Source organism: Callospermophilus lateralis, chromosome 14 (assembly GCF_048772815.1).
Source record: "Callospermophilus lateralis isolate mCalLat2 chromosome 14, mCalLat2.hap1, whole genome shotgun sequence".
In the NCBI taxonomy this organism is placed as follows: Eukaryota; Metazoa; Chordata; class Mammalia; order Rodentia; family Sciuridae; genus Callospermophilus; species Callospermophilus lateralis.
The window spans coordinates 86058745-86130833 of NC_135318.1; the positions used below are offsets into that span (position 1 = coordinate 86058745).

Genomic DNA, 72089 nt, shown 5'->3' on the forward strand with positions numbered 1-72089 from the left:
GCATTCATTTTATTCTTAACACCTGGCTTGAAACACAGAGGATGTGCCAATATAAAAATGATAGAATCACAAACAACTGGGCACTCACCACCTCTGCATCTACCAATCCCACATTCCCAGCAATTCACTCAATGCTGATTCCTTCCTTCCTGGCCTTTTTCAAAGAATAAGAACATTAATAAACATAAAGTTACAGTAAAATAATGGAGCCAGTTCAATACAACTGATGGGAAAAGAATGTGTTGATGCAGTATTACTAGAGAATGACACTGCACAGGAACCCCTGAATGTCAAAGGAGAAGGCAGAAAAAAAGGGGCAGAAGAGATGGAAAAGATGATCAAACTAGCTAAAGGAATGATGGGCAGGCTTGAAAGGGTGGGTCTTCAAAGACCAGCACCACAGAAAATGTGAATTTGAAGTTCTCAGACAATACATTAATGCTATTAAAACCTAATGAAAGTGAATGACAAATGAAATAGAGAATATTTTAGAATGAAATACAAGCTTGGAGACGAATCTGTAGGGAGTGCTGAAATTAGACAGTAGAGCTGCCAGAGAGGCAGCCAGACAGATATTATACTGCACTGCCACCCTCACGACCTCATCCTTGGTTTGGAAATGGTAGAAGGACCTTGGAGGTAAAGCACATGCCAAGACAGGAGACCCTGAAAATATACAATGGTAAAAGAAATAATGAATAGCATTGCTAGTGGAATTTAAAGAATTAAAACTGAAAAGGGAATCTGCATCTAAGAGTCTTTATCTGCAAAAAAAGTAATTTGGATGTTATTTGCAGTACAAACAGCAGTGGAAATACAAATTGAGAAGAAAATAACTTCACTTTTAGTTATAAACAACATTGTATTAAATTACTGTCAAAATAAAAATGCAAAATTCTGTGTTTGAATCATTATTTTGTTACTAACAAACACAAGACAAGGCAGAACCACTACTATTAAAGGATGCACTGTGACTGTTTTACAAATAGTGCTGATTATTATACTGGCATTTTTTTAAATAGTAGGAGCTTCCTGTGGCCAACAGCTCCTGCATGCTGAACTTAAGAGTGCACATAGATATCATGACAGCTGCAGTCCTTCCAGGGATAAGGCTCACAACTTAGTCTTTCTGGAACCAATGTTTAACCCAAGGAGCCGGAATAATATATTCTCTTGAAGATCATCAAGCTAATGGAAAGTCTCCATCAAAGACCAAAGTTCTACTTTGAAACCAGTGAACCTGAATCCATTTCCAAACTAATGGGAGAAGGAAAAGGCTATTTTCATGGGAGCAAGAGAAACTCTTAATATCAGGCATCTCAGACACTTCAGCAGAGAACACCTTGGTAAGTCCAAGAGACACAAGAAAGGAAGGGAGGAAATAATGATGGCATGAAGGAAAAGATCTTGATAGTAACATCTGTTAAATGTTTCCAGAAAATATGGAAAGCAGTGACAGAGTTATAAAACCAAATGAAAACAGAGATATGAATGAGAGGTCACCAGGAAGAGGAAATGCAGCCAAGCTAACACAGGAATTCACCCTGGGATGGAGCACTTTTGGTAAGCCTCATGTTCTGAAACCACTCATTGTGTGTGAGGTTCCCAAAAAGGAAACAACTCTATGTGTCCCACAATTCCATAACTTCTATCCCCACACTAAGGAATCTCTCAATTACTGCTCTCATATTTTGTGTTGCCATGAGCACTGGCTATAGTTTGCATCCGGAATGTTGTCCAAAGGCCTAAATGTTAAGAGGCTTTGTCCTCAGCTGCCACTGTTAGGAAGTCATAGAACCTTTAAGAGATACAGTTTAGTGAGAAGAAGTTAGATTGTTTGGGATGTTTTATTGAAGGAGATATTGCAACCTCAGGGCTGTCCTTTCTCTCTTTGCTTGCAAGCCACCATGAGGTAAATAGCCTTGTGCCACCACACACTCCCTGCCATTTGCAGTGTGCTGCCAGAGTCCCAAAGCAATAGGGTCAAGTGACCATGGAGTGAAACCTCTGAACCTGTGAGTTAAAATAGCTTTTCTTCTTTTCAGGTTGATTATTTCAGATTTTTTGTCACAGTAATGAAAAGTTGACTAATACTCTCCCAGCTCCTCTCTCACTATCCATGTCCTTTTCTTGTTTTGTATAATTTTATAACTTCTCAAAAAACTTTGAAAAAGCAAATGGAGAATTTTAGAATCATCCCTCACACCCTATTGCAGACACAGTTTCCTAAAGCAGTCAGTGTCCAATAAATTTTTATATGATAAATGAGGGAATAAAGAAATGACTACATGAATATTATAGTAGTAATGAGAATCAAATTTTGGGGAAAATGCAGATCTGTTCTTATACACTGGATCAACATGTAATAGCTTGGGCATAGGGTGTAGAAGGGTGACCTGATTGAATAGAAAACCAATGGACTAGTCCCCAGTTTTCTAGAGAAGTATTTTGTTAATAATTTTTTCCTTTTGTGTTAACTTAAGAAACACCAAAATTGCAACTACGTGATTGAATTGCACCTATATTTTACCAAATGCTTTTAGTCTGAGCTTTATTCTCACATTTGCTGCAAATTCTGCTACTTTTATTATCAGGTGAGAAAAGAGGGAAAATATAATATGCAAATGACATTTCAAAGTTAAGAGTAAATTATTAAGCTGTAGGGCATTTTACAAAAGAACGTTCCACAGGGAAGCAGAGAAAAGTGGAGGAGAATCAGGTTATCCTAGGTTATGGGGAAAACAGGATATCTGCACCCAGCAGTCACAGTGTGTCCCACACTGAAGGCCATGTCCCAGTATATTACTGTTGTTGACTAGAAAATCATGTGTTGATATTTTGGTGTGTGTGTGTGTGTGTGTTTTAGGTATAGATGGACCCAACAAAATGCCTTTATTTTTATGTGGTGCTGAGAATCAAACCCGGGTCCAGCCCATGCTAGGTGAGCATTCTACCACTGAGCCACAATCCCAGCCCCACATCATTAGATTTTTAACTGCTGTCTCTGAAGCAGTTAGTTGACTAACCTCTGAAAATTTAAAGGTAAATAAAGCTCCATTCAAGTACTCCTTTGAAGTCAACTGTATCACAAAGTACATTATGGAGGCTTTCTATTAAAAATAACCTACTCCAACAGAAATATAGAGGATAAAAAGTTGCATCTACTTTCAGTGTGGCTCTTACAATATGTCACTCTGGGGTTGGGGCAGGGAGAAAGACACTGTATGCACATCAATATGCTTTAATCCACAATCCAATTCTGCCTTTGGGGTTCCAAGTTAAAGGCAGGAAATGCAGGAACCTGGCTTCAAGGGAGGCTGGAGACTGTAGCACACCAAGCTGTCTGAGTTTGTGTTCCTGGAAAGCCCTGGGAAATATCTGTGAAATGCTTTTTCCTCATCAATGAGAAATGCCTTGTTCACCTTGTTAATATGCAAAAGGTGCTAGTGTTTAAGCAGATGTGACCCCCTCTCCCTAGTCCTTGAATTAGTAACCAAGGTCCCTTATTTCCAGGATGGTTTAAAAGTCATCAGCACCATTAAACCAGCCATACACCTGCTACTCTTAATGGCTTGTTTTTAGAAAGTAGTTCATCCTCTAGTCCCTTTCACTAATCTTTAAGCATAGCAACAGAAACACAGGAACCCACATTCCCTGGCCCTTGAATAATAAAAGCCCAGAGCAAACATGGATATGAAAAACAAGGTCCTAAATGCCTCTGGGATTGACCTGTTCTTATCATGTGTGTTGTTTAAAGAACTGCATCATTAGAATATTGCTGAAATAAAGCATTTCTAAAATGCAATTTTAAATTGGAGGTTTTTACTGCTTAGTTTTACCTCCTGCTAGAAATAGCATATCAAAAAAGAAGACTGGTTTCCCTTACTCAGCAGAAAGTGAATAGCTCAGGTTTCTCTGTACTGCCCCCTTCCCAAGCAGAATCAACACATTTTATAAGACATTTGGAAATCTAATATCTGCTTGCAAAGAGGTTGTAAATAGAGAAAATCCAGAAAAAATATTTTCAGTGGCATCAAGACCATATATTTAAAATAATGTATGCATGTTGAAAACAATGCTAGAAACTTTGCAAATAAAAGTGCATGTAGCTTAATATATGGCCATAAATCCATTTTATGAAAAATGAATTAGGTCCCCACATTTGACAAATGCAAAATAATAAAATACATAGTATTTAGCATTATAAAATACAATGCCTTAAATAAGTGTTTAATAGTATGTACATCTTATGGGCAACTTGATGGAACTAAACAAAGCATTGAACTATAAGCCCATACAGTTTTGAGGACATTTTAAAATTCAGATAATAGCATTTTCCCATTAGCTTCCTCTATATATTGATATAGTTAACATATAAAATAGAATATTTGGCTAAAATTTAGGAAACTTTCTCATTGTGAAATATCATTCACTGTAAATAATGTGATTCTGCATTTAGTTCAGCATTAAAATGCTCCAAAAGGTAGGGAATTTATTTCAGTTACCATCTGGATCAATCTGGGGTAGATTTGGAGAGTTCCTTTGATCAGTAAGGCCCTTCTCAGAGCCCTAATTCATTATACTCATATGCTCAGAACCTCACAAAGCACAATGTTCTGTTGGTGCCATGCAAGACATGAACTCATCACCATCAATTATGTTAGAATTATTTCCCAGGAGATTTAAAATCCATCCATGACTAGTTCAATTCTGCCAAATTAGAAGCACTCAATGGCACTGCTGCAGGACAGATGTTCCTTGACTTACAATGGGAATATGCTCCCAATGAATCCACTGTACACTGAAAAATGATGACTCTAAAAGGTATTTAATACACCTCATCCACCAAACACAGTGTATCAACTAAAGACAATGAAGACATAGTATCTCTTGGTTCCCCATGAGATGCATGAATGACTGAGCTGGGCTCACTGCCATTGCCCTGCATTCTTTTGCCTAAGCTTTTAGAACAATTTGTATTTTAATGGACAGCTACTTTGTTTCTGGGGATGTGAAGTTTGATATTTGCTACACAGAGGATGCTACATGGTTGGCCCCTTCATAAAGCCATTGTCTCCCAGGCTTGGGATAATGTCCTGATTGTCAACATTTTGTGTTTGTCCACAAAGGTCACTGCTGGAGAATCTGAGCATGTTCCACTGCAGCTTCACTGGGGGAGGAATCTGGGGAGCTAGCATCTAGTTTCTTCCACATCTTGCCCTTGATCAGGCTGTGTATCCTACAGTTATAAAACTCATGTGCTGAGTTCTGTGAGTATCCTGCTGAATCACTGAACCCAGAGGTGGTATTAGAAACTCCTGACACAAGACCTATTAAGTGCAAAATTCAGAGGCAAAGTCTCAGAATTGAAAAAGCCTAGTACAACTTCTACCTCGGTGAGAACCACACAGAGCTAGCTCTGTATCACCAGTCTTCCTTTCACCTTACACCGATGAGCTTCCCCCCCCCCCCTTAGTATACTTTATTGTAAAGCATCAAATGACAATATAAGTATGCATTTGAAGGATAATCAAAGCCAAGTTTATTATTATCAAAAGTATTGCTTCACTCAAGTAGAGATAGTTTCTTTTCTGGTTAGTGTGTATTACATGCATTTGAACTTATCTTTAATGTGCCAATTGGAAATGCAGGTTATGTTTTAATTATTTATTTCATGAATATATATATACAAAATATTTCAGACACAAAGTTAGGAGCTTAATGTCTGCCAAGTAATATTTATAAGATGTTTTTGTTACTATTATTGTTTGCTGTTATTGGAATATCTATATCTACAAGAGAAAATCAAAAGGGATTCTAAATGCTAGCAGTTGGCCAACTTTTCCTGATTTATGCTGAGTTTAAAAAAAAATAACATATAAAGTATATGCATTAAAAAGTGACAGCTTTTGGTTACAAACCACTGGAAGTTATTAACATATTATCTAGCTAAAACAAACTTTTCACATCTCATTTTTTTTAACAGACAGAAAAGTACTAGATTTCTTGTAAGCAGGCCTAGATGTTACTGTTCTCTGTCTCATGATCCTTGTCTATTGCAACCTGAAACATGATTGTGATGATGTTGAATTAAATGACTACCCTGTCCTCAGAGGATTCTTTCCCTGCATTTTCACACCTTGAGTAACTATCACAGGGCAGAGGAAGGTTTTTGGAATGTCTGTACCTCCAGATAACTAGGGCACTTCTATTTCTTTCTCAACATGTTGCTCGTTTGGCTACTTAACTGCTCCTCAGAATGACCTATTGTGCTTACTATAAAGTATGCAAATAAATGAATGCACTGATGTTTTTACTAACTGTAAGATTTTGGTAGATAATGTAGGCAATGTATGTTTATCTTATACTGTGCTTTTAAGGGTAACGTACTGACAATCACCAAGTTTGTTAGCATTTATTAAAAAATACTAGTCATTTCAGGGTGGTAGTCCCTGCATTCAAAGAAAGTGTTCATTGAAAAATATTTAGACAAACATTAAAAAATATGTCAAGATGAAATTACTGTTTTTCTAATTCTGTATCTAAAGCTAAACTTATAGTTTTAGTGGTAAAATAAAGATTTTTTTCCTAGAATTTTAAATTTGAATCGTCACCTGGTTGACTATAGGCTTAAACAGATTAACAAATGATTACAAAAGAAGAGTCTGGAGGTCCTTAAGACAAATAAACCAGACACAGGAAACAAATTAGCATAATGTCACTCATAGGTTAAATTTTAAAAAGTTGATCTCTTAGAAACTGAGAGGAGAATAATGATTACCTGAGCCAGTGAGAGTAGGACTGAATGTGAGAAAGGTTTTTCACTAACTACAATGTCAAATTTAGTTAAATTTAGATGGAATAAAATAAGCTCTGTTGTTCTATTGAAGGACACAGTGACTATGGTGAAAAATAATGTAGATTTCAAGATAGCTAGAAGAGGGGATTTTGAATAGTTTACAACAAAGACAAGATAAATGTTGGAAATGATGAATATTTTAATTACCTTGGTTTAATTAATTTATTTATTTATCTGTCTATCTATTTACTTATTTATTGGTACAGGGAATTTAAACCAGGGGCACTTAACCACTTAGCCACATCCCCAGCACTTTTAATTAATTAAATTAATTTATTTACTTATTTTACTTTGAGACAGGATTACAAAAGAAGAGGCTGGATGTCACTAAGTCTTGCTAAGTTGCTTAGGGCCTCACTATATTGCTGAGGCTGGCTTTGAACTTGCTGTCCTTCTTCCTCTACCTCCCAAGCCACTGGGATTGCAAGTATGTGCCACCACACCCAGCAATTACCTTGTTTTTTATCTTTAGAGGGTATATATGTGAAAATATCACACTCTATCTCACAAGTATGCACAATTATCACATCAATAAAAATGAAATAAAATTTATTTCAAAAAAAGCCATTGTGTCACTTCAAGAAACAGAAAGAAAGGAAGAAAGAAGAAAAAGATGGAAGAAAGCAGGGAGGAAAGAAGAATGGGAAAAAAGGAAGGAAGATTATACAGATTTACAAAATCCATATAATAATTCCTAAGCAAATCACAATGTATGATTTTTAGTACACAGGAAAATGGTCACTCTGTCTCCAAATTTCCCTTCCCATCTTCCCTATAGCATCTGAGGGGCTATCATTATGTTAAAATCTTGATTTGCCTGAGTCTTTAAAGTTATTGAAACTTTAGAAGTCTTTAGCTGAAATGGTTTGAGCCTCTCACAGGTTAGGGTCTCACATCCATGTGCCCTTCCACAGGTATTCACACAGTTACCAGCCTGGACAGGTGCTGACTGGGCTGCAGAGCCAGGGCAAGTACAGCAGGTGGGACTTCTTTCCTAGAGGAGCTTATGTTCCAGCATCCTTTACTTTTACCTAAGTAAATGTAACAATTGACTTGATGCATAATAAAAAAAAAAAAAACCACTCATCTCTGAGGAAATGAGACCACAAAGGGCTTTCTATGACCCCTGTCCTATTTTGCCTCAGGCTGGTTCTGTGGAAAGAATGTAAACCATGCAGAAAGGCTATGTTGGGGTAAGTTCTTTTACACCAAGTCTTTCTAATATTGTGTTACCAATAAATGTGAAAAATGGTCTTACCATTTTTCACATTTATTGTACAACTGTGTCATTTCTGGGTACATTTCAGAGAGAAAATTCTTAAGTGAGATTCAGCTAAATCCATAAAAAAGTACTGTAGTGTGATCAAGTGATTATTTTAACAGTTTTTAATTATAGTTTCTAACATAAAAGCTGCTTCACACTTCACATGTGAGGCTTGTTAGAAGTCAGATAAATTCCTGAATGTGAGCAAACTCCATGGTATTTCTGTCCTGAGCTTTTTTCGTAAGCATTTCTACAATGGCTTTTAAGAAATGACTTTAAGGGAAAACTTTGACTTCTATCTTTTATTTTTATTTATTTATTTTTAACTTTTATATTGCTATGTTAGAATTACATAGACTAGTAGGCTTCATTGTTCACATATTTATACATGCACATAATTTGGTCAGTTTCATTTCTCAGCATATCCCCTTTCATCTACTCTTCCCTCCCCTTGATCCCCTTGCTCTATTTTACTGAAATCCCTATTTTCATGATTATTTGGTATTTCAATACTTCAAGTACTATAGAAACAATGGAAGAAATAACTCGTCCTTGAAGAACCTTTCTAGTTTATAATTTTGAGTGTGATGTGTTCTGAACCTGGCATAAGAGTGGTAGATGTTCCAGTGCAAGGTTGGCATTTTTAATTCATTGTCCACTGCTCAGAGGTTCACTTCAGCCAAATAATATCCTTTGTCTTCAGTTGCTTCGACTTTCTTGTCATTGAATTTGCCTCAGACCCTGTGTGCCTTTGGTCATAGGCCTTGAAGGGTCTCTATACAGATTTGTGGTTTCTAAGATGGACACATTGGAGGAACCTGGATACCAGAGGAACACCCACAGGGTCCTGTTATCATGACAGAAGAGTAGAAGAACTGAGGATGGTGAGATTGCTCAGAGCTGCTGCCCCCAAATTTCCTGCCCTGATCAGTGCCCTGATTCTGAGGAGGCAGCTATAGATGCTCAGATATTAAGTTCCTCGGAGCTTTTGGCCATGTTTGAAGTCTGTATAAACTTAGGGAAACAGTGATTGATTTTTTGTAGGGGGAATATACATCTCTCTCTCTCTCTCTCTCTCTCTCTCTATATATATATATATATATATATATATATATATATATATATATATATATAAATTTTTATTTGCCCCTGCCCTACCTTGCAGTTTAGGGGATATAGCAGCTGGATCTTCGGTTGTTTCCACAACCCAGATACAGCAGAGAATGATTTGCTACTCTGCCTGAGCAATTGGTCCCTGAAGCACGAAACTTAAGAGCTTAAAGAGCCAGAAATGGCTCAGAATAGGAGAAACCATTGGAAGTAATATGTACAACTCATGAAAAACAATCTTATAGAAACTACAGATGCTTAGTCAGGAGACCACTGACTGAGTAATATGATAGAAAAGCTCAAATCCCTAGGAAAAGATAGAGTAGACTCCCAGGGAAATTCAAGCAGGGTGGAAGCACATACAGGCATGCAAAGGAGGCAAGAGAGACAAACAGGTAGGGAAGCTATTGCATAAGAATTCTCAGAAGGCCCAAGCCTCCAAGCACGCTGGCTAGTGATGTCTCCTCATGAACAGAACTAGTGTGGTGGCTGTTTACTTTAATGCTCAATTTTCAACAAACAAAGAAACAATAAAACTTGGTCTACTGAAAAGAACAAAATAAACCTGAAATCATAGGTTTTGGACCTTCTAGAAAAAGTTGCTTTTATTTTCTTTTTTGCTGTACTAAGGATAGGACACAGGTAATCATTCATGCTAGACCAGGATTATAACACAGTATTCTAACATGCCCAGTTCTTTTAGAATTTATTTTGAGTCAGATGTCATCACTAAGTTGGTCAGTATAGACTTGAACTTGCAATTCTCCTGAATCATTCTCACATAAACAGTGGCTTAAAGAGTCCATTTTCATTTTACCTGCCCTACAAAAAATGCTAAAGAGAGTTCTTCAAGTTGAAATAAAAGGATGCTAAAAAGTAACTCAAAACCATCTAAGAGTATCAAGTTCTCTAGTAAATATTAGTACATGATACATTTTCCCTAAAGCAAAGAGGTTCAATGATACATTATGTCCCTGAATGTCCCCTCTCTGTTCCCAAAATACCTCACCAAGTTAAGAGAATAATGAAAGTAAGAGTGAACTGGAAAGTCTGGATGCACACTATCTCAAAGGACACTGGCTTTCTCTTTTGCACACAGGAAACTGCAGCACACCAGTGCTATCTGTAGAAAGCTACTTTCTTGCATATACATCAGGCCAGTTGATCCTCAGGATGTAGTCAGGCTAAGCCTGCTAATGATGATGACATCACTGCTTCTGCAGCTTAACATAAAATAAACAAACAAACAAAAAAACCGTTTTCTGAGTGGGGACAGACATGTAACACAGAGCTTTGTGGAAAGGATATATATCACTTGTCCAGCCACCCACCAGTGAAAAAAACACTTAAAGTAGAGCCATTAGCTAGGAAAGTACTGTGAGGGCAGAAGCACTATCAGCCTGTCAGCACTGAACTCTTCTTGGAGCAGTCACTGATCTCTCACAAGCTTTCTCCAGCAAACCACATGTCTCCCATACAGTCACTTTCTTTGGTCTGTCTATAAAGACCGCAGTACCCTGGCATACTTAGGCTATTGATAAATTGGACATGAATAAATTTAAAACCAGTTATTACTAAAATTTTGGTTTGTAGCTACAATTCATTTTTCTATAAGATTTGAAAGCCAAAGACATAAAATAGTTATAAATATATGTTGATGGGTAAAAAATACATAAAGATGTAATTTGTAACACCAATAATAAAAAATGAAGGAGTCAGTACTAAAGAGTTTTGTATGTGATGATATTAAGCTGGTATCAATTTAAAGTAGATTGTTTTACCTTTTGGATGTTACATGTAAAATCTATGATAATTACAAAAAATTACAGAATTTACACAAAAAGAAAATAGAAGGGTCTAAAAAACTCTGTACAGCAAAATCTCAATTAAACACGAAGAAAGCCACTAAACAAAACAAATGTAAAATGAAGAAACCAAATTACCAAGTGGCAACTTAGGCACTGAGCAATTCAATGAGACCCCATCTATAAATAAAATATAAAATAAGACTCAGGATGTGCCTCAGTGGTTGAGTGCCCATGAGTTCAATCCCTGGTACCCCCCCAAAAAAAATGCCAATTGTAAGGCTCTCAGTAGAAGTCACTACTTTAAATAAAATAGGTTTAAGTTATCTAATCCAAAGGTGCACGACATAGTAATGGTTTAAAAAAACAAACAGGATTGAACTAAATGGCCTACAAGGAACTCACTTAAGACTCAAGGATACAAGTACAGGTTGAATGTAAAAGGATAGAAAAAGATAGTTTATGAAATTTGGAGGAGAGTCAGACATGGTTATTAGTAACAGCAGACAGAAACAGACTATGCCAAAAATTGTTTCAAGAGGCAAATAACATAATAACATAATCTATTGACCAAAATGATGTAAAAATCATAATAAATATATATGTAGCAAATATCAAACCACTTCAAATTAAATAGAAAAACAGAAATTGAAAATATGAACAGAACAAAAATTGAACAAAAATTACACATACCCAAAAGAATGGTCAGAGAGTTCAGTAGCACACTTTCAATAGTGGACAGAATATAATAAGATCAAAATGAATTAAAAGACTTAGCCAATATGATCAACCAATTAGACATAACAAGATATAGAAAACACTCAGCCTTAAAAATAAGCATATACATTTTTTTCAAATGCACATGCAGCATATTCCAGCACCATAAATCATAAGATGATAATTAATGAATTTTGAAAAATTAAAAGTATCTGTATCATACAAAGTATCTTTTTATCACAATTCAAAGAAAACAAAGTAGTGAAAGAAAACAAATATGTGGAAATCAAACAACATATCTTAAAATAAACAACCAATGAGTCAAGGAAGAAATTGCAAAAGAAATATAATGAGATTGATGAAAATAAGAAGATATCATGCGAAAATTTTATACCAAAGTGCCTGGAAAAAGAACAAATTAAACAAAACTAGCCACAATCATGTGAAAAGCTCAGGACTTTCCCTGCCTTCATTACTCGGGCAAAGGATGATTACACTGGCCAATGGTTTGGTGGCCCTTGGGAATACACATCCCTAAAGAGTGTCAGAGTGTCAGCTTTTTAAAGAGAGAAAAATTACTCAGAGATGAAAGGTGAAAATAAGTGCATGCCTTCCTCTATTTTTTTTGTCTGTGTGTAAGTACTGGGGATTGAACCCAGGGCCTTGTGCCTGCAAAGCAAGCACTAACAAGCATAAGAGTACAGATAAATTAAAAGATTTGCTCAACTTCAGGGCATCCAGATTTCACTCAAATAAATGCTAAATTGGAATTGAAGCCAAGGTATATTTTCCCCCACTGTTAACATTGTTTCTAATTCCATAGGAACCAGCTCTGTTTCTTTCCTCACTTAACTGCATCTGAATTCACAGGTGTCTCATTTGGGTTTCTAGATAACCAATGTGAGTTGGAGGGCAGAGAACAGGCAGTGTTCACAAGAAGATGCACACAGTTGGATGCATGGTACTTGCTCACTCTCTCAGAGATCTCTGAGCTTTACACCTGAGGTTTTGCACATGACCTGGAATATACAAAAGTATTTACTTTAGCTTTGATTCCTTAGTGAACAATTCCAGTTATCTACATGCAGGTTTTCTGGCTACCAGGGTGTAGAAAATGCAAAATCTTATCTCTAGAGCCATCTAGTTGTGCTCTGACTCCCTTCTCCATGTTTCTTGAAATTTTCCAGAAGCCTGAGCTGGTGTGCAATTTCCCAAAAAGTACATCCATAATTTAAAAAAACACACTCAAAAACCTAATGGTAAAACTGTCTCTAATGAGGCGCATACATACTCTACAGTGTCTCTGCAAATAAGCAACTCAAAAATAAATTGAAAATAAGTTTATATTGATTAATCTGAGATGTTCATTAAATGTCAGAAATACTGAGGCAAAAAAGTACATTTAAAACCAAACCCTTGCTAAATGGGCCACAATCATCCCTTGGGTATGTAGTAAAAGAAGGACCTACAATGGTAAATATGTATCTTCTGAAACACAAAGGCTCCATCAAGGTCAACCTCCTATTCCCCACTCAGGTCATTCTCAAGGACTTAACCATCAGAATAATTTGTCTCCCAAGTCTCCAAGGGAAAAAAGAACCCTAAATTTGACAATTACTAGCCTACAGAAAACACAGCTGGCCTACTCTCACTTAAACTAATCAAGCCTTTGCACTTCTCTGACTCTGAGACCCTATACTCCCTGCTTAGTTACTTTTTTTAGTTATCTTAAAAAATCACTAACTCTAAAGGTCACTCAGTTTAGCAAAATAATATTAGTCTCCTACTACCCTTGCTGTAGCCAGCACCTCTGCCACAGGTGTTACAATGATAATGGTTACCTAGGTTATTTTTTCAGGCTTGAGAAGGCTGTTTTTTAATTTTGTTTTATTTTTTGTTTGTTTTTTAAAAAGGACTCTTCCCATGGGCCTGTTCAGGTATGCAATGGGTGTCCTATTGATGTCAAAAGGCCAAACGTCCACTCTCATATCATGCTAATGCTGACATTTTCTGAACACACAACCCAGGAAGACCCATGAAGATTGATTACACCTATAAAAACCACTGATTACCTCACCTCCAATTATTCCCACACCTTAAATAACGTTTCCATATCCCATAAATGTCCCCAAACCCTATTCCCAGGAGGTCAATATGAGACTTAGGCTTCCCATCTTCATGCTTGGCCAACATGTGGATAAACTCTTGCTCCTTTAAAAAACTCATTTCAGTGACTGGCATGCTGTTATGTGGGCAAAAGGAGCCTGGTTTGGGAACACATCATGAGAGGTCACCACTAGCTTCCTGAAGTTTTGTTTGTACCATCCCCAGCAACAACTTTCAGTGCCTTTTGGCATTTGATATGCACTTCTGTTGCTCTTCCTACATAAACAAAAATCTACCAATATTGTGTGTTACTCTGTTTTTACATGTGCACAGTCTCCTGGACAAGTTGAAAAGGAAGAGGCCAGAGAGGCACCATGACATTTTGAAGATCTGTGTTGATCTGGTGCTTTCAGGTCTTAGTTGTTGGAAGTTCTATACTGACAAATTCTAAAACAGTTCTGCTAACTTTTCACATTAAAAATAAAACTAGAATTGCCTAGAAAGCCTATAGACAATCTGAATATATACAGTATCTAATTTATGCATGAATAAGGTATGCCACCAAGCTGATTTTATCATGTAAAATCCTCACATTTATGAGGTGTTGTTCAAAGATCTGATCAGGGTCAATGAAAGCATCTCTGTGCATCTTCCAGAGGTCCCCTGAGTTACTTCAATACATAAGAGTTCAGATTGTCACACAGGAGGTCAGAACAGTAGTATGTCCCTTTGATATCCTCATAACAATTGGGAGTCTGCCCAGCAAGCAGGAGGTGAGGTACCCCAAATCTGAGAGCTTTTTGTTACTATTCCTAAGGAAGTTAATTAGTCACTGTTTTTTTTTTTTTCAAAAATTAAATGTAGTATACATCCATGGCAGGAAATTCAAAGGTGAGGCCCTCAGAAATAATTCCATGAGAACTAAATACTCTATTTAATGGTATGGTCTTCCAAATAATTCTGGGAAAGAAATCCTACTGATGGAAAGACATTTTCTTTAAGGATACTATGATAGGTTAATTCACTGCAACTTTTAAATGTGCTGTGAGGGTCTTGGGAGAGAACAGGCACAAGTAGATTCCCTGTCATAGGAGATATATATATATATAGTTATAATACACATGAGGTCCAAGAGGAGGTCCAAGAGGAGGTCCAAGCTTCACAAATGGTGAATTCCACTCATAAAGAACATTCGAAGAGGGGGCATGTGTCACCATAGTGTGACATTTGACCTTATTTCCATAGAGCAACATCATAGGAGTCAAACTTCAAGGATTATGGGGAAAAGAGGTGAGGGAGTCCCAGAAACTGTCTTATAGTCAACCCTTACTCAGAAAAGTCTCCACTAACTTTCAGCAAAATGAGACATTCCATTAGTCTGGAGCAATTTCTATGCTACAAATTAGACCTGCTGTTTAGGAATCCCTTGTGCTTTGATTTAAAAAGGATCCATGCACTGTAGTGATCCCAACTGCCTCATGAAAGGTCGCTAATTCAATCTCAGCCTTTGGCCAGGAATGAAGGCCCCCTTTGTTGGTAGACCTTTTACCAGGATCCCTGAATGTGGAAAATGGAAATCTCTCATTCTCCAGAAGAGGCAATGCAGTTGTTTGTGCATGGATGAGAAGCCATGGAAAATATGGCAAGCCCTGGGCAAAATACACCTCAATAGAGACAAGCATTTCATTCATAAACAGGTTAAGTAAACAAAGACATCTTGGTTATATAAAGAGCACACACTAATATTCTCAGTGTACTGCAGTGTATCATGAGTAATATAAGAAGCTAAAAAATAAGAATAGTTCTTTTGCAGAAGAAAAGAAATAGAATTTGCTACCCAACTAGGTTAGAATTTGGTTGGTCCCAAGAAGGCCTCCCAATACCATTTGGTAAGGTACCAAGTGAGCATTAGGTACTACTTACTCTCAAATGATTGGAAATTTTTCATGAAAAAATTGTGGTCTCCATGATACACTAACCACACAGATCATATACACAAAAATAATTTTGAAATAAGTTACTCTAGTTGTCATTCCTCACCTTTAGTTATTGCTGTTTGCCAGGGATCATTGTACTTTTAAGTCCCAGAGAATTCAGGGAGAGTAAGAACAATTCAGAAAAGAGGAAAGTAGGATGTGATGATTTTTGGTAGCTCAGGAGGAAGAACTAGCTAACACATGGTGGGACAGTAATCCACACTCCTTGCTCAGGGACAAAGGCCCAGAGGATCAGAAAAGTCAGAGGAATATGTGAAAAGTACAGGCAGGCTTTTACTTTGTTTCCCTGTGGAATTTAGGGATATGATCTTGTAGGGCAAAGTGGTCATTAGCCATTACCACCCTTTTCCAAATACTAGTATTCATTCACTTTATATGGCATTAAAACTGGTAAATCCATCATTTAAAAATATTTAAAATGGAAAAAATGCATTAAATACACCTAACCTACCAAATACACAATATTCTATAGAGTACAGGTTGTTCAACCTTAATATTAGATTGTGTGGCCCAAGAAATGTTCAAATACAAAATTCAAAGTACAATTTCTACAGAATGCATATCACTATCACACCATGTTAAAGTTGAAAAATCACATGTTGGACCATACCAAGTCAGAGACAGTCTGCAGTTCCTGGTTTTACACTTCCTGGCAATGTAAAGCTTTTATTTTCCGTGCCCTCTGTGGTTTCATAGGGCAAAGTGATTAGCTGTTGCAGCTGAGCTAATAGGTCAGTTCTGAGCCTAACCTGCCAGGACAAAACCCATCAATACTTTTTTCCACTGGCTCAGAGTGACCCAGAATTCCCATCAAAAGGTCATTAAAAGAAGGCAAAGAAGTAAGCTGAGTCTAACAGAATCTAAACAGAAGATCAACATGACAGGGGCAAAGTAAACATAATCCAGGACCTGACTTTCTTCTCTGGCCATAAATGAGACTCACATACTTCAGGGAGGCCACACCAGCAGTAAGAAGCCAAATGACAGGGGACACATTCAGCACAGGATGATGACTTCTCCCTGGAAACACTTAGAAAGTCCACACAGGATTCAGGAGAAGACGTAACATGTCTTCAGGGTTAAGGCCAGGCAAAATCCCTCAGCATCAGGAAGAGCCAAGGACCAGCATGAAGAATTGACACATACCATGATGTCTCCTCCTATCATGCACTTCCCCAAGGGCAGGAGACTGTCCTGTGCATCCAAATACCATATTGGAAGGAAGGAACAACACTAATAAATCTAAGCATTCCTGGAAATTGTTCAACCATCCAAAACAGGCAACTGAGTCAAGCAGAGCCCAGATTCTGAGGGTAATTCTATAATTTGATGTAGTTGGAGACAAAGTCACACCTCTCTGAAGGCTGCTGACTACAACAAACCTGACCGATTTATTCTGTTTGTCTCATATGGTAACTTCAACACTATGGAGAATATGGAAGCTCTTAAACTAGAGAAGGAGCAGGAAAGAACCAGAGCAGATGAATGTTTACCTTCCATATAATGACTCCAGGGCAGATTCTGTCCAAACCTTGTTGTTTCAAGGTGCTTTCCCATGCTACCATTTTGAAGTCTGTGAAAGCTGACTAAATAAAGCTATGTAGTTGCCAAGACAGGATTGTTTGCTAGTATATGGAAATATTGAAAACACAAATTTTTACCTTTGGCCTGTCCACAGCACTTCACACACACAGTGCATCTTGCAGGGTTTAAAAAAATTTTCCCCCTCAGGACAAAAATAATGGTAGCTTAAAAACAGAAAATTTCTTGGCCCTCATAGGTCTAAAATTTTTAGAAAAAATAAATCGAATTAAATATCTGATGTGCAAAAGCAAAATCATCCCTGTATTTCATTCACCTTTATAGAAATCTAGTTTGCAAGTCCCTTTGCTGTGATTTGAATTGACCTACTTGATGGAACTAGACAAATTTCATTAGGCATCTGCCTGTGTATAATGATGAAAATACAAAAACAAAACATAGCAAAACAAAAAAAAAAAAAAAAAAAAAAAGCAAACCTAGGTTCTATGGAAAAAATATGAGGTAAGATTCACATTGAATATTTAGTAATATTTTGATTTGTATCAGATATTGACATATTTTCAGATATTTTAAATTATCATTTACTCTTTCAAGTTTTTAAGAAACATTTCTTGGATTAAAAGACTATAAATTTGATATCATATGCTATTTGGAAAATTTCAGAATTCAAATAGTCAATCCTCATGTTGTAAGAATCTATTTAGTATCTTATGGACAAATTTAAATATTTTCCCTTATCTAATCATTTTATTTTTTTATTTATCTTCCTGATGCCCATAACATAAATGTATATACTACTAACTCTATGGAAGTGAGAAATAAGTATCTTAGTGTTAACAAGAGTTTCTAAAATGCTCAGCAAGGACTAGTATTGGAAGCATTAGGCAAATATTTTCCTGGCTCCACCAACAGATGAGGTATAAAGGTTAAAATACAAAATTCAAAGTACAGTTTCCACAGAATGCATATCACAGATTAGCTCATGCTAACTCACAATGGGGTAGGGGGAGAATAGAATTACTTTGGATTAGATAAAGGGGAATGAAGGCAGATGAGTGCAGTCCATGTTCTGTGGAAGCATATTCAATGACATTGGTAAGGCCAAGAATTACAAGGAAAAAAGAAACAATCAAATCAGTTCCATTTGTCTCCATGTTCTTTTGTTATGAAAAAAAAATGATACTTCATTCTCACTGCCACTTTTGATACAGTTGCAATAAAAGCAGTTTACAATTTCCACTATCTCCAATGGGATCACCCATGCAGGTGGCCACTTTCAGCTTTAGAGCTCACAAATTCAGCATCTGAGTTATGAACAAAGCAATCCTTTCCTGAAAAGGAGCATTTATGCAAGCACTTGGGGAAGTAGAAAAAAAAACTGATATGATTTTCTAGTCAATTTCAACCACCTCTGCCAAGACCATGGTTCTGGTCTCGAGGTCTGCACCCATAGTCCCCATTACTGACAGAATGAGAAGGTGCCAATGAGGCTGGAAGGCAGAAGCATCTGAATGCTATGAGTCAGCTTTATCTATGGTCACTAGACTCCATGAACAAGCAAAATGTGAAGTGAAAGCTCACATGAAGATAGTTTTTTGGGTGTTGTTTTATTTTTTTATTTTTTAACATTTAACTGGATAAATGTAGAGTACAAAGATTGTTAAGAAAGTTTTTGAAAATAAAAAGTGAAAATTAATATTATAGCATGTTCTTATTTAGAAGGCATATTCAGCAATCTGCTTTTATATGAGACATACTAACTCTTAATTTTAGAAAATACAAATTTAATTTTGATGGCAACAAAGTAAACAGTCAAATCCAATTTTGTTAGAAATTTCACCTGTATCAATTGCATGGAAGGTGGAAAAAGACCCTCATCATTATACAAAATACATTATGATTATGTGAGGGGGGAAGAGAAATGTGACACATTTGATTGGGTGGAGAGAGGTGATGGGAGGAGAGGGGAGAGGAAGGGGGTGATAGGAAGAGCAGCAGAATAAAGTAGACACTAGTGTTGCTGTATGTATATACGTGACCATATAACCAATATGATACTGCAACCTGTACACTTGGAAAAATGAGAAATTATACCTCATTTGATTAAAATGTATGATATGTCAAGATCATTGTATTGTCATGAGCAACTAATAAAAAATTTTAATAGATAATTTTAAAAATTGCAAGAATATAATTATTGTTGGACCATGTCAGTCAAAATACATCTCAGTAACAATGCATTAGATATGCATTTCTGGTCAAAAGCTAAAATTGAGAGTACTTCTTTAATGGACAATTCAAATAAGTAAACTTATAACCCCTAATTAAAGAGGAAAATATTTTGGTGCAAAAAGATGGCCATGTTCAATGCTTTAAAATTGAACTGATATTTAATTGTAAATTAAACTTATTCTGAAAGTAAACAACAATAAAAAGTGTCTTTAAAAAAAGAAATTTTACCTGTATCTAATGACATACATTTTCTTAATTGGGAATAAGTTTTACTTCTTAAAATCTATCAATTTGGGGGCTGGGGTTTTGGCTCAGTGGTAGAGCGCTTGCTTCACATGTGTGAGGCACTGGGTTCAATCCTCAGCACCATATACAAATAAATAAACAAAATGAAGGGTTTTTTTAAATCTATCAATTTAAAAAAATTAGTGGAGACATTGTGAGATGTTAACTTTTAAACAATTTATGTTTCTTGAAATAAAAAGTTAAGGCATATCATTTCAGGGCCACTCTATTAAATGTATACCTGGAACTTATCCTCAGGATTTAAATGGGAATTCCAGAAGAACCACCACAAGCAGAGCTTTGAAAACTAAACTCTTAAAATGTAGTATGTATACACAATGGAATATTACTCAGCCATAAATAGAAATAAAATTAGGGCACTAGCCAGTATATGGATGGAACTAGAGACTATCATGCTAAGTGAAATAAGCCAATTCCCAAAAAACAAAGGCCAAATGTTCTCTCTTATATGTGGATGCTAACTCATATTAGGGTAGGGGGAGAATAGAAGTACTTTGGATTAGATAAAGGGGAATGAAGAGAAGGAAGCGGGGATGGGAATAGTAAAGATAGTAGGATGAATCTGACATCACTTTCCTATGTTCAAAGATGAATACACGAAAAATGAAATTCCACATCATGTACAACCAAAAGAATGGGAAGTTGTACTCTATTTTTATATGTTAAAATATATTCTACTGTCATGTATAAATAAAAAAAATGAACTCTAAAAGCATTTAGTTCTATGTTTAATGATAATACAAATCCATTACTATCACTACAATATTTTTTCTCTTCCAGTAAGAAACTCAAAGAAAAAAAAATCACTGACTCTAATATGGCTACAAGGTCACTTACCATGATGCTCAGCCCCTTGGGAACTTCCTCTCTGTCTTTGGTCACTGGAAACACCTGAACCTGCCCAGACTTCTCTACTCAGTCTTCTCAGTACAGTTCTTAAGACAACTTTCCTTTATTTGTCACAAAAGTGTTGCTAAGAAATACTTTATTACTTTTCATAAATCAATAGAAAACAACACAAATACAGAAATAAATAAAGTGCATGAGTATAAAAGGAAAATCATACACATAAAACTGAAAACACATAAGCAATCCTTCAGAAGAAGTATTGATGCATTAAGTTTTGTAAATCACACTTTAGGAATGAGCATGAAGTTTGGCAGCAATATCAAGGAATATTTATTGAAACACACATTACATGCAATCAGAGTTGCAACCATAAACAGTAAACCTATTCAGCTGAATGCTACTCTCTCAGGAAAAATTAACTTAAATATGCAGTGTAATCTAAATATACATGGTGAATTTAGTACTACCATTTTGTAATGACTGCTTATCATATTCTGAGCTGTTAACTTTTTAAAATTATATATAATGGAAAAGAGTAGATTTGAAACTAGAAGACTTTTTCCTCTATATGTTTATTACCTCCAAAGTACCTACTGCAGGGAAGCCTGAATCATAACAGGTTTGTGCCTTTGCAGATCAAAAACACAACATGCAAGCCCACTGGGCTTCTTTAAAATAATTGAATTGACCCTTCAGTAAATGAAAGGACAAAAAAATGTGGCATATATACACAATGGAATATTACTCAGTATTAAGAGAATAAAATCATAGCATTTGCAGGTAAATGGATGGCATTGGAGAAGATAATGCTAGTGAAGTTAGCCAATTCTCCCAAAACAAATGCCAAATGTTTTCTCTGATATAAGGAGGCTGATTCATAGTTGCGTAGCGACGGGTAGCATGGGAGGAATACATGAACTCTAGATAGGAAAGTGGGGTAGGAGAAGAAGGGAGGGTGCCACAGTCTGGCTGACTGGGCAAAACAGCCAGGGGGAGTGACAAGCAACTTGTGAAAATTGATTCAGTGGGAGCCGCTTTATTGTAGGACAGTAGAGGTATATATACCTAACTCATTATACACAGCTTGGTTCAATTAACTTCATCCAGATACATCAATCAGCCATCAAGGAATCCTCATCATCTTAATTACACACAGCTTAACTCAATTAACATAAACTAGATACAGCAGTCAGTCATTAAGGAATCTCCACACTTAATGGCTCGCTGGCACTGGCATTACTTCACAAACCACTTCCTCTGGCAAAATGCCAAGCACCATCTTGACTTATCTGTGACTCTCAACAGGAGGGGGGTTAGCAAGGATGGTGGAATGTGATGGACATCATTATCCAAAGTACATGTGTTAAGACACAAATTAGTGTGAACATACTTTATATACAATCATAGTTATGAAAAATTGTTCTGTATTTGTTCAATAAGAATTGTAATACTTTCCGCTATCATTTATTAAAAAAAAAATTTAAAAAATTTTAAAAATAAAATTTAAAAAAATTGAGTGTTTACTTAGTTATTATAATCTTTGCAACCACTGAAAAGTTTAGATGTTAACATGGTATTAATCACCAGATAAAACATATTAATTTGATAATGTAAATAATAGATGAACTCTGGTTTCAATGACAATATATTTTACAATATATTGAATGAGATTTGAATTTTTATTCTCAGGCCACAGGATGCTCCTGCATTTTTTTAAGGGAGAGAGAGAGAGAGAGAGAGAGAGAGAGAGAGAGAGAGAGGGAGAATTTTAATTTTTATTTTTTAGTTTTCGGCGGACACAACATCTTTGTTTGTATGTGGTGCTGAGGATCGAACCCGGGCCACGCACACATGCCAGGTGAGCGCGCTACCGCTTGAGCCACATCCCCAGCTCTGCTCCTGCACATTTAAAAAAATGAGAGAGGATAATCATGGGCAATTTAAATATTTTATATTTAAATATCACTTTCTGGATTTTTCTCTTGTATCAACTCTTTTCTATCAATGTATCTGATAACTAAACACCATGCTTGATTTTAAATGGATAAAGAAACTCAAGCTATACTTAAAACCAGATCTTTGGAATAGTACATGAAGAAAGCAAATACTCAACTCCAGGCAACATCACCAATACTTACAAGGATGTACTTAGAAGCGGCAGAGCTCATTTTAAATTGTACTTCCTGAATGAATTAGCTCACCTTTCACAGAAAAATCAGTCTACCTTTTTAGAATTTCTTAGAGAGATTTATTTTTAATTGTATTAACTTATTTAATCCTCTGAACTACTATTTGTGCAACAGAAAAAGTAATTTACTCAGTGACACTGGAGTCCTAAGATGGAATGATTCATCTCCAAAAAGCAAGTCCACAGCTTCCTTCATACTACCTGGGAAGGAAGTCCCTACTATCAGCACAGCCTTCCCCTGGCTTCCTCTCATATGATGTCCCAGGATGATGCTCATTGTCCATCAGGCAGCCCTGGACTTTTTCCATCACAGAGACACTGTGTGGTGGCCTGCTGATTAATCCCAGTGACTCTGATGTTGGCTCTTTTATTTATTGATATATTTCAGTTTTTCATGATCAGCTCACTGGAATAGTAACCTTTTCATAGTAGACTTTTCATAGTCTATTGTTATACTAAAAAGATTTGGTATAACTGGAAATAATGAATAGCTCCAATAATTCCATTCTGACTTAATTTTGTTTATGAGAATTTATTGGGAACCAATAAGGAAGAAATTTATCCAAAGAAAATAAAAATAAATTTAAAATACAAAGAAAGATAACATGAAAAGTCCAAATTCTTCAACTTCATTAAAATAAAAATAATTAATTTTTGAGCTACAGGAACAAAAATAAAGATGCAAGTTCTCTCTGAGGAAGGAGCAGAGACAACAGCTGACTCATCATCTCTCTGATTTAGACTTGCAAAGTCAAGGCCATGGCTACTGGGCAGCTCTGGAGAGCTGCTGAATGACACCCAGAGCACGGCAGAGGCCAGCAGAGCATCACAGATGTCTGCAGAGAAAAGCAACATATGAAGGTTAGCACACTGGGAGAAGCTCTGCTTTCTCCTCTTTTTTCCTTCTCTCCTTTCTTTTTTGGTTAAGAGTTTAGAATTTGCACAATCGTGGTCATAAGCATATTAGTCTATGCCTGACAACAGACTAATAAGGAAAATAAAAGCCCTAGTTTCCAGTCTTTGTCATTATCCTATTATAACTATTGCAATCATGGCCACGTCAAAGCCTTCAGTGTGATGTGACTGGAAGGCATGCAATCACTCACCATGGAACACTTCCATCTCGCAGACACAGAAGACACATAAACAGCCTGAAGTGCAGGGATCATAGCAAGACACCACAAAAAAAGCAAAAGAGGTGAGTTTTGATCATTGATTACCTGTATTTTTAATATGATTGGCTTAGTTTCACATATCCATAATTTAATTTTACTTTTTTTATTTTTCCACAGATTCTATCAAGAATAATTTTATTTTACAAGTATCATATGCACACTTTGCTTTGAGGAATATTTACATGCAGGGAGTTCAATTCTAAACCTCCATTTCATCCATATCAAATATAACACACATTCATCTTACAGTGAATGAGCCTCACAGAAACAAGATGTGAAGCTATTGCTTTTTGAACAGAGAGCCCTGATTAAACAGAATCTTCCAAACTAAGAACAAATCTCTCTATCTTCTTACTTCTTCATATCCTGTGTACAGATTAATAAAGTTGAAATACATGTTATGAATTATCCCACCACCTTTAAAAGTTAATATTAAAATCGAATCCTATTTCTCAAAAACTTGTAAGAAATGCACCAGTATTTACAGATCCCATTAAACTGTGCATAAAAAAAGTCTGTATACTAAGCACACTGTTTCTCAAAATACAGAGCTTCCACAGGGGCTTGAGGGATGATAGGCAGCAGCAGATGCTTAGTGCCCACCGTTTTCAAGTTTACTTGAAAAATAAAGATCTGAAATAAACATGCAAACAAAACTTTCAGTTCCTTACAGGAACGTGTCATTCCAAAGAGTCAACCATTTAAAGAGTTAACTTTCAAAGTTAAAAAAAAGAGACAAAAGGAAAAATGAAATTTCAGCAGGAATTGTTTCTACACGTTTCCTAAACTAGATGACCCCTCTGAGCACCGGGTTTGCATCAAGGTAGCACCTGTTCACTGGCAGCAGAGCACGTGGTACGTTTTCCTCCTCCTGGAGGGCACCATCACTGAAGTAGGTAGATAATCTGAATATCATCAATCTGAACTTTCAACAGCTAGGCAGCTAGGCACATGACTTCTTGTTTGCCTCCGGGACCTTATGAGAAGGTTGTAAAACTCTGTAGCACCACTTTCAGAGGAAGGAGAGATGGGGGTGCCAAAAAATAAATGCTGAACCAGTAAAAACAAAACAAAAACCAGTACTTGTCACCTTGGGATCATGTGTCCAAGGACAGATAATGCAGTACTAGAGAAGCTGCAGTGACCCTGGAGGACAGGTAACGATCCTGCACGCCTCAAGTGACAGAGGACTTTGGATCGTTAAGTAAGAGAGATTGGAAACTCCTCCCCCAGAAAGAGTGCCTCCAGTCTGTCCCAGTTGAGATGGATTCCTCTGTCCTTTCCCTTCCCTCCCTGTGCTCACCCCCATTTTACTTCCGGTGCTTCTCCATTTTCTCCAGGGTCTTATTAGAATCTGCTGAATTCTGGTCTCTGGGGTTCATAGAAGATTTGCCTATGACAATCAGGGCTTCTCTGATGTAGTTCTGCACCCCACACACAGGGGGGCAGATGGCCTGGCTGCTGAACTTGTGGGTAATCAGGCTAAAATGAGACAAGTGGTTGTGTTTGTAGGTTTCTAAGACCAGGAAGGGCCTGTTGTTGCTGTTGGGTGTTTGGTCTTGATTGGGGAGGTCTGTGAATTCTTTACACACTTGCTGAGCCACCCACAGCATTATTCTTCCTTGTTACCATCTTGGTTTACCCTCCTAGGTGAGGCCTGGTTAAATATTTGGCCACTGGCCTACTAGAAAACTCCAGTTCACAGCCATATGCAAAGCATCAAGCCAAGTGAACAGCATTTTCTTCCATCAAGGATGTCAGAAGGGTCACAAGAGCAGCTTTCTGTCTTCCAGCTGGAAGATTCAGCCCAGTCTTGTCCAAATTTTCCCACAACAATCAGCCATTTTTGGACTTTGATTTCCTGAGAACACCTTCCAGCAGCAAGGCTTTTAAGCATTCAGAAGGTGACAATCGCCTCTGCACTTCAGCCACAGTCACTTATATTTGGATGTCGAGCTGAAGAGAGACAGTCTTCCCAGAACCGAGCAGAAGACTTCATGGGATCCATCAGGGCTACCACCAGCTCCTTCTGACAGGGGAGACCCAGGGGGTTCTTAGCCATGGAAAATGGGACTTTTTCAGATTACAGTCTGGTCAGGCCCAAGCAGATGTGGGTTGATATTTAGCACCTCTCCCAGCTGGCGAGTCATGTCATGGAGCCCTAGGTACTTTGCCAGGCCTGTAGCGTCCAGGGCATGCCGTGGGGTAACAGTGGATTTGAGCAGCTGTAAGCATCCCAAAGGGTGCCCATAGCACCTCCCTCTATCCTAGAGAGTGGGGAAGCAGGCCAGCCAGGCACCCTAGGTGCAAAGGCAGGGCGGCCCCCTCCTGGCTCTGGCAGCCAGGCCAGGACTGTTGCTGGCTGCTGGTGGCCGCAGGATGGTGCAGGGGGCTAAGGGCTGCAGCATAGGCTTTGCTCAGATGTGAGTAGGGATCCACCGACTGAGTGTAAGCCAACTGCTGATGGGGCGGTGGAATGTAGGATGGTGGTTGGTATTCAGTGACTCCAGTGTGGGACAGCAGCCAGGCGGAGATGTAAAGATGCTGCCCTGCAGTTAGATGGGAGATGCATGGGTGGGGGCGGGGATGAGTCCTCAAAACCCTGCGAGAAGATCTGGGCACTGGGTTCCCAGGGCATTCAGAAACAACATCTCAGGACATCCAGTCCCAAGCCAGATAAGTCCAAGCCTGAGCTCCAGAGGTAAGTCAGCTTGCAGCAAACACAGTGCCGAACGTGCTGAAAATTGGTGCTAGCACATGACTCGATATGGACATATTAGAAGGATTTTCTTTAAAATCAGGAAGACGACTCACTGATATCACTGCTTCTGTTATCATTGTACCAAAAGTCCTATCAGTAAACAGAAAAAAAAAATGTAAAAATGAAGACCATATAAACTGGAAAGAAGAAAAAGCAACTGTTAGAACTTCCAGATGATGAGACTGCATAGATAGAAAATTAAAAAATAAAATGATCGCTTAGCTATTAGCTCAATATTCAAAAACTAATGCTATATGGGAACACTAGCTATACTTACAAAACAAGAGAGAATATCAAATGGTAACAAAATACACTGGCTCCTAAGAGTGCATCCTACAAAATGATGCAAGTGTTTATGGGGCTCATTATAAAAAATTTGTTGGGAAATGGGGGGGGGTACCTAAATGCAGTCTGCAAGAACCACAATCAGAAAGACTCCATATTTTTAAAGTATCATTTTCCCTAACTTGATTTCACTAGAAGCTCAATTGAAAGCCCAGGAGGTTGTTCATGAGACTTGAAGGAGTGCCCCACATGGCTTAGGGTTCTTAATCCAGGGGAATGAAGGGAAGGAGCTATGCAAACATGAATAAAAGACAATTACATCTTTGTTTTCACTAACCTCTAACTAAACTCAACATTTACTTCAATGACAGAAGTAAATAGGCTACATAGGTCCAGCATGCCCTGTGCATTTGCTATCAATGTAAATTACATATTTTTTGGTAATCACTGCATGGTTGGAAATGTTTGTGTCTCTCATGTCTTCAAAGTAATAGTAGTTTTTAAGTTCAACACCAGTTTTTGTTCTTTTACAAGTTAATTAAAACCAAGGATGCCTATCATATTAACATTTCTAGTATTCTCATTACTGCACTTTAATAATTGCTTTTGTCTGTAATTCCAGTTGCAAATGTTCTGCAACTACTAGCATTACTCTGAGAAGATGGTCATTGGCTTCAGCAAACTGCAGAATTGATTTGTTCTTGGTGCAACCACACACACACCGGAAAAAAAAAAAAAAAAAAAAAGTTTAAGAAGCCCCAAAGTGGTTGGGATGTTACTGGAACATTATATTACTGGGGTATTATGAGCATTTCAATGAATTCTCTTTGGGAATTTCTACCTGGAATGTTACCATGGTAATTTTTCCAATGCCACAAATTTAGCAGTTCAGTCAGAGTCATTTGTATTTCATGCAAAGGGGATTCCCCATTGGTGGGGGTCAAGTGAGTATTTACCCATAAACTGCTTAACATGAGGGCCTGTTCCCTTTCCCGGTTGCAAATGTTCTTGCATCTACTAGCATTACTCTGAAAAGCAGGTTGGGGTGGGGATGAGTCCCAGCAGGCCTTCATTTATGAGTGTCCATTGACCATCATGGCCCATGGCTCCCACTGTAGTCACTTCTGCACACATTTTTTTTCCTCACCACTATGGTGTCTCCCTCTCCCTCCTCCCCAAACACAAACCTTAGCTTGTTGAGGACCAAGCACAGATTTGAGAAGCAGAGCAATCAGAGAGCATGTACCAGTTGACTAATCTTGGGATGTTCCTCTGCCTCAGCCTTCTCACCTATACTGTGGAGATCACACAACCAACAGGGTTGCTGCTAGGATGAAAAGCATTTGTGTTATTTTGTTTATGGTGAAACAAGTTATCACATATTTAGACCCTACAAATAATCCTGTGAGGACAGTTTCCTCAGGTAATGAGTATTTATAATTTTTGTAACCTCCACATCCAATTTGAAATACAAGAGTAGGAGAGAGGTATTCACAGTGCCAAACAACACATTCATTCATACCCCAAAGCTTATTATTAAGAAGAAAAAGGAAAAAAATGGGCATAGTAGTGCATGCCAGCAGCTCAGCAGGCTGAGGCAGGAGGATTATGAGTTCAAAGTCAGTTTTAGCAACTTAGCAAGAACTTAACCCTCTTATCAAGACCCTGTCTCTAAATGAAAAAAAAAAAAAAATGAAAAAGGGCTGGGGATGTGGTTCACTTAACCACAGTGCCCCTGGGTTCAATTCATGGTATCAATAATAATAACAATAATATTTTTTAATATATTTATTTATTTATTTTTATGTGGTGCTGAGGATTGAACTCAGGGCCTCACATGTGCTAGGTGAGCACTCTGCCACTGAGCCACAACCTCAGCCCAAATAACAATATTTTTAAAAAGAAAAAAGAAGTAACAACTTTTATAGTATAATCTTTCTTTGGGAAGAACAATCTGATACTTTCTAAAACATGATCATTTTCTTTATAAACCTTACTGGAAGGCCTTAAATCAGCTATTTCAGTTGATTCCTGAGGTCACTGTGAAATCCTATGATCAAAACAAGGTGTCCTGCTGCCTCTGACCCACTCGGACAACTGAACTTAAGGTTGCTAATGTGATTTTCCAGGGACACCAAATAAAACACAGACACACACTCTACATTTAAACAAGCTTCAGGATGGCTCCACCGCTCTCAGCCTCAAGCTCCCCAAATGGGAGAGCAAGGGAAAGTCAGGAGAGGCTGGCCAGAGAGAGGGAGCATGTTTGGAAGTGGGCTTTTATTGGGAGGACCTTCATTCTTAGAAAGTCCATTCCAAAAAAAAGGTCAGGAAGGGCAGGGTTACATAGGAAAGTTGAGTGTAACTCTACCCAAGAGGCTGCAGGGTGACATTTCTGTGTCTGAAGACACATCCTCAACTTCAGGGACCAGGGCAATATCCAGGTAACTATTAGATGTAGTGATGGTCAAAGCCTCTCTGCTCAGGAATGGAAAACACAAATCATTCAGAGTAACCTCCCACAGTGCCCACCTCCTGTGAGGACCTGGGACAGGAGCATCTCTCTACCAAAGCACTGGGACAGTGCATTTCCTGCACTTCTGCAACTTTCAGCTAATTGACATACACACAAGGTGAAGTCTCAAATACCCTCAGAAATCTTCACTCCTTGCTGTTTTCAAGATGAACTGTTCTTTATTTTATACTATGATGCCTGAAGAAAAAGTTGGTAGGGTCAGATGTCATTTGGATTCTCTGACATCATTATAAAATATGCATATTCCTTAACTAAATATTATTCTTATAAATAATCTGATAAATAATATGTCTATAAGAAACAGATAAATCTTGAAATGCTTCAAAGCTACAAAAAATTTTCAAAGAAATTTTAATAGGTGAGATGATAAAAAAATGTGAAAAACTATAACTTAGGAAAAAACAAGCTGAGGACAAATAGTAAGCTTATAAGAATGAACATAAGAGAAAAGAAAATACTGTAGTTAGACCAAAGCAAATTTATTTCTCTGCATAATAGTCACTCATATACATGAGAATGATTCTGCAAAGTTATCTCAACTTTTGAATGCATTTATTCCTTCATAGTTATGACATACTCAAGGTTGTATTTCTAAAAGAAGCTCAAAAGTCGGGCTGGGGCATAGGTCAGTGGTAGAGTGCTTATCCAGCATGAGCAAGATGATGGGTTCCATCTCTAGCACCACAAAAGAAAAATTTTTAGTTGTGATGTGTTTTATAGAAAAATTAAAGACATCACAAATGTACACAATTGACTCTGACTCAGATCAGATTGCTAGGGATATCCTCCTAGGCAGTCTGATGCAACAAATTCATATCTATGAAACACTTAAACCATATTGAAAAGCCACTTTAATCAATACGCTGTTGTTTGTCATGCCATAATAACAACCTTACACTGAGATAATAAAATTATACTTCAGCTTCTAATTTTAAAACTTAAGACACACTCATTCTTATGATTTGGATATGAGCTACCCCAAAAAAGCTCATATAAAATGAAGGAATGATCACAGGTGAAATAATTAATTATGAGAGCCATAACCTAATTGGTAGATTAATCTATTTGAAAGACTAATGATTTAAATAGATTACTGGGTGGTAACTATCAGAGGTGGGGCAACACGGAAATAAGCAGGTCACTGGAACAAGCCCTTGGGAATTATATTTTTGACCTGGCTCCTCGATGTCTGTCTGCTACCCCTCTAATGTGAGGTAAACAACTTTTCTCTGCCACACATTTCAAGAACATAACATTTCAAGAACAATTTCCATTCAGTTTAGGGTTGCAATACAGTCAATAAGTACCCATCAATTAAAACTATTATTAAGCTGCATTTGGTATAAATGAAAACAATAATAATAGTGTTTTTAGATCACAGTATTTGTGAGAAGCCTTACATAATTATTATAAAAAGATTGAATTATAAAATTAGTGTCTTCCAAATACTGAAATTTTAATAGCAGAGGACATTTATTTGGACAGGTACTTGCTACTAAAAAGAGTTTCCTGTGTAATATCTGGTTTTAACCTTCCAGAAAATCTGGGAGAACACACAAAACCTTCTTTTAAAAAGGCTTCCTTTTTATGTAAAAACCTATTAATTCAGTTAAAAATCAAGACTCTGATTTAAACCACTTTACAGGAAATAAAACATTAAAACTTCTCTTGAACCAGCTGACATGGTTATGCAGTTGTTTTTCCAGCTGTGTGGTAAGAGCCTATTGGGTCGAGCAACAGAAAGAATCAAGCCTGTTGCTTCATGGTTTTAAAATTGTAATAAATCTACAGAACCTTTATGGAACTGAAACTATGTTTTAAAATGTATTCCTAGTTCTTACTGAGTATTCTGCTTGGTTCCCTAAAAAGAAAATGATTTAGATTTGCCAGAAAGTCAATTTTTTTTTTTAGTAGTAGGAATTGAACCTAGAGGTGCTCAACCACTGAGCCTTGTCCTTACCACTTTTTATTTCTTATTTTGAGACAGGGTCTACGTTTCTAAGTTTCTTAGGGCCTCACTAAGTGCTGAAGCTAGCCTTGGAACTTGTGATACTGCTTCATGGGACAGTTGGGGCAAGGCACTGAAAATAGCAGGAAACAGTTTTATTTGGCTGCAGCTAGGTTCAGGGGGCACAGTTTTCCTGTAATCAATTAATTAATCAATTAATCCCCTGAGTTCAGGCAATTTAAGAACTTTATCCCAAAGTGTAAGGGAAGGGGCTCAGAAGTTCACAGTCTGCAAAAGTTCACACAAAAGAAACTTTTTCTTTCACTATTCTAGGCAAGTTAATACTTCAAGGAGAACATCTGAGAAGGAGAGAGCTTCTTCTCCCCTTTCTTCCCTCCCCCTTCCAGCTGTTACCATGGAACCCAATTAGTAACCCCTTCTCTTATGTTTGAAATGTAAACATCTCTGTGAAGTTGCATCTCAAGGTCAGAGGCCTAGTTAAAACAATCTGTTTTTCTTATCACACTCTGCATTTGCAAGCACACTTCTACAAACTATTATATATGTTGTTATTTATATTATATAGTCCATAAATATTTGTGAAAAACTAGTAAAGGGGTATACAGCACCTGGAGCACTGACCTCTTCCAGGCAGTGGCCAAGAAGGACAGAGCAACAGAAAATAGGAAGTTTAATTTCATTGAACTCTTTTGTAGAGCTGCTTTATCTGATAATCCTAAAATCAATTATAGTGAAGATTTTTGGAGAAGCTTAAATAGTACTTTCTATGGGGGAGGGGGTACCACCACAATACTCCTTCCTCAGCCTCCCAAGTTGCTAGCATTACAGGAGAACACCACCGCACCCAGATTTTACAAAGCCAAATTAAATAATCATCCCTGTTATTATTCTCACCTGGCCATGGAAAAAACATGTATTTAGCAAAAGAAACATTTTCTAAATAATCAGAGTGGTTCTAAAATTTTAACCAATGTTTCTTATATAGGCATATATATCTTACAGGATTAGCACTTTTTTATAAAACTAGTATTTATCTTCACTTTCTCTGCTTTCATCATACTGCCTGGCAAACAGTAGGCATTTAATAAATATTTTCTAAATTAAACTGACCACCAATTGGAGAACTCTTGTACAACATTCTAAAATCTATCTAAGTTATACTTTAACTCTGACATATATTGAACTCAAAGCATTTAAGAACCAATTTATCAGACAAACTTGGGTCCTATGCCTGTAATTCCAGTGACTCAGGAAGCTGAGGCAGAGTATCTCAAGTTCCAAAGAAAGCCTAAGCAACTTAATGAGGTCCTTAGCAATTTAGCTAGACCTTGTCTCAAAATTAAGAAGTAAAAAGGGTGGGGGATGTTGCTCAGTGGTTAAGCCCCACTAGGTTAAATCTCTGGTATCAAAGAGAAAATAAATCATAATAAGAACCAGAGTGTCTAAATTTTCCAGGTGGGTGTGGGGTAAGTAAGTGACAGCAGAAAGCAGGAGAACAGACTTGAAAAAAGGCTTCTGATTATCAGGAGACGCTGTTCCATGCAGCACTCATTTCCAAAGATACTACTGACTCTGCTTAAACAAGCATATCAGCAAAATTTATCAACCCACCATACTCAGGGTTAATTTTCAGAAGAAATCCAAATATTGAACATTTAGGGTATTTTTGCATTATGAGAAAGTAACATCTCAGATTTGTCAAGATTGCATAATTCTACAGAGTAAAATTCATGAAAACAGGCACAGCTGTGGTTTTGCAGACACATACAATCAAGGAACAATTTTCCACACACCAAATCATGCTGCTCCCCAATCTCAGAATCAGAATTCAAAAGAATGTCTGCCTAGGGTGGGAGGGTTTTCAGGCTGTGCTTACTCAGTCTCTCCCAAGGCCCTCTGTCTTGTCTCACACTTTCATTGATTTGGGAACCCTGCAGGTAAAGCAATAGTCCTCAAACTTGGAAATAAATATAAATTTTCTGGGATATTTTTAAAAACAAACAATTCCTCATCACCTCATTTAAAATTCTGACTTCCTAACTTAATCTGAGCCCCGACAATCCATAGCACTCAGGACACAGTGAATTGTATTTGTTCATTCAAGGCATTCAGACTATGAAATCCAAAGAAGGAAATACAAAGATTCAGGTCAGCAGCCTTCACATCTCTACAGTAATGGACTCATGGACTATGCATTTTAAGAAAGGGTCTTGCTATGTTGCTCAGGGGCTCATTAAATTGCTGAGGCTGACCTTGAACTTGGGATCCTTAGGGCTCCTGAGCTGCTGGGATTAACAGAGTGCAACACCTGCTTGGCTCAATGGTACCCTCTTGAAATTGTACAACCTATAGACAAAAGTGGAGGCAATATTTTCTTTTCTTTGGGATTTATAAAACTCCTGGCTTTTCTAAAGGTAGCAAGGTTAGCAAGATAATGGAAGGGATCTTACTCTGTAGGAAGCAAACTCACAGGAAAAAGGATCAGGAAGTGCACCTCACAAATCCCAATAAGCACCAGGCATCTGATTTGCACATTGCAAAAGGGCCAGAACCCTGCCAAACTACTGAGCATAGGGTCCATAATCACAAAAATTCCAAAAGAATTTTAGAAGCTATTTAAGGGTGAAGAAAACATCCCCAAATCAAAACCCTTCAAATGATCACACAGCTGCCTAGCCAGCCACTTTGACATAACTCCAGAGGAAAAAAAAAATCCAAAATCCAAACCATATCTTGCCAAGTTCAAGTCCAGCTCCCTCCACCTGTGCCTGAAGTCACACATGATTAAGAGCCTGTAGCCCACACTCAGATGATATACAGGATAATAAAATATCACATTATTACCAAGTAACTATAGTCAATGCCCCCAAACAGTAGTTCACAAACGACAAATCAAATTGATTTTGATTATTCTTAAGAGAAGTCAAAAAAAACAACAAAAAAAAACTCACCACCAACAAATTCACTCTATCTACACTTATTATCTGCTTTTTCAGAAGCTGAAGTAATTTGCTAAAAGGTCGTCCCTTTTATGAAACCAAATAAAATCCTATGCTAATTGCATTACTTTCTTATTTAATTGTAGCAAATATAGGAAAACACCTTTATTTCACCCAGCATTTAGGGGACATACTTACATAGGAAAAATAATATAGTAGAAGGTGTAAATCTGGGTCTTTTAATTGTCTCTCCTGTGCAATTAGAAAAAACTGGAAACTGCCTTCAAACAGCAACTGCTCTGAAAACCAAAATAATCCTGAGAGATGATTAGAGAAACCTACTATAGCCACCCCCACTAACTGCCCAGGTGACCTCAGATGAGTGAAAATTTCCCCCTGCTCAAGTTTGCTAATTCCAAATTGGCAATTGGCAGGTTTTCTACTTCCAAAGAGAATTAAAGGTGTATAAAAAACCCAGGCAGAGGGTGCACATGCTCGGTGAGTATGGGCTATTATAACCACTGCACCCATTTTAGAGATGAAAAAGCTGAGGTCTGTTTGCCCAAGGCAACTGCTACAATGCACCTAGAAGTCCAGGCTCAGTGTGTGAGGACTTGGTATAATTTCTAAATAAAATGTATATATACCTGGAATTCCCAGAACCTCAGCACCACCCAATCCCACTTCCAAGAGATGTTGGGTCACTTCCCGAAGGCAGTGTTGCCACCCAGTGACAGCACTAAGAACAGCCACCAGCCCTGAGCCTCCACAGTCCCCAAATGGCAACACTTCAGAAAAAGGGGTATTATTATCTATTTATATATTTATTTTAGGTACCGAGAAATGATCCCAGGGGTGCTTAACCACTGAGCCATACCCCCAGTCCTTTTTAAGTTTTATTTAGAGACAGGGTCTCACTGAGTTACTTAGGGCCTCCCTAAGTTGCTTTGAACTCTTAATCCTCCTGCCTCAGCCTCCCAAGCTGCTAGGATTATAGGTGTGCACCCAGCTAAGGGGTATTATTTTTTTTAAATGGACAGGACTATTAATACATAACAGACCCTCCTAAGAATTTTGAAAAACTTTTAAAAACAATCTTGACATCAACAGCATGTTCCTACTCATGGAGACTCTGCTTGGTAAATGGCTTCTGGCTGCACCCCCATACCCAAATTATTCCAAATTAATGAGTTTATCTGATTGAAGTGCTCCGAGGAATTTGGGAGGTGGCAGCAGCATGAGAACTCAGCTCTTTGATTCACAGAGTAACTGATATGAATTCCTCAAAAGCAAACCCGCTGCATTATGCAACTGCTCCTCACTCACCTTGTTAGAAAGATAGTGTCACACACCCCAAAATAAGACCATTTGTCCTATTTTCTTCCATGGAAGTGTTACATATTCCATTAACTATGCTTTCATCCCTCCCTTTTCAATTGCTAGATTTCAGCAGCCAACTGTGTCACTTTGCTATGCCCCCAAAATAGCTAAACCAAGTAGTTTAAAATCACATTTTGTTGTTTGGCCAGAAAACCATCAGGCTGATTTCAGTTTAAAAGAAAAAAAAAAAATGATTAGAGGACAGGGACCGCGCCTGGATCTGGGGGTTTCCTCTTGTCCCTTTGGCAGGTCTGGATCTGTGAAAACAGGGAGACAGGGACCACTATGTGTTGTTCCCGGGTCACCCTGGTGCAAAGGGAGAGCAGCCAATCAATAGTACTGTTTGCTTCTCATCAGTGTTGCCAAATTAAAGCCCCAGAATGCCAGCAAAAGAGCACAGGTCCACAGAAGAGGAGCTAGCACCAAGGCATTCTTCCTGCAGGGGACCTGGGAGACGCATATGAAGTATTTTCAGCCTTCAGGAAGCATTTTTCCCATTGGAAACAGAATGAGGATGAGGAGGGAAGAGGCAGTACCTTACACCTCATAGAGATGATCTCATCTCTTCAACCTCAAAATTTAACAGTTATACTCCTATTTGACCTGGGATGATCTCCAGCCAGTCCTTCTTCTCCAACCCCAGTAGCAAGGCCAAGCACAAAAACCCATCATATGTCCATTATACAAATTAAAAAAAAAAATGTTTATACCTACGTGGTCTTTGGCTCCGTTCTTCTCTTTCCATACACTCCTATCCAAATCTCTTTCATACCCATGAAAATGGTGAATGTATTGAGACTCACTATTTTTCATGTAATGATAAGGATGATAGTTATAAATGATAAGTCCTTAACATGCATTTTCATTCAAGTCACATAATGATCTGAGAAGTCAGGATACGATCACCATCTTATTTCACAAAGTGGAAAACAAAAAAGAGAGGCACAGAGATGTTAAGTAACTTGTCTAAGGTGGCAGAGCTAGTTAGGACAGAAGCAAGCTGGTTCCAAATGCCCAAGTTCTTAGTCCTCTAATAATCCATACAACTCTCCTTGGGAAACTGATTTAGAAAAAGTTAAATGCATTAACAAGTTCCAATCTACTACAGGATTTCTTCATGCTCTGTGCTGGCCAAGATGCTCCTAAACTGGCCGACACATACCAAAGTTCTCATTCATGGTGTGAATCGCCTCCAACAGGACCAACCCCAAGGATAATAGAAACACCGCCTAATTTGAGCTTCAAAAAAAGTGCAATGCATAGAGAGAACCTGATGTTCTCATTACCCAGTCTAAAGAACACTTGTTAAAATGTTTTTAAGAAATTAGTCATATCAAGTGCCCATCAAAACCATGAGCCCTCACAGACCTGGTAAGCTATTTCCTGTTGATTTTTTCTTCTGTCTGAAACACTAAACATTTTGTTACATATGACACCAAGTAAAATGGTCGCTCCAATTACAGGTGTCCCTAAAGGGGGACATTGTTCATGACATCCTCTAGCTAAACCCACCAATCCTGCACATCCACTGCTTACAGAGCTGGCCATCATTCTCAGAATAGGGATCAAGTGTGAATCACCTGCTAGACACTCCTGGCATCATGGACTTCCCTCCAAGTGAAATTCACCAGAGTTACTTCCAGATTTTTATATTTCTAAGATATTAAAAATTCTTTGTCTCTGGAAATTGAGACAGGAGCATTGTGTGTGGGGGGAACAAGGGGAAGTAAACACAGAGTAATGAAACACATTATTTTTAGAACTACTGAGTGCACACGTGCATGCCTGTGGTACTGGGGATCAAACCCGGGGCCCCATGCTAAGCAACTCTACCACTGAGCCAAGCCCCCAGCCCTGGGGTCACTATTGTTTTATTTTGTTTTGTTACAACTTAATATAAACAGCATTAAAATAAGTCAAAACAAAATCGGTAGCTGGTCTTCGTTTTTCCAAAATGCTAAGAACATTTTCATAGTCGCTGAACTTATTTGGTTCTTTGCAGGCAAGAAGGTCGCCCTCATTCCTCAGACAGGGAAATAGAGGTACTTGATGTTTTAATCCTTTGCAAATATTTACCGAGGGCCAAAAGCATGCACAGACAACTTTGGCCTAATATGTGTCCAGGTCACATTGTTCTGGGACATATATTCAGTGACAGTTGCCAAATTCCACAAGAAGTTTTCACAGTCTCGGAACATTTCTCACTTGCCTCAGCCCCTCCCTCTACCTCAGCAGTGGCTGCTGGCTTGACCCAGATTGAGCCTTTGTGGAGAATTCAGAATTGGGACCCTCTTTCTTGGCTTCCACTACATTATTAGATTTTATTCCCTACACAGGTGCAGCCAAGAACATAGCGCAAGGGATTCTCACTCATCATCTGATAGCAGCCAATCTGTAACCAAGGTGTACCAAGGACTTACTGAAAGACATAAAATACTGTTGAGGGAACTTCAAATGTTCTCAGTTTTTCCCATTATAAAATATGACCTCAAAAAATGTGTGCCCCAGGATAAAGGGTCAATCGTAACTTCTAATCTCCAGATTCCAAATACACACTCACAATCTTCAACCTGCTTAGAAACAACACGCATAGCCCCACATACTGCTAGCAAAACACTGGATGGAGACTAGATTAAAAGCCACCGTCACACAGAGTGATGGTGCATGCTTATAATCCCGAGGCCTTGGGAGGCTAAGACAGGAGGATTGCAAGTTTGATGAGTTAGCAAGTCCTCAGTGACTTAGCAAAACCCTGTCTCAAAATTAAAAAAAAAAAAAAAAAAAAAAAGTATGGGGGATGTGGCTCAGTAGTTAAGCATTCCTGGGTTCAATCCATAGTATTACCAAAAAAGAAAAGCAACCACCATCACCTTTCACAGTCGAAGGCTAACTGCAAAAACAACCTACTAGCTAACAGTGCTTCACCAAGTCAGATCAATTCCAATGCTTAGACTCTTTTTGGGGGGTAAGAAGTTGCCAAAAAAGGGAGAGGAGAGATAGGAAAAGAGAACAAGTAATAATGATCACATTAGGGCAAAATAAAATGATATTACATGAACAGCAAGGAACTGGTGCACAATCATAACCCCATATGCACTGTTTATCTTGGGAGATTTTCAGAAGAAAAGTAAATCTAAAAGGTTTTTTTTTGTGTGTTGTAGCATTAAATTGTCAGCATTTCCTGGACAGCTTCATGTAAACAACATAATTTGTGTCCAGTGAAAACAGGGACCTGTTCTCAGATTCACCTTGGGAAAGCACCTTTAATATGCTAACAAACCTTTCCTACACCCTTTCTTCCTCCAGGGACCCTTACTCTCTCTCTATTTCAAAAGATCCTGTAACACCTATTTGTATTTATGTTCCTGCTTCATCAATCCTCTCTCATGAACACTGTCTAGGAGGGAATATCAAAAAACTTATTTCATGAACATTGTCAAAAAAAGACCTAGTTTAGAGACTGGGTAAAGAGTCTTCCAAGGATACATTTGACATGGGGCATAGGGAGACCCTGTGTGATGCCTCACAAGGTATCTGAGAGTAAGATGGCCAACTTCCAAATATTACTTTTGTCTTTTACTAAGAAGGCCAGGAGTGATACCCATCAGGACTAAAGCATGCAAAAACATGCAAATGCAGGAAGAGATGGCTAAGGGGATATTGGGATTCACAGGACATCAATCATGGATCTTCCAATTCTGATATATCAGGCTATACAGCTGAGCTTGTCCATCTGAAATGTTTCCAACAGCAGCCACCTGGATGCAAAGGAATCACAGTACAAAACACTGGAATGAAAAAGAAGTTTCACTGGAAGACCAAGAGAGAAATCTATTTTTAAAAAGAGTTTGTGCTGAATAGCTGGAGAATGCAAAAGAGACAAAAAGGTTAACCCTTCCAGGTAACATGATTTTAACATCCTGTGACTGGAGATACGGACCAGATATTTAAATGAATTTTAAGTAGAATTTGCTTTAAAATCATGAGCAGAGAACGGCAGAGTAAAGGAGCATGACCACAGAGAGGAAACCAGGAGGTACTTGGGAATGAAATTAGCCAAATTAACTGTTATATTATGTGCATGTACAAATATATAACAATAATCTCACTGTTGTGTACAATTATAATGCACCAAAAAGGAAAAGAAAAAAAAAATATTTGGACAGGGTGGAGTGGGGTGCGAAGGGGGCATAGATGAAATCAGACTGAGTTGACAACTGTGGAAGCCCAGTGAGAGATATAGAGGTCCATTATAGTCTTCTGTATTTATGTTTTTTTATAATATTTTTTTGACAAAGATATAGAAGAATGCAAGATGCACAATATCAGGTTTGATAATCCTTCTGCTTTGCACTTTGAAAGCCATCACTTGAATCACTAAAGGAGAGGTGGATTCCACACCTGCCCTGCTGTTCAAAGAGTAAAAGCCACCCTTTGCTGCTTCGAATCCCCTAGAGAAACACCTATGCAAGGGGCTGTTTTCAAAGCCCTCTTCAAGTACAGAGACACTGAATCCCAAACTGGATTTAGGTTAAGATTTCACAAAGAAGACCCTAATAGAAAACTAGAAGCATTTTTATCCCTCTGGTCAAATTCAGAGGTATCATGTGAGTCCCCCAGAAAACTCTGGACACCCGGCAACCCCCCGCCACACACACACACACACACACACACACACACACAGGATTTCAGCCGTCCAAGGAGCTGCAGAGCAGAGCGGAATTGGTTTCTCAAGTCTGCCCTCCGCTGCCTTTCCCCTTCCCTTATTTAAGGATGGCCCTCCTGGCGCCCAGGGGCGTTGCAGCCCCCCAGCCTGGGCGGGTGAGCCCCATCCCCGCTGTGTGGAGGTGGCGGAGCCCCACCAGTGGAGGTGGCTGGAACACGATGAGTAGCTCCCGGCCGCACCCTGAGATCCACCGGCACCCTTGGAAAACCAAAAACCAGTGTCTTTCAGGAATCTGACATTTTAACTTTGCCTGGATCTAAAAGCCGCAGTACACTCTTCTGGCTGCACTTTTCCAAACCATGCCTCCCACCACCGCCCCTTCCCTTCCTACACCCCTCAGGTCCTGGACAAGGGTAAAGACTATTTATCTAGCATCACGGGCACACACACAATAATAATAATAATAATAATAATAATAAATAAAAATAAGGAAGAAGAAAGTGGTCCAAGCCCCACCAAGGCAGCATTCCTGACAAGTTCCATTTTGGATTTCAAGCTTTCTTCATCAGAGAAGAGAGAGAGAGAGAGAGAGAGAGAGAGAGAGAGAGAGAGAGAGAGAGAGAGAGAGAAGAAGAAGAAGAAGAAGAAGAAGAAGAAGAAGAAGAAGAAGAAAGAAAGAAAGAAAGAAAGAAAGAAAAAAAGAAAAAAGAAAATCACAGTGGGAATATTAACTCCATCACCGAATAAGAAGGCCAGAAATGACACTGGGAATTGGTTTCTCAAGGCTGCCCTCCGCTGCCTTTCCCCTTCCCCTATTTAAGGATGGCCCTCACAAAGCCCCTGTGTGTACCTGAACCGACTCAGTCGCCAAGTCTGTGCCAAAGGAGTTCCTAGCTAGGGGAGACGACTAATACAAACACTGATGGTGGCCTTTATGGGGGAATGGGTGGCTCATTCTTAGGAGAGATGCCCCATGGTCCCCAATCCCGTGGAGGCAGGACTTTGGTGGACAAATACCAGGCCTCCAGGTTACTGTGGACATACATCCTCACTCAGCCTCAGGGCTGAGTTTCTGGACTGTGGCAAGAGCTCAGTGATGCTCCAGGGACTGAAGGATGCGCAGAGAAAAAAGGGGGGTGCAGAAAAAAAGATGTGTTTTCCCTCTCTGTCCCTCAAGGCCACCCTGGAGCCTGCAAAGGGTGCACTCGCAGTCACTCCCTCTGGAGAGGGTCCCCCCCCCCCAGGGCAACCAGGACACCTGTGTCTTGCTCTGGGGCACACAATGGGGCTATGGGACCTGCTGCACCAAAACCTGGCGCTCTGACTGCTGGGGACAGGCGGCTGTTGCCAGGGAAAGCAGAAACACCGGGACACAAGCCTCTTTTTTTTTTTTTTTTTTTTTTTTTTTTTTAATTCAGATAACCCCACCTCCAAGTACCCAAGAACTGGTGGATGAGAAGCCAGAAAAAACGGGAGATTCTATGTCCTTAGGGGAGTGAGAAATGAAGAGTCGCCTCCTTTTCCCCCACTCTTTCCCCCAGGCTAAGGGAGAGGACATGGCCTTTATCCCCAGGGAAGGAGCTGGACAGGGAGCTTGGGGATGCAGCACGGAGGCCCAGCCAGAAGGGAGAGAAAGGCAGCTGGCCTCTGCCCTCCTAAAGCGGGGAGAGTGTCTGCCGGCTGCGGGAAGTGGAGGGTCGCAGAGCTGCACACCATTACGTGCAGTGATTTTTTAATGTCAACAGTGGCCAATATTGTTCCTGTCTAAACCTGTCCAGAAACGAGCCGGTCTGGGTCTGTCAGCTGTGAACAGCCTGCAAAAGGGCAAAGATGAAGGTAGGCAGGGCGTGCGAGGCAAGGAAAAAATCCTCCCCGGCGCCAACGGCAACTCAGATGCCGACCTGCGCCCCGACCTCCACCCCTGCGTCCCGACCCCAGCAGCCTGGCAAGGCAAAACAGCCAAGGAAAGGGGGTCGCGGGACAGGAGAGAACCGATCTCCCTTAACAGCCTACTCTCTGCCCTCCCACTGTACACAGGCCCCCACGCCCAGAGAGCTGTCTTGTACCAGCACCGAGGCTTAGCCCGCACCCCAGATCCAAGCTGGGGTAAGGAGAGGCGCCCCCGGCCCTGGAACCAGAACGGGGGCTGTTCCCCATCCTATTGCTATACGGCCAGCCCCCAGTTACTATCCCCAACACCAGCGCTTCCAAGAGGTCGGAGAACTGCAAAAGAGCTCCCTTTAAGAGCTCTTTCAATCCCCGCTGGAGCGACGGAAGCACCCAGGACACCCCAAAAGCCACAGAAACACCCTTCTTATGGCCTTAGTCCCCCCGCATGGTCTCTAGGACTGGGGCCCAAGCTCAGCGCTCGGAAAACAACTGGGCATACCCAGCGCACGCGGGCCTGGGCTGTGGCCCCTACCCTCCGGCAATCACCGGGGCAGCACACCACATAATGGAGCACGGAACTGGTGATTTTCAGGAAAAAAATCCACCAACACGTTTCCAGCAACCTCCGCATGTCCGAAAACGCCGAAAAAAGAAAGCGTGGGGGGGCGGGGTAAACTTGTTGAATCAGTTCTTGCTTCTGTGCTAGCCTCCGCTAAGCCTGGGCGCTCTCCCTGCTCGTCAGCTCCACGGCCCCCCACGCTCAGCAGTGAGTCCCCCTGGAATCCGGGAAAATGCCGAGAGCCCCCCCCCCCAAAAAAAAAAATCTCAAAAAAGTGAATGAGGATGCAAAGCCACGCTGGGGACGATCCTCTCGGCGGAGAAGGGCTGGTTGCCTTTCAAACAGGACCAAGCAGAGCGGGCAGGGCGAGGAGTGGGCAGAAGGCGATGATGCCCGGGGCGGGGCAGGCATGGACCGCGGGCCGCGCTGGCGAGCAGCAGAGGATCTCCAACTTGAGTCGGCAGCCAGAGAGCCGGCAGGAGGCGGCTGACTGATCTCGGAGTGGCGGCTCCAGGCTTCAGGCAGGCAGCTCCTTCCAGGGCCCCGGGAAGGAAGGAGGCACATTTGAGATTGGGGAAGGGGAGGGCAGAGGTGGGGGGATCGAAGGGCCCCTCCCCCCAAATTCCAAATGCTTTGGAATTTGGTCCTTCCTGGTTTTGTTGAAGTCCTGAATCCTTCATGAATGCTTGTGAGGGCCCTTTTTCTTGGAAGTGTTGTGTTTAAGGGACATTCGTGTGTTAGCAGAGTTTTGACACAGGTTGTAATGACCCCAGCAAATCTAGTTCTTCAAAGGTTAAGTGATACAATGGGGGGGGGGGGGTAATCTGTTGAATTTAAAGAACGCTCAGATCAGCATCCTGAGGCAAGTTTCCTCATCTGTAAAATAGACATAATAAAAGCTGCCCTTTGTGAAGCCCTTACTGTCTACCAGGCAGTGTGCCAAATTCATTCTAGAACTGTTCGCTGCTTTAACAAAGTTATTGAACACTGATGTTGCAGAGCATGCTGGGAACACAACACACAACTCTGATAATGAAAAGAAAGGGCTTTCAGAGTCCCAGAAAAAAAAAAAGGCAGATTTGTACAGTGAATCACCACTGTGCAGGGGCCTCATGCTAAAATTTCATCTCATAGTAGGTCTGGGCCTGACTGCCCTCAGGCCCCAGGTTGAAGTTTACCCCAAACTGCTCTCAGAAGCACAAACCAGGGCCCATCTGTTCTTATTAAAAAAGTCTTACAGGTACATTGCACAGATATGTTTCTATTCATTCTACAATCAACATAAGCACCAGACACTCTTTCTTTTTTATTTTTAAAGAGAGAGTGTGAGAGTGAGAGACAGAGAGAGAATTTTTAAATATTTATTTATTTATTTATTTATTTATTTATTTATTTATAGTATTTGGAGGACACAACATCTTTGTTTGTATGTGGTGCTGAGGATCGAACCCGGGCCACACGCATGCCAGGCAAACATGCTACCGCTTGAGCCACATCCCCAGCCCCAGACACTCTTTCAATACTCTTGCCCCAAGATTACCCAAGATTACCAGGGAGTGACCTTGCCATGCTCCCACCTGATTACAATGTGCCCTGCCTCCACCCCATGTGGCTGCTGCACAGTCCAGAAAGCAGAGCTGGCCTGATGTCTTGGGGATGGGTGAGGAAAGAGGAGCTCACTTCCTTGATGGGAAGATGAGAAGGCTTCAAGGAAAAGATACTGCAGTCCACAGCAAATTACCCTCCATTTAGCAGCTGAAAACGACACACATTTGTCTTGCAGATCTAAAAGTCTGAGTTTGGGGCTGGGGTGGTGGCTCAGTGGTACAGCACTTGCCTAGCATGTGTGAGGCACTGGGTTTGATTCTCAGCACCACCACATACAAATAAAATAAATAAAATAAAGGCATGATGGCCATCTACAACCACCAAAGAATTTAAAAATAAAATACAGGTATTGTGTCCATCTAAAATTAAAAAAAAAATGCTTAAAAGCCTGAGTTTGGGGCACAGCATAGCCGCATCCTCTGCTCAGGGGATCATGTGGCTGAAATCGAAGTGTGGGCCAGGCTCTCTCCTTAGGATCTGGGGGTCCTCTTCTAGTTACTGGCAAAATTCAGTTCCTTGTTGTTGTAAAACTGAGATCTTCATTTTCTTCCTGGCTCTTGGCCCAGGTTTTTCTTTGTTACAAGTTCAATTCCACACACAACATGGCAGCTTCCTTCTTCCAAGCTGGCAAGAGAACCCTGAGTGATTGGCTTGAGAGTAACTATCTGGCACTTTTGCAATATGAATGACAAGAGGATTGTTTATAAGAGAGTGGGAAATTTTGGGACCATCCTGCTAGTGACCTATGGGGAGTACAGATCCTCCTTAACATATGGGGTTACAGCAGGGTGGGGTTACAGACTTACCAACTGTAAGTCACAGATACCATGAGGCAAAAACACATTTAGTACACCTACTGAACATACTAGCCTAGCAGCACAGAAACTGTAGAATATCAGTTCCCTTCAGGATCACGTGGCTAATTTAGAGCTGCTGCTGCCTAGCATCTCAAGAACTTGCGCTAGACCCGGTCAAAGTTTAAACTTCAAAATTCAAAGTATTGTTGTACTGAACGCAGATCACTTTTTCAGCATCATAAAGCCAAGCCCTCCTAATGTGAGGGACCATCTCTATAGACTGGTGCTAAAAGCACTCGTTCTCAAGCTACCTTAGCTGGGTTCTGGTGTGACTTATTTAAGTGTGACCAACAGCAACTTAACCTCTTTGTGGGCTTTCTCATTTGTAAAGTGAAAAAATAACAGCATCTTCTTCCAAATTGAGAGGATTAAAAGAAATTAATATACATAAAGTACTCAAATTTGTGCCAGGCACCTAATAAGCATTTAATAAATGTAAGCTATTACTGTTATCTGTTCAACCAGCAATGCCATAGAGAGTGAACATCTGTTATTTTCTAGCTGTGCAGGCTTCCATTTCTTCTAGTAATAACACCCCAGTTTCCCTATGTACAAATATCCCCAGATGGTCTTCGTGAGTCTCCTCCAATATTTCCCCACCCCTTACACTCTGCCTCCCTACTTTACTTGCTGTGGGGAGCAAGCATCTCAGCCCCCCAACCTGACCAGCCCTGTTTCCACTTGGTAAAATGAGAGTCAAACTTCCTCTTGGGTTGGCCAGGCTGATGAACTTAAGCCTTGAAGTTCAGAGGGGAGGGGCCCAGCTGCATTGAGGCTGCCTGAGGATGAAATGGACATAAGAAAGCATAACAGAGCAGAGGTGGGGGCCAAGGAACTCCCAATATCTTCGCTGGAGTCCATGAATTAAGTTATACCTGAAGCCAGAACCAACTGGGCTTTTCAATTACCTGAGATGATAAATTCCTCTTACTTGGTTATTCCTCTTTGAGTGGAGTTTTATTGAAACTAAAAACCTGAAATCTGGAACCAATGATGATGGGTACATAAAATGTCCACAGGTCACCAAAGAAAGAAGCAGGAGCTGATAGAACTAAGTGATTTAGTTGAGGTGATTGAGATGGTCAACAACAGAAGACTCGAGCTTCTGACACCAGATCTACTGTATCAATCACTTATTGTCAGGTTCACAAATCACTCCAAAATTTGGTAGCTAGAAGCAACACCATTTTGCTTGTGCTCAATGCTCTAAACTAGAAGTTTGGGCAGGACCCAACTGTGCAGTTCTGCCGGCCTCATCTGGGGTCATTCGTACAGACAGTTCCAGCATGCTGAGGCTTCGCTGGGGCCACATCATTTAAGAAAACCTCATTGCTTATGCAGTGTAGTGCTGGCTGTTCACATCCATTTGTCTTTGCAGCAGCCCATATTAGATCCATTCACAAAATGGTCTTTGGACTGATGGAGATCCACACCAATAGCTACCAGACATCAGGAGACCCAGGCTTAGCAACCCTATGACATCATTTCCACTGCATTTTATTGGTCAAAGCAAGTAGTACCACCAGGTCAGATTCAAGAGGAGGTGGAAACAGACTCCAGCTCTTGATGGGAAGAACAGCAGAGTCACATCACAAAGGGATGTGACTGTAAGACTGGGAGGAATTGTGGGGACCTTCTTTGCAAATGAAAAACATCACCTACCAACTATTATTAAAACTTATCGGTGGTGCTTAGCATGTGCAAGGCCCTGGGATCATTTGCAGCATTACAAAATAAGAAGAAGAAGAAGAAGAAGAAGAAGAAGAAGAAGAAGAAGAAGAAGAAGAAGAAGAGGAGGAGGAGGAGGAGGAGGAGGAGGAGGAGGAGGAGGAGGAGGAGGAGGAGGAGGAGGAGGAGGAGGAGGAAGAGGAGGAGGAGGAGGAGGAGGAAGAAGAAGAAGAGGAGGAGGAGGAGGAGGAAAAAGAAGAAAAGATAGAAAGAAAGAAGGAAAGAAAGAAAGAAAGAAAGAAAGAAAGAAAGAAAGAAAGAAAAAGAAAGAAAGAAAGAAAGAAAGAAAGAAAGAAAGGAAAGAAGGAAGGAAGAAAGAAAACTGTTTTTGGTTTGTTTGTGGTACTGGGGATCTGGGGATGGAACCTGGGGACACTTTGCCAATGAGCTACATTCCCAGCCCTGTATTTTTCATTTTGAGACTGGAGGTAACAAACTTGCAATCCTTCTGCTTATGCCTCCAAGTTGCTAGTATGGTAGGCATACACCACAATGCCTGTTTCTAACTGCTTTTTTTCCAAGCCTGTTAGGGGTTGAAAGTACTAATCTTTGGTGTTGAAGTCCTAACCTTAGGTTTCTCAGAATGTGACCTTATCTGCAAATAGGATCTTTACAGAGGTAATTAAGTTAATCATTAAAGTAGGCCCTCATCTAGTATCACTGGTATCCTTTTTTTTTTTTTTTTCAAGTTTTTGAAGGAAATGTATTTGTTCAGCAATACCATGATGTTTCTCACTTACATCTGTGACTTACCATCTGGTGCATTATGCTATCATTGAAATTTTATATTGTTTCATTTATTTATTTATTTATTTAGTTCTTATTAGTTATACATGATAGTAGAATGTACTAGGACACATCATACATAAGTGGAGTATTACTTCTCATTCTTCTGGTTTGTACATGATGTAGAATCACATCAGTTGGGCTGGGGATGTGTCTCAACTAGTAGCTTGCTCTGCTGGCATGCACAGGGTGCTGGGTTTGATCTTTAGCACCACATACAAATAGAATAAAGATGTTGTGATACCACTATCACTGGTATCCTTTTAAAAGAAAAAGTTTGGACTTAGATACCAGCCAGTAGTGAAGACACAAAAAGAAGACAGCTATGTGACTGTAGTGATGCATCTAGGAGCCAAAGAGTACCAAGGAGTACCAGCCACCAGCAGAAGTCAAGAAGAGTTTAAGAATTCCCCTAAAGGTTTTAGAGGGAGCAGAACCCCATCCACACCTTGATTTTGGACTCCCAGTTTCTAGAACTGTGAGAAAATAATTTTCTATCATTTGGAGCAATCCAGTTTCTGACATTTTGTTACAGCAGCACCATGAAACTAATCTTGAACCATCCTTTTCCTTGCTCTCCTTCCCTGACTCCTGGTGACTGCTGTTCCTGAAATATTTTCAGTGTTGATTCCCCCAAAAGATGTCATGATTTTTTTCATTAGATATTTCTTCTTAAATTTTAGGTGGACACAATATCTTTATTTTACATTTATGTGGTGCTGAGGATGGAATCCAGGGCCTCATGCATGCTAGGTGAGTGCTCCACCACTGAGCCAAAACCTCAGCCCCAAGATGTCATGATTGATCTTGGGTCCTATTACCCTGCCTGGACCAAGGTCCTGGGATTGGCCAACCTGGTAGTAAAAGAAAAACTCACTCCTTGTTTTCCGCACTTTAGACAGATAAGGAATAAGTAAAAGGTAAGATAGGAGAAAATGACCACAATCTCATTTAATTATTGACATCAACTTTCTGAGGTAGGAACTGTTATTATTCCTATTTTGAAGGTATGGAAACCAAGGCATGGAGAAGTTAGGTAATTCAAACTGAAGCTTCCAAGGAGAAGCTTGGGAGAAAATCTTTGCCAACGACACCTCAGAGAAAGCATTATGCTACTATTCATGATGAGGATTTTAAAACTGAACATGTTGAAACTTAAAACAGTTCTCACACAGCCATAACAATGCTTTCCACAATTGCAGAAAATAAGGGAACTTTAAATAAAGTGTGTGAAAACAATGTTTTTAGGATGTCTGTTTAAGTTTCTTCCATGTTAGTGAAAAAAAGAAGCTTCCCAAATATTTTTCAGAAATGATTGATTTCTATACACATAACATCTCTGCAAACCAACACCCCACCCTACCCCCAAAAAGGCAAGCAAGCAAACAAACAAAAGTGTGTGGGGAATTCACATGCAAAATATTCATTGATAATACTAAATGCTGGTTAAAAAAATGCAGTAAAAAGGGAACATGAATTGATATACATGTTCTGAAAAACAATTAGTCTGTTTTTCATCACTTAACAAAATACCCAATACAAGCTACTTTATAAACAAAAGAGGTTTATTTTTGCTCATGGCTCTGGAGATACAAGGTCTTGAGGTCTCATCTGCTACAAATCTTTTTGCGAGCATCACATGGCAAGAGACAAAACCATGAGGAGTCAATCATAGGAGCTCCATTGTAATGATCTTATTGAATCCTAATCACCTCCTGAAGGGCACACTTCTAAATATCTCAGTCAAATTAAATTTCTACCCTCTAAATCAAAATGGAGATTATATTTCTGCATGAATCTAGAGAGCCAAATCATATTCAGATCATTGCAGTAAGTCTGTATCAAGAACCTCAAACATCTTCATATGTTTTTGCCCAATAATTATACTTTTCATACTCTGTTAAGTTAGTGATAATAACAAGAAGGTGAAGAGTTTGCCTACAGAATGGGAGAAAATCTTTTCCAGCTGCACCTCATCCTGGATATACAAAGAACTCAAAAAACTGAACACCAAAAAACAAAACAAAACAAAACAACAACAACAACAACAACAAAAAACACAAATAACCTAAACAGTAAAAAAGGGCAAAGGAACTGAACAGGCACTTCACAGAAGAAGAAAAACAATCGATCATTGATCAATAAATATATGAAAAATATTCAACATCTCTAGCAATTAGAGCAATGCAAATTACAACTACACTGAGACTCACTCCAGTCAGAATGGCAGTTCTCAAGAATATTAATAGCAATAAATGTTGGTGAAGTTGTGGGGAAAAGTACATTCATAAATTGCTGGTGGAGCTTCAAGTTGGTGCAACCACTATGGAAAGCAGTATGAAGATTCCTCAGAAAACTGTCAAGAGAACTATCATTTGAACCAGTTATCATTCTCCTTTGTATATACACCAAGAACTTAAAATCAATATACTATAGTGATGCAACCACCTCAATATTCATAGCAGCTCAATTCATAATAGCTAAGCTATGGAACAAAACTAGGTGCCCTTCAACAGATGAATAGATAAAGAAAATATGGTATATATACACAATGGAATATTACTCAGCCATAAAAAAGGATGAAATTATGGCATTTCCCAGTAAATGGATAGAAATGGAGACCTTCATGCTAAGTGAAATAAGCCAGTCTTCCCCAAAAAAACAAAGGCTGAATGTTTTCTCTTATATGAAGATGCTAGCACACAGTAAGTGGGGGCACAGAACAGAAGTTCATTGAATTAGACAAAGAGGAATGAAAGGAAGGTAGGGGATGGGAATAGGAAAGACAGTGTAATGAATGGGACAGTACTTTCCTATGTTCATATATGAACACATGACCAAGGAAACTCCACATCATGTCCAACCACAAGAATGGGAAGTTAGACTCCATGTATGTGTGATATGTCAAAAAAATTCTACTATCATGTATATTTAAAAAGAATAAGTAAAAAAAATTGTAAAAAATAGTGATAATTGCAAATGGGGCCAGGCATGGTGGTGCATGCCTCTAATCCTAGCTACTTGGGAGGCTGAGGAAGGAGGATAACAAATTATTAGCCAGTCTTAGAACTTAGTGAGACTCTGTATCAAAATGAAAACCAAGAGGACTGCCTCATACGCACAAAGCCCTGGGTTCAATTCCCTTTACTAAGAGGGAGGGAAGGGGTGGGAGAAGGAAGTACCTCAAAAATACTTAGGAAGATGTTCCTTGCAACAATATTTATAATGGCAAATTACAAATGCACAACAATATGTTGAAAAACCTACTGAAACCTACTATCAATATAATAGACTATTGCACAGACATTAAAATAGGTTTACGAAGACAGAGAAAAGAGCTTAACTTTCTCTGTCAGGTAAGAATCATGGCATAAATTTAAATACATGGTTGTAGTTCAATTTTATAAAAAAGCCACACGCATATTTATATTATTAGAAAGAAAAACACTAAAATATTTACAATGATTATCTCAGGATGGTGAAATTACCAGTGATTCTATTTTCTCTAAATTTCTTACATTTTTTTAAGTTTTCTAAAATGAAAATTTTAACACAGAAACATTTACTTTGAAAAAATTTAAAAGACTGTTGCCTTGAAATTGGTTTGAACAGAGAAAATTAGAAAGTCAAAAACAGCTCTTCAACTGTACAATAAACCCACTTAATTCTTATTTTTATGTGAAACTATGAGGTTCGCTGCTCAGCCAGCCCTCATTAGAAGATTCTCAAAGACCCTAGAAACATATTCCTTTCAGCATATCAAACAGGGGGAAATTGAGAAACTAAGGGATCATTTGAGGAAATCAAATTGTTTTAAGAAAAATTTTCTGTAACTGCCATTTTGTACTGTACTTAATAAGCCACCAACACCAGGGATTATCCCAGGGTTGCTTAACCACTGAGCCACATACCAACACCTTTTATTTTTTCTTTATTTGTTTATTTTGTGTGTGGAGAGGGGGAGTTTTGGGGAATTGAACTCAGGGCAATCAACCACTGTGCCACATCCCCAGCCCTATTTTATACTTTACTTAGAGACAGGGTCTCACTGAGTTGCTTAAGACCTCACTTTTTCTGAGGCTGGCTTTGAACTTGAGATCCTCCTGCCTCAGCCTCCCAAGATGCTAGAATTACAAGCGTGCACCACCAAGCCTGGCATTAGTTTTTATTTTGAGACAGGATCTCGCTAAGTTGCTTAGGGCCTCACTTTTGCTGAGGCTGGCTTTGAACTTGTGATCCTCCAGCCTCTGTCTCCCAAGCTGCTAGGATTATGCGCATGTGCTACCCCACCCACCTTTTTTTTTAATGGTAGTGGGAATTCAATCCAGGGGTATTATACCACCCAGCTACCTCTCCAGCCCTTTTAATTTTTTTTATTTTATTTTGGAACAGAGTCTTTCTAAATTGCCATGAGGGGCTCCAACCTGCCATCCTCCTGCCTTCGACTCCTGAGTAGCTGGGATTACTGTTGTGCACTACTGTGAGCACCTCACTTTATATATTTGACTTCCCAGTGTCCTTTGCAACTAGGCATAGTCATATGATCCAGTTCTGATCAATAAGATTGAAGCAGAAGATTTGATGGGCAGGAGAGGCATAGACAGAGTGTTTGGTGAAGCTTAATTTTAATACCTGCCTCCTGAGAGAAGACTACACCCCCACTTATAAAATAATGTTCTGAAAAATTGGCCCACCACAGAACACATGCTTGTAATCCCAGAAACTTCAGAGGCTGAGGCAAAAGGATCTCAAGTTCAAGATTACACTCAGCAACTTAGGGAGAATCTGTCTCAAAAGAAAATTTTAAAAGGGCCAGGAATGTCTCTCAGAAGTAGAATAACTCTGGGTTAAATCCCCAGTACCTCCAAAAAGTGAATCAAATAAATTTTAAAAATTAAAAATGAACTGTGAGTCAGATGAAGCCTGTAGATTCAACTATCATTTTATAGCAAATACAGAAAGAAGAGAAATTGATTTCATGACCTCACATCAATAACATCAGAACCATGACCAAGGAAAACCAGGGGAAAGCCTTATTTTATCTGCAAACTCATTGCAAAGGAAGAAAAACAATATGATCTGTAGATTGAAAAGTGACTTGACAGTCTTATCAACCATTAGCAGAGGCCCTGAATTCAAAAAAAGGATGAATTTATTTTTAAGAGTAGTGATGATATTTAGCATTTTATTCATGCCTCACCATTGGTTCTGGAGATGCATACTAAAATGTTTAAAAATGAAATAATAGTGAAGGCTTAGACTTGCTTCCGAATATCTTTGGAGTGGGAGAAGTAAATAGAGAGATAATTAGACCATTTTGCCTATTAGTTGATCTTCCTTGAAACCTACATGATGGATACATGGAGTTTGTTACATTTATTTGTATACTTTGGCATAAGTTTGAAATTTTCCAGTATGTTTTAAAAGTGCACGTGGCGGGTGGATTTAGCTGATACTTTCCTTTCTCTCCTTTCCCTTCAGTTGGAAATGGATGTGATGTTGGAGCTATCATTCCTGCTACCATGAGGCTTAAGAGCATGAAGATGAGAAGGGCAGAGCAGTAATATGGAAGAAATCCTGGGTCTTCAGTGATGTTCGTGAGCTTCAGACTTCCTATAACAGACACATTTGTATTTGCTTAAGCTACCTTTGCAACAGTTTTCTGTTAGTTAATGTCCAAAGCAACTTTGATATAATTGCTATATAATAAATCTTTCTCAAAACTGAGGTTTCCAGGTCCTTTCCCACCATTATCTGAAATGTAAAAGTTCTTTATAAAAATATCTATTTTTAAACATATATATTTGGGCATTGGGGACAGAACTCAGTGGTAGAGTACTTGTGTAACATTTGCAAATCCCTGGGTTCAGTTCCTAGTACTGCAAGAAAGGAAGGAAGACAGTGGTAATGAGTAAGTGAGTGAATTTGGTACGGAGAGTTGGCTGTTAGGCAGAACAGTTTAGACAGAGAGATTTAATACACAAAATATAACAATTTTTGCTTAATTTTAAAAATTAAGGTATAGAGGTGTAAATTCTGATGTGGGAAGACATCCAAAATTGTGCTATCTAATGTGAAAGCCCAAAGTCACCCATGGTTATTACAAATGAATGAAAACTAAAAACATTTTTTTAAAAAATTCCATTTCCTAGCTACTTTCCAATGGCTCAGTAGCCATTAGGGGCTAGTGACAGCCATAATGGAGAGCGCAGATTAGAGTGTTTCCGTCACTGCAGAAAAGTTCTCTTGAATAGCACCAGTCCCAGAACTATTTCACAAAGATGAAATAATGATTCAATAGATTAAGAACAGCTTCAGGTTGGGGTTGTGGCTTAGTGGTAAAGTGCTCGCCTAGAACATTCGAGGCCCTGGGTTTGATCCTCAGCAGTACATAAATATAAATAAATAAAGGTATTATGTCCAACTACAACTAAGAAATACATATTTTTTTTAAAAAAGAATACATTCTTCAATAAGTGGAGCTAGAGCAATTGGGCATCTGCAGTCAAATATATAAATATATAGCCAGGCACAGTGGTGTACTCCTATAATTCCAGTGACTCGGGAGGCTCAGGCTGAAGAATCTCAAGTCCAAGGCCAGTCTCAGCAATTTAGCGAGTCCCTAAGAAACTAGTGAAACCCTGTCTCTAAATAAAATATAGAAAAGCACTAGGGATGTGGCTCAATGGTTAAGTGTCCCTGGGTTAGATCCCTGATTGAAATATATATATTTTTCCCCAATATATATATAAAAAAATTTAGCCAAGTATATCATGTACTTAAATGTCAAATGTAAATTTGGAGGAAAAAAAGAGAACATCTTTAGGATCTAGAGCTGGGCAAGGAGTACTTAGAATTAACATCAAAAGCATAAGAGCCTGATTAAAATTTATCTCATCAAAATTAACAGTGTTTGCTTTGCAAAAGTTCATATAGAAAGGTGAAAAAGACAAGGGTAGGAGAAAATATTTGCAAACCAATCATCCAACAAAGGACTAGTATTTAAAGTACTTAAAGACTGCTCAAAGTTCAACAGAAAAAAATTAATCAATAAACTAATTAGAAAGTGGGCAAAAGAAATGAAAAGACCCCACAGATGGCCAATGGGCTTTTCCCATCAATATTCTGGTTGTGATATCATGATATATTTTTGTGAGACATTACCATTTGGACACCTGGAATCTCTCTGTATTCTTTCTTTTTTCTAATAACACTTTTATTGAGATATTATTCACATATTATAAAATTTAAACATATGGAAATGGTAGGAGACCCTCAATGTAACACAAAATTACATAGAAGAGGTTGTGAGGGGGAAAGGGGGGGAAACAAGGGAGAGAACTGAACAACAGCAGATGAGGTAGAGAGGGAAGATGGGAGGGGAGGGGAGGGGGGATAGTAGGGGATAGGAAACATAGCAGAATACAACAGTCACTAATATGCCATTATGTAAAAATGTGAGTGTGTAACCGATGTGATTCTGCAATATGTATTTGGGGTAAAAATGGGAGTTCATAACCCAATTGAATCTAATGTAAGAAAGATGATATATCATGAGCTTTGTAATGTTCTGAACAACCAATAAAAAAACTAAAATAAAATTTATGAAATTTAAAATTCAGAAATGCACCAATTTGTTGGCATTTGACATACTTACAAGGTCGTGGAAACCATCCTGGGTACTTATTCTAGAAGATTTTCATCACTCCCAGAACAAACCCTATGCCCAATAAGTATTCACGTCCCATTTCTCAACCCTCCAGCTCCTGAAAACCCCTGATATTCTTTCCGTCCTACAAAAATGTCTCCCTATTCTGAAAATTTTATGTTGCCTGTACATATGTCCTGTACAATCTCAAAAAGTAAAGCTACTTCTTTAGTAAAGTAGCTTTACTTTTTAAAAACAACTTACTTTTGTGATGTAAGTCCAAGAATACATATTAAATTAACTATAGGAAACTCTACAATAATATAATTCCATCACATTTTTTTATGTTTACTACTTTTTTTTTTTTTCTCAGTACTAGAGATTGAACTCACCACTTCTACCACTGAACTACGTCTTAATTTTTATTTTGAGACAGGGACTTACTAAGTTGCTTAGGCTGACCTCAAATTTGTGATCCTCCCGCCAAGTAGCTGGGATTAAATGCATGTGCCACTGCACCCAGCTACTATTTGTGACAGGTATTACATACCTCTTCTGAGTAATCATCCCTGAATGTAACATTCAGATATTGTTCTATTTTTTTTCTTAGTTCTAACACTAGTTTCTTGAACCTTTAGTTGTAAGTGACAGAAATATAACTTTAACTGGCTTAAACAAGAATAAATAAATAAATAAATAAGGACTGGGGATATAGCTCAGTTGGTAGATTGCTTACTTTGCATGCACAAGATCCTGGGTTGAATCCCCAGCACCACACAATAAACAAACAAACAAATAAACAAACAAAATAAATAAATAAATAACGAGACTTTAAAATCCTCAAAAACATAATGGCAAATTGAGTTTCACAATATATAACAAAAAAAAAGGTATGAATGAATGAATCATAACTAATTGTGATTCACCCTAGGAATCCAGGCTGGTTCAATATTTGAAATTCAGTCAATATATTACATCATTCATATATATGCAAATGCTCTACCCCTGAGCAGCATCCCCAGCCCTTTTTTTAAAAGAAGAGAGAGAGAGAGAGAGAGAGAGAGAGAGAGAGAGAGAGAATCATTTTTGTAGAAGGACTCAACACAATGCCTTTATTTGTTTATGTGGTTCTGAGAATCAAACCCAGGTCCCACCCGTTCTACGTGAGTACTCTACTGCTGAGCCACAATCCCAGCCCTCCCCAGCCCTTTTTAGTTAATTTTGCAACAGGGTCTCACTAAGTTTCACAGCCTGGCTTTGAACTTGGTAATCATCATGTCTCCACCTCCTGAGCAGCTGGTATCACAGGCCTGAACTACTGTGCCTAGCTTATTTTATCTTATTGACAGACTAAAGAAAACTATATGATCATATCAGAACAGAAAAAGATATGACAAAATTCAAAGTCCATTCATGACAAAAACTCTCAGCCAACTAGGAACAGAAGGGAATTTCCTTAATGTGGTAAAGGGCATCTGTTTTTTTTTTTTTTTTTGTAATAGTTAATCTCATATTTTTTGTCAAAAACTGAATTCTTTGCTTCTAAAACTGGCAACAAGGCAAGAATATCCACTGTCAGTACTCTTAGTCATCATTACACTAGAAACCCTGATCAGTGCAATAACACAAGTTACAAAGTCATATATGGCTGGGTGCTGTGGTGCATGCCTATAATCCCAGGGGCTTGGGAGAATGAGGGAGGAGGATTGAAATTTCAAAGCCAGCCAAAGCAACTTAGTGAGGCCCTAAGCAATTTAGCAAGACCCTGTCTCAAAATAAAAAAATAAAAATAAAAGGGCTGGGGACATGGTTCAGCAGATAATCAACTCTGGGTTCAATCCCTGGTACCAAAAATAAGTAAATAAATAAATAAAGATAGATATATGTTAAAAAGGAAGAAATAAAGCTGCCCTTATTTGCAGATGACATGACTGTCTATGTGGAGAAACCCAAGGAATCTATGAAAATAAATCCTAGTGAGTTTAGGAAGAATCTAGGATACAAGGTTAATCTGTACACACCAGTTGTTTGTTCACATATGAACTGGAAATAATTTGACACTGAAATTTTATAAAGCACATTTACAACACCCCCCTCCCATCAATTAAACACTTTGGTATAAATCTAGCAACCCATCCACAGGATCAGTATACTGAAAACTACAAAATGCTGATGAAACACAGAATACAAGTTAAACAAATGACAACTATAACATGCTCATGGATTGGAAGACTCGTTACAGTTCCGAAGTCCCTTTTCAATCAATCTACAGATGTAAGCATTTACTAAAAATATTCCAGAAGGACTTTCCAAAGATATAGGCAAGCTAATTCACAATATCACTACACATCTGTTAAAAGAGATTTAAGAAAGACTGACAAAGCCCAGGGTTGCCTGGAATTCATAGTAAATTGGATTCTTATTCATTGCTAGTGGGAATATAGTATACACAGCTATTCTGAAAAACATTTTGGCAGTTTTCTAAGGTTAAATATATTTTTATCATACAACCCAACAATATCATTTTAGACACCTACTCAAGTGAAATGAAAAACCTATGTTTGCACAAAACCTGGTATGTGAATGTGATCACAAGCTCTACTCATAACCACTGAAAAATTGGAAACAAACCAAATTCCTTTCAAAGGGAGACATATAAACAGTGATATGTCTTTCCCATGGAATACTTCTCAGCAATACAAAGATATGAATACTAATATGTATAAAACCTTAGGTGAATTTCAAAGGAATCATCCTTGGGGGAAGTCACCAGTCTCAAAAAGTTAAATTTTCATGTTTTTTTAAATGTAATATTCTGGAAAAGATAAAACTGTAGGGAAAGAAATAGAACAGTAGTTGAGAAGAGTTAGGGCTATGAAAAATCATGAGGGAGGGAGTTTTAGGGGGTGATGGAATTATCCTGAATCTTAATTGTGGTGGTAGCTACATGAATATACACATGTGTTAAAAATCAATAGAACTATTGCTGCTTTTCTGCATGTAATTTAAATATATATATATATATATATATATATATATATATATATATATATATATATATTTTTTTTAATGGTATACTGACTTCAGGCATGGCTTAATCTAGGAGCTTAAACAAGGCCAATAAGACTTAACCTCCTCCGACTCTTGTCTCTTTTGCTCTAAGTTGGATGTAGTCTCAGAGAGACTTTCTTTTTTTTACATTCATATTTTCAATATAAATTTATTGAAGGGCTATCTGTAAGTGCTACACTGTAGCAAATATAAACCAATGCACACACAATTAAAATAAGAACACATTGAATTGTTTTTGCAAAAGATTCTGTTTGTTCAGACCAATATCTCTAATGAACATAATAAAACAAATAACCAAGAAGCAAATGGATGTCATTATGCCAGAGATGGAACCAGATATAGAGAGCCATTTTAACTTCAATAGGAGGGTGTCAACAGACTAATTTTAGCGTTAGAAACTTTATGATATGTACAGTGCTGTGTTGAATAAACCTAATGCATTTCAAAGTATTTTTCCCCACTTTGACTCAATTTACAATTTTATTGGAACCATTGAAAGATCCCTTTGTCAATATGCCAGGGTAGCCTATAGAATGGGACAATAAATTTTCCATTGTAATTTTCCATCTCCATACACTGGCCAGGTAAAAAGCAGCTAGTATCACTAGCCAAAGCAGGGTTAATTTCTGAGAAGTATTAGTATATTCCATAAAGAAAAGGAAGTGGAAAATGATAATGCCATCAGAAAAAAGAATAAAAATATTGCCCCTACTTTTGCATATTTATATATTATTATTTTGAGAGAGAGAGAGAATTTTTTAATATTTATTTTTTAGTACTCGGTAGACACAATATCTTTGTTTGTATGTGGTGCTGAGGATCGAACCTGGGCCGCACGCATGCCAGGAGAGCACGGTACCACTTGAGCCACATCCCCAGCCCCTATATATTAATTATCTATGGCTGTATTACAAATTATGTACAAATTTTGTGGATTAAAACAACAAATATTTATTATCTCCTAGTTGCAGTGTGCCAGGAATCTAGGCATAGATGGATTGAGTGGGTAACCCTGGCTCAGAGTCTCTCAGAAGATCACATGTCTTGGAATGCAGTGATCTTGAGGCTCACCCCGGGGTGGCAAATCACTTCTAAGGTCATATTAATGGTTATTGGCAGGATGCAATCTGTCCCTAATGAATTGAGGGTCTCATTTCCTCACTGGCTGTTGGTCAAAGGCCTCCCTCAGTTCCTTGTCACATGGGACTCTTCATAGGGCAGCTGGAAAGATGATGGCTGACTACCCTCATAACCAGCAGGTGAGGGGCCAATAGCTGGCAAGATGGCGGTCTGAGTCTCTAGATCCAGCCTGCCCTCAGATGGAGGGCTTGCACAAAGGCATGAATACCAAAAAGCAGTCCAACACAATTTCTTTCTTTTTTATTCTCAGATTATAAAAGTAATACACACACACATACACAAATCCAACCACTAGAGAAGCAAACATTGGCAACATGTTTTTGGAGTGCCTACTATTCTATTATGTAGCAGGCAGGGGGAATATAGTAATGTTCAAAACATGCAAATCTCTCTGCCTTTGTGTAGCATACTTTTTGAAGGAAGAAGACCGTTTCAGAAATTTTATTATAGTGCCTGGTACAAGAGAAGTCTCTCAAAAGATGTTAGTTATTTTTATTTTTGCAGGGCAGACATCCTATCACAGAAATAGAGCCAAGCTCCCCAGTCTGTAGCGTCTCTAATCCTATTGTAGACAAATGTGATTTGCTTAACCAGAGCAGAAATAGCCTTTCATTCACTTATGCTTGAAAGAAGCAATTCATAATAGTTTGCAACTCTGCTCACTAGTGGCTGCCTCCCTCCATATTTTTGTTTTCAAAGAAGCCTCTGCCTTGCTGGGCACGGTGGTGCACACCTTTAATCTCAGTTACTTGGGAGGCTGAGGCACGAGGATCACAAATTCGAGGTCAGCCTGGGCAACTCAATGAGAACTTATCTCAAATCTTTAAAATAAAAATAAAAAGGGTTGGGGTTGTAACTCAGTGGTTGAGCACTCCTATGTTCAATCTTCTGCATTGAAAAAAAAAAAAAAAAAACAGAAAACAAACAAAACCCAGAAAGTGGCCTTTGCTAGAAAAAAGCAAAAAGCACTAAAGATTTTCATAGAAGGAACTGTTCTAGTAGTTTTCCTGGAGAATCAGCCACCAAATCCTTTTGTACTATACATGCCGAGTTGACCTAATGTCTTCTAACTCTGAATTATTTTAATTGCTTTTTTTCCTAGATGCATCTTTTTAGTCTCTCAAGTGCTCTTTAAAAATGGCTTCTTGAACTACAAACAAGATCTTCAAATGTGTGCCTTGTTATGCCAGTGTGCTGTGGTTACTTTTTCTAATTAATATTCCATATCTCAAAAACTGTCTCAAGATTTTAATTGACTTTTGTCACCCCCATCTCATTCAAGCACTCTGTTGGCCATCGTTGTACATTATTAATAAACTATGTACACTATGCATCTCACACCCCCTACCACTCAATGTTTAGTTCTTTCTCAAACTTTGTTTAGAATGACAATTTAAGGGTAATTTATTGAACTGGGATTTTAACACTAGTATGGTCAGTTATGGTTGCAGTGCTAATTAGAAAAAAACTGTCAAAGAAGTTACTCACTTGAGAGAATAGACAGAGCTTGTTTGTCTTGGACATAAATTCCATTATGTGGTATAGAACTGACCTGACCCTCCACCCTACTGAGAGAAGTATACTAACAAATATGGGTTATGAGATATTTTTTATAAAAATATTGATTTAGTCCTCTAAGGTTTAGAAATAGGTTTCCAAAATATAAGAAATGTCAAAGAATTTTCAGGAATACAATGTTTGTTTATTAAAATTGATTCTTTGAAAGCAATCTTTAAAATATTTGCTTTTCCATTCATCATTCTTTATTGTTAATTTCACAGATTCTGCCAAAAAAAAATTCTTCCAACTCCTTTTCAACATGTCAGAAATTTCACATGGGTTACTGAATTAGCATCATGGATACAGTGGTAGTGTCCCTCAAAATTCTGTTGCTCTTCTGTGTAGGTTCATCTACTCAGGGTACTTCTAGGTGTAGAATATCTATTTATTATCTTACTCAGTTTGAAAAACATTTTTGTAATGATCTTATTGTTTGTTTGAGTCTTGTTTTATTTGAGGTGCTGGAGGTGAAAACCAGGGAATCCTTTATGTTAGGCAAGGTCTCTACCACTGAGCTACACACAATGGGTTATATTGTTTCCTCCTTGGTTATGAGAACACTGTACTCTAAGGACAGTAGAGTTACAAGAACAAACACTTGGGGTATGATGTTATTCAAATGAAGTCGTACAGCTGGAGAAATGTAGTTAGATTTTAAGAAAATTACCTGGATGTTTTAGCATATGATGAACTGGTCTTCCTCCAATTTCAAGCATACACAAGGCCACCCAAGAAAGCTTCTGATATATTTACTATGTTATTGCTGTTATCCTGTAATTCTGTTAGGGCCATTTCAATTCCAAATCCATAACAGCTCCGAAATAACTATCTATCCATGTGCTGGTCTTCTATTTTTTTTTTTTTTTTCTCTCAGACCTAGTCTCTATCAATCCCTGCAAATTTCCAGGGCATCCTTGCCAACTGATATTTGGCTGTGTTTGACCATTATGAGACACTGGAAGTGGACCAGAGGGAGAGATGAGGGGAGAAGTCAGGGTATTTTTAAGATACTTTTTCCTACTTGTTGTTAGGGATAAGAGTCCAACTTTGGCTGCTTTGCCTTTATTGTTCAAATTAATGCTGTACAATCTCTTCCTCATTCATTCACTCTCTTACCAGAGAACTTCAGCCTCTGGGCTTTGTTAACGCTACCTACATACTCTTTGTCTTACTCTGGCCCTAAAGTAAGAGCCACATCCTCATATTGCAGATCTTTGGGTTGCCTTGTTATACCATTTGTCTTTTCAACTCATCTATCCTTCTCTAATTAGTTCCCTATATTAAATATTACTTGTAAAACTACCTGATGTGAACACTGTTTCCAAGATGAATGGACATACTTTATGCTATTCCTTTGGCTGCGTGTGACTAAAACCCCTAGATGTTATATATAAAACAAACATAAGAAGACTGTGAGAGGTAGAAAGAAGAAGTCAGATCGATTTCCAAATAGGACAGGAAGAAGTAAAACTCATTATTTGCCAATGGCATGATCTTATATATATAAAAACCTTTAAAAAATATGCCCAAAATTGTTAAAACTGATTAAAAAATCCAGTATATGTGTAGGAAACAAAATCAACATGCAAAAAATAATACCATTTCTCTACAGTAACAATAAACTTTCTGAGAAAGAAATCAAGAAAATAATCCCATTTATAATAGCTCCAACAAAAGAAAAACAACACAATAGTAATAATAACAATAAATAGATTTAACCTCACATATAAATTTAATCAAGGAGGTGAAAGACCTATACATGAAAATCTCTAAAATATTGATGAAAGAAATTGATGAAGGCACAAACAAATGGAAAGATATCCCATGTTCCTGGATTGGAAGGATTAATACTGTCGGGACCGGCCGCCACTGCCGGCGGTTCCTCTGGGAGGCGCTCACCTGGGACGCGTTACCTGCCTCCGGGCACCTGGGCTCCAGGATGAAGGACCGGCTGGAGCAGCTGAAGGCGAAGCAGCTGACACAGGATGATGATGCCGACGAGGTGGAGATCGCTATTGACAACACAGCTTTCATGGATGAATTCTTTTCTGAGATCTGAGATCGAGGAGACTCGGCTCAACATTGACAAGATCTCAGAGCATGTGGAGGAAGCAAAGAAACTCTACAGTATCATCCTCTCTGCACCAATTCCAGAGCCAAAAACCAAGGATGATCTTGAGCAGCTCACAACCGAGATCAAGAAAAGGGCCAACAATGTCCGGAACAAACTAAAGAGCATGGAGAGGCATATTGAAGAAGATGAAGTCCGCTCATCAGCAGACCGGCAACCCTGCCATCTTCACTTCTGGGACCATCGACTCGCAGATTTCCAAGCAAGCCCTCAGTGAGATGGAGGGTCGGCATAAGGACATTGTGAGGCTGGAGAGCAGCATTAAAGAACTTCATGACATGTTTATGGACATCGCCATGCTGTTGGAGAACCAGGGCGAGATGTTAGATAACATAGAGTTGAATGTCATGCACACAGTGGACCATGTGGAGAAGGCACCAGACGAAACTAAAAGAAATATCAGGGTCAGGCCCAAAAGAAATTGATAATTATCATTGTGATAGTAGTTGTGTTGCTGGGCATTTTAGCATTGATTATTGGACTTTCCGGTTGGGCTGTAATGAGTGGCCTGCGGGGCTGCTGCACTGAAATAACCTGATTTCACTCCAGCCTGGTGGGACCACCTTTATCTTCAGATGGGAATGGAGTCTGAATGGCCTTCCTGAGAGCAAAGGGAACCCGTTCCTTTGTTTCCTTGTAACCATCCTTGGACCTGACTCAGCAATCAATCTAGCCCTGGAGGAATCTAACCTACCTGATGCAACCCCCAAGTTCTCCTCAAAACCAACTCCTGCCCCAGCAACTGAAGTACCTTTCCTCCTGGACCATATGAACTGACCCAGCTTTTTCCCTCCTGTGGTGTGTCAAATTATGCCTTGCACCTTGGAAATCCCATGTGAGACTATCCCAAGGTGCTGCATCTTCTACCTCATGGAGTATTCTCCCAGAAATTACAGTGTATTTTTCTAGGGGAGTATCTTTAACAAAGCAGATGAATTCTTCTAAATTTGGCAACAATAGGGTTTTGATGGGGGACTTCTGCGTGGCAGGATGCCAGTCCTGTGGGTCCTGAAAACATGAGTGACTGGTAGATGCCATTTTGGTCCAAAAAGTTGACTTGCTTGAAATTCAACTTCAAATTAAGATCAACCTGGGGCCGATTTGGTCTTTCTTTAGGTTGTGTTCTCATGTTTACTCAAAGAGGGACCAGAATGATAGTCATCTGAGGTTGCCATTTTCAAAGGCTGAGGATTTCGAATATTTGTTTCCCTATGAATTTTGGAAACTGGCTTTTCACCTTTGGAGTGACACTTTGTGAAGCTGTTGCCCTGAGGCCAAAATTAACCAGGGATTTAAAATTGGGCTGGGGACAAGGTGCTAGAGTCTCAGACTCTGAAAAGGTTTCATGAGGCTGAGTGTTCAGTCACTCATGTGTTCAGGTGTATTTTTAAAAATGTGTATGTGAGATGCATATACATATATGTGTCTGTTTCTCAGGAAATAGGAAACTAGAAAAGAAAGATACTATGACCTCAAAAATTGAAAAAAAATTTTTGAGCTAGACTAAAAATTAGATAAGTTGCATTTGTTTACCTGCAAATGAATCATTGTAGAATTATGACCATCTTATGTCATCAACAAAGTTGTTTTCTAGAAGAGAACTGGGAGAATCAAATGAGATATTCAGACTGAGGACTGAGTTGATTTCTGGTTTCTGTGCAGCAGGTAGAGGTGTAATGGTTTGACACCTTTCCCTGTCTGCTGCCTCCACTAGGCTTTCCTTGAGAACATCCCACAACAATCCACATGACCTATGGGATGTCCTGTCTTGGATGGAGTTAGTTGGGAGAGACCCGAGACTACCTGCTACTGGGTGAATGAGCTTGACAGGTTCTTTGTTTTCCCCAGTTCTTGTCACAGAGGAAGCAACAACCAGGAAATTTTCGTGTAGTGACTGCTAAGCTGTAGGTAGCCCCTTAGATCCCTGTCAGTCTTCCTGATTTTGGGTACTAGCTGTATTTCAGCTTTGACAGTAATGCTTTCTAAGGCAGAGAAAGCACCCTGATCCAGGCACTGCCGATTAGCTTCCTGTGCAAAGGCTCCTCACTTCTCACTACCCAGCACTCAAACAGAGCCACAGGGATGCCCTTTTCCCCATGGCTATGATGTTAGAAGACAGACTGTAATCTCAGGCCTTTACTGTCATCTGAGACTGAGGCCTGGGACTTTAAGTTTGGAATGCAACACATGAAGGGTTTTTGTATTTTTTTAAAATGTAAATTTGATTATTTTATTGCTAATTTAAAAATAAATGACTTTCTAATGATTGCAAAAAAAAATGATATGGAACCATAAAAATCTCAAATAACCAAGGTAATCATGAGCAAGAAAGAACAAGGCTGGAGGCATCATACAATCTGATTTCAAATTGTTATATAAAGCAATGATAAAGTACTGGCATAACAATAGACACATAGACCAATGGAGGGGAACCCAGAAGTGAATTTATGTACTCACACAATTAGTTGATTTTCAATAAAGTTGTTAAGTATATACAATGAAAATAGAACAATTTCTTTAATAAGTGGCATCAGAAAAATTGGATAGTCAAATAGCATAAGAATTAAGTTAGTCTGGTATCTTATCATACCATATAAAAACCAACAGAAAATAGTTTAAAGACTTAAACATAAAACTTGACACTATAACACTACTACAAGAAAATGGAAAAATCTACAAGACATTGTTCTGGGCAATGATTTTTTGGATATGTCCCCCAAAGCAAAAGCAACAAAATAAAAAAAATACATAAATGGAATTACCTCAAAATAAAAAGCTTCTGTATGATAAATAACAGAAAAAAGAGACAACCTAGAGGGTGTGGCTCAGTGGTGGAGCAGTTGCCTAGGACATGTGAGGCACTGGGTTTGATCCTCAGCACCCATAAACATAAATGAAAAATTGGTCTAACAATGAGATGTTTAAAAGAAAAAAGAGACAATCTATTGAATAGGAGAAAATAATTGTAAGCCACATTTCTTCTAAAGGATTAGTATTCAAAATGTATAAGAAATTCAATAAATTCTATAGAAGAAAAAAATCTGATTAACCACCAAGCAAAAATCTTTATCTTACCAATGAAAGTTAATAAGAATGAAAACACAATTGCCAAGTCATGGAATCAACCTAAGCATCCATCAATGGATAAATGGATCCAGAAATGCAGTTTGACACATAATGGAACACTAGTGAACCTTAAGAATAAAAGAAATTCTGTCATTTGTGACAATATGGATAGAAAAACAAGGCAAATACAAGAAGACAAGTAATGCAGGTTTTTACTTACATGTGGTGTCTAAAATAATTGGACTCATAGAAGCAGAGATTAGAATGGTAGCTACCAGAGATTGAGGGTTAGGAATGATAAGGATTATCATCAAAAGGTAAAAGGCCTCAATTTGATAGGAGACCTAAGTTTGATTTCTTTCTTTTAAAAATTGTTTTGATCTTTGTTGCACAGCATGGTGAATATAGCTAATAGTTGAATACAATACATTTCAGCATTGCTGGCAGAGGGGATTGGATCCCGAATACTGTCATCCCAGAATATGTCAAATGTTTGAGGTGATGGATAGTTGATTGACTTAATTTGTTTATTCTACAATGTATTGAAAAATGATAGCATCACTTTGTATCCCATAAATATGTACAACTACAACTTAAGATGGAATAAAAAAGAGGCAAGTCTCAAATCAAATCTCTGACTTTGAAAGACTAGATTGAAGAGAGCTTTATGAAGATCACTAACAAAAATCAGAGGAGGGGTGGTGGGAGGGAAAGGGAGGGGCAGGGGATTAGCAAGGATGGTGGAATGTGATGGACATCATTATCCAAAGTACATGTATAAACACACGAATTGGGTGTCAACATACTTTATATAAATCAGAGATATAAAAAATTGTGATATATATGTGTAATAAGAATTGTAATGTATTCCACTAAGAATTGTAATGTATTCCACTGTCATGTATTTAAAAAAAATAAAATCAATTTAAATAAAATTTTTAAAAATCAGAGGAGGATTAAAAGAAATTAGCAAGGGATGGTGAGCACCCAGATTTTGCACTAAAGGAATGTGTTAGCCACCAATAGGCCTGCAGGTCTGAGAACAGGGAGCTTTTGCTAAAATGTAGTGAGAACTGAAGCTCTGGGCTAAGACAGTCTGGTAGGAGCTTGGTGTATTGATAGACAATCTTGGCCAGCTTGCAGGGAGGATCCAGGGGTTGATTTGTGGTTCTTCTCCAGGGCCCCCCATTGTCTTAACCCATCAGAAAGGCAGAGGACAAAGTAACCTCCTTTTTTCAGGAAGGCCTCCCAGAGCAGTGAATAGGATGGAGAAGGGTACAAGTGGGTTTGAAAGGACAAATGGAGAATATTCCGCACAGTTTCTTTCAAGCTTATCAAATAATTTCAATTATAAGCCCAACATTTTCTACAAAGTCTCTAAACTACCTTAATAGCATAGAAAGTTATTTGTACTAATCAAATTTGTAGGGATTTTAGTATAGATGTTATATTTTAAAGAGCTTGAGATACTTGAAAATAATTGCCTTATTTATTTTAATACCTGTCCTATCTCCATACTATATATAATCAAGTCTATGAGAGGAAATATTGCTAAGCAATGGTAGATTTCAATTTAGGTTTAAAATGTCAAAAACACACTAGTATTTGACTCTTGATTCTGCCTTTTTAATTTTTTTTCTTCATACCAGGGATTGAACTCAGGGGCACTTAACCACTGAGCCACATTCCCAGCCCTTTTTGTGTTTTATTTGGAGACAGGGTCTTGCTGAGTTGCTTAGGGCCTTGCTAAATTGCTGAGGCTGGCTTTGAACCCCACCATTCTCCTGCCTCAGCCTCTATGCTGCTGGGATTACAATCATGCATTTCCGTGCCTAGCCTTCCTTTTTTTTTTTTTTTTTTTTTAAATAAGGTGACCTTGGGCAAGTTACTTAACCTCTCTGAGCTTCTGTTTACTCATCTGCAAAATAGATGTGATAATATGTACTTTCTAGAATAGTCTTGTAGCTTCAAGAATTAAATGAAAGATGCATGTGAAGGCACCTGCATTTAATACATTTTGATTGAATTTGAATCACAAATTCCAAATTAGTGGCTTCAAAATTCATGAGATAAGACCACAAGTTTGAAATAAGAATGAATTTTTCAAAAGAGAAGGAAATCTGTGTTTAGATTGTAAATGTCATCTATCACTCAATCAACAATTATGATAATATGATTAGCAAAAGGTTCTCTATTGATGGATTTCACCATGTTTTGATTACAAATGTGAAATCTTACCAGGATTCAACTCATATTAGGAATGCAATAGATTTCTTAATTATTTGATAAACTTTTTTTTTTAAAAGCAAGCCTTTTGGTAGAGGTTACTGGTTACATCAAGAGTTTGTACCTTACCCATTTAGTCAAAGATGGGAATTATTGTTGTATATCAGCTATAAGGCAGCCCGAGGTACATCTCTTTGCAGCCCTTTACAAACAGGTTGCCATAGTAATGCTGACAATCACAAACTCTTAATAGGGACAACAACTGAAGGTGTGGGAGGAAAAATAAATATTGCAGGTAGAGTTTTGATTCAGAAACATCTTAATTCATATGTATTAGCCAGGTTTCTTTTTTAGGTGCAAGCTCAGATTTGATTTTTATAAACGTTTATCAATTTCAGCAATCTTTGTTTCTATTAATTACCTTTTCATTGGCAAACTTGTCAATAACAAGCCGGGTGTGTAATTCTAACAGACAGGTGTATTTTATACATAAGACTTACCCTGCTGGGTCAGATCCATGCTCTTTGTAGCTTGCCTGAAAGAGAAACCCCCTAGAATGATATCAATTTCCATTCTAAAGAAATTTTAAGACACTGTTGGATCAGCTATCACTAGATACTTGTTTTAAACAAAAGAATGAGAAGTAAGTGATTATCTGAATTTGAATGATTAGCATTTTTTGCAGCAGAAGTTTCCCCATTTGTAGACATACACAAAATCTTGTGAAATCCATGATGGAATTATAACCACCATGAGAGCAGGAACTTTTGTAAAGTTCTGTTTATCACAATCTCCCCAATGTCTAGAACAATGTCTGGTACATCTTAGATGCAGTAGAGGATGGTGGTTTAGAGCAGTCCATCAATGTTTTCCTATGGAGAATCAGTAAATATTTTAGGGTTTTCAGGTTATATGATTTCTGGGGCATCTACTCAACCCTGGTATTGTAGCAAAAGCAGGCATTGACTAGATGGAAATGTCTGTGTTCTAATAAAACTTTATTCACAAAGACAGACAAAGGAGTGGAGATGGTCCATGGGTTGTGGTTTACCAATCCATTGTGCCAACTCCAGTTCAGAGCAGGGACTCTGCAGCTACAGCACTGGGGTGTGTATCTTGTCACCACCACTCACTAATTGTATGACCTTATTGTTAAGTTATTAATATGGGGAGCTATGAAGTTTTCTGTGGCTCAATTTTTTCCTCTGTGAACAGGGGGCCTACAATTGAGTCCTATTGCTGGAGTTGTCATTGGGATTTCATGAGTGAATATGTTTAAAGGACCTGACTTGTGTATCAATATTCACTATTAGTATGGTTTGCAAAATAGTCATTAAATAAACAAATTATTCTTTCAGACTGTAAAATAGGAACACCGTCTTAAATGTATAAAATTGTATTTTCTTTAAAGGTTGTCAGAGACAAGCTGAGGAGTGCCAAATATGAAATTGTGGGTGTTGGGTGAGAGTTAACAATCACTGGTCCCAGCATCCTTTGTTGTTGTAACCTAATAGAAAGAGCCTGAAAGTGGGTTTCAATAGTGACAAGGCTAAGAGTGTGGTACAGATGGACAGAACTTGCCTGGTGTCCAAGAGGCCCAGGATTTGATCATCAGCCCTACAAAATAAAAATAAATAAATAAATAGTGACAGTGTTGTTAATGATATCATCCTGCATTCTCAGAAGACTCTTAAAATAAGCAGGAATAGCAAAGGAAATTAAAATCTTACGTAATACAGAAAGGTGTTTCTCTGACTCCACAAATTCATATTTTAAATGTAAACTTGAAATATGATATATTTGTGTGCACATATGTTTTAATATTTCTTTTAAAATTTATGTATAGATGTATATGTGTATGTATATACACATCTATGAAATGTGAATCAGTTAAATATGTATTCTCCACATGCCTTATAAATAGACATATGTGTACATGTACATACACACATGCACACACACCAAGACACAGGACATGAATCCGTTGTGTGTAGAGTCTCTGGATGGCTTTGTGGAATTCCTGCATACTACCCAACGTGTCCTGCAGGACACTATGCTCTGTGGTTCAGGTTATAGTTAGTTTGCTCCCGAGTCTCTTGCCCTTCTATAATCTGTTCTCCATCTGGTCACCTGAGTGATCACCTTAAAATATGCATCAGTCACCGTCATTCCCTTTTTTCTCACATCAGGAGCATCAAATCCAATCTCCTAACTGAGCCTTACAGGAGCCCATGCTGTCTGGTTTCTGCCTAATTCTCAACTTAACCTTGACTTCCTCCACTCACTGTCACTTTTAGCTCCCCACAGATGCATGAAGCAGCTGAAGCCTCTTGAAAGCCTTTCAGCCTCTCTAGCTCCTGCTGTTCTTGTGTCCTTTGCCCTTGCTTATGTTAATCTTGGCCTGAGCTCTCTCCAGGGTCTTGCCTGGCTGGTTCCATCCCAGTCTCAGGCCTCACCTGAGTGTCATTTCTTCCAACAAAGGCACTCTGTGTAAAGTGGCACCCCATGCTCATTTACTTTATCAATCCATTTACCTCTAGCATCCACCCTAATCTATAGTTAACTTACCGTTCCCTTGATTATTCTCCCTTAAGTAGAATGGCAGCTCCATGATAGTGAGATCTTGCACTTCTCATGACTATTTATTCCTCAACCCCTGCCTAAAACAGCACCCGGTCCATACTCTGTGTTTATAGAATAGATGTCTCCAGGCAGGATCAACTTTGCTATTTGAAGTCCCCAGTGCAAAATGAAAATGCAGGTCCCCTTGTGCAAAAATTATAATTTCAAGCTAGCAACAAGGGACCATTAAACCAAGTGGTCAGGGCCCTTTCAGGGTCACTTGCTACTTTATTTCTCTAGGCTTCAATTCAACCTCTGTAAGATAGTAAAGTGCCCCCTCATAGGGTGCTTATGAGCAGTAAAGGGGATCACATAAGCACAGAGCTTGGCAGCAGCACCCTACCAACCGTCAGCACTCGGCACATGACAGTATTGTAATTATCAAATTAATTACCAGCTTCATCCAGGTGAGGCGAAGCCTCTGCAGCATCCTTCCTCTCTGAACAACCTCCCTAGTAACTCTCCAAAGTGACTAACCCAACTCTATCAAATGGGATGGGGATGTGGGTG

At 38.7% G+C, this 72089-nt stretch overlaps 2 pseudogenes; one reads left to right on the top strand and one right to left on the bottom strand.

The window, feature by feature from the left end:
• Positions 1–25460: 25460 nt before the first annotated feature.
• On the bottom strand, positions 25461–28300 carry LOC143380043 (transcription factor AP-2 gamma pseudogene; annotated as a pseudogene).
• A 35097-nt stretch (positions 28301–63397) lies between these two features.
• Positions 63398–64458, top strand: LOC143380417 (syntaxin-3 pseudogene; annotated as a pseudogene).
• The last annotated feature ends 7631 nt before the right edge of the window (positions 64459–72089 follow it).